This window comes from Gymnogyps californianus, chromosome 27 (assembly GCF_018139145.2).
Source record: "Gymnogyps californianus isolate 813 chromosome 27, ASM1813914v2, whole genome shotgun sequence".
Classification (NCBI taxonomy): domain Eukaryota; kingdom Metazoa; phylum Chordata; class Aves; order Accipitriformes; family Cathartidae; genus Gymnogyps; species Gymnogyps californianus.
Window position 1 is genome coordinate 5,693,509 of NC_059497.1, and position 68,711 is coordinate 5,762,219.

Here is a 68,711-nt window from a genome sequence, read left to right on the forward strand (position 1 = left end):
AGCAGGAGCAGCGGAGGGTCCTGTTTTCCCAGCTTCTCTCTCGTTTCAAGTTGGTGCAAACAAACAGGGTCCCTGTGAAACCAGCACTGTGCTGGCTGCGTGTGGCAGAGCACTCCAGTGAGCAGCTCTGCGTGGAGGAGACAGAAAGGGCCACGTCTGAGCATCACGTCCCCTTCCTCTGCTCCGGGCTGCTCCTTCCTCACCCTCGCTTGGAAAGCAAAGGCCGTGCACGCGTTTGTGGACATGAAGGTGGGGAGTTGGGGTCCCGGATGCTGCTGCTGCCGGCGGGCAGGACCCAGCGAGGGAGCAAAAACCCATTTCAGGCACAAGGAGAATGAGGGCAAGGAGTCCCACCGGGCTCACGTGGGTACCGGCATCGCCTTTCCACCCAGCGCAGGAGAGGTACGAGCATCGCCATGCGCCCGCGAGAGGCGAAGGGGCAGCACCGCCGGGCAGCCCCCGGCCAACAGAGCTGAAGGAGGAGGAGGATGGAGACAGAGGGACCGGGCGCCCCGCGCGCTGGAGGAGGATGAGGATGATGCAAAAGCTGGGTTTGTTTCTCCCTTCTTCTTAGCAGCAGCCTTCGCGGCGGGGTGAAGTTGGGGGTGGAGGAGAGGAGGGTTTGGCGGGTGGGTTTGGGGCAGTCGGGTGCTGCGCTCCTTTTTTGTTGGGTATTTTTTGGGTGGTGGGGACCAGGGGAGAAGTTTAGTTTGTCCTTGGAGGAAAAGGGAGGGTGAAGCGTTCCTGATCGCCGGGCGTGTGCTGCGAGTAACCCCGGCTTTGCCGGGAGCCAGAGGGTCCCACTGGCATCATCTCAATCACTTTAAGCCTTAATTACTTTTTGCTGTCAGGTCCAAATTATAATGCCCTCACCTGGAGAGGACCACGGGGTCACGGGTTGCTGCGATGTGCTTGGGAGAGCTGCCCTGATCTCTGCAGCGGCTCTGGCTCAGCACACGATGCCGCAAGCCCCGAGTGACACCGGGACCCCAAACCCTGTCACCGGCTCTTTTGAGCTGCTGTTGTTGCAAAAATTGGGATCAATGCAGGTATCCATCTGACCCGATTAGCGGCTTCCTATTGCTTTCCATTTTTACCATATATCCATTTTTGGCTCTGGCCGATAACCTCCTAGCAGGGTTTGCTGCCAGTGCGGATTCTGGGAGGGGGAGACAAGGTCGTTTATTTGTCCCTAGGAGCAGACTGAGGTTACAGCGCTGAGCTCTGGACGTTGGGGCGGGGAGGGGGGGGGGGCTCTGCCTCTATCCCAGCGCTTTCGGACAGACTGGGAAAGTTTCCTATCGATTCGGGATCAAATTGTCTTTATCGCGTTACAGCCGTGGTAAGCAGGAGGGTGAGAGCGGGGAGGATGGCTGCCTGTCCCCGTCCAGGCGCCCTGACGGAGCCGGGATGCTCGAGGGGAAAGGGGTCACTCCGTGCACCCCCCGCACTGTCTTGCACTTTGCAAGCGCTTTGTGTCCGTCCGTCCATCCCCCAGCCGCTTCCTAAAGCGTGTCAAACACTTCGCAGCGGCAATTGCTTCGCGAATCCCAGCGGAGAGCAGGCCACCAGCCTCCAAAAGCGTCCCCAAAAGCCACCACAGCACCCTCCAAGTCAACAACCCATTTAAATCTTTTCCTGAATCAGGTTAAAACCCTGGCTCCGAGCACGGGGAAGATGAGGAGGGCTCAGCTGCAGCAAAGCCTGGCCCGGACCCAGGCTATCGCCAGCTCCCTTCGGCGAGCAGCCTGCATCACCGCAGAGCTCATCTCGCCCCATCTGGCTTTTCCTGCTACCTGCGTTGTTCTGCGGCAGCTTTTATGGGGCACCCAGTGCAGGACCACGTTGGCTCCCTCCTAGCAGGGACTCGCCCTCGTTTGTTATTAAATTACATCCTGACCCGGTTAATCCGTAGCTGATTAATTTTGGACTCTGTGGCTGGGTATCAGAAAGGTTTCATCTGTCTCATGGCGTGTACTGTATGTACTGGGCTCTCTGTTAATCTGATTTTTTTTTTTCCTTAATATAAAAAAAATATGGGTGGAAAAATCAGAATGAGGTATGCAAACTGGGGAGGATTAAAGGAGTCCGGCTGGGCACACTTCTCTGCCTGCTGTGGGGGTCAGCAGCGAGGGACCCCTCCATCCCAGCACCGGGAATCCAGTTTGGGATCTTCCTCCTGTGCATCTTTTCCCTCAGGGCTCCTGCTTGGCTGTACAGCACATCACCAGCTCTGGGGAAACTGAGGCACGGAGATGGAAGTAGCCCGTAGGAGTCGGTGGCCACTGATGCAGGCTGATCATTTCTTTGCTAGTGCGATTTGTGGGTTTAAATGTTGGGGCTCGTCCTGCCCCCCCTTAAAGACACACTTTAACCTCTCCTTTTAAAAGCTACGGTCTCACGTAGGGGTCTCAGACCGGGCTGCTCCCGAGCTCTGGGCTCCTTTGGTGCTGTGGGGCAGGAGAAACCCTGGGCTCACTCTGAGCCACTGTGTTATTTCAGCATATTTTGGCCCCTTTTCCATTTCTCTGCTGTTCCCACGCTGAGGACTTGAAAGCGGAGGCAGCTTTTGCCAGACCCCTATCATCCCCTCGGAGGTTTGAATTATTCTTTCCTATTTTTTGATCATTCCTAAACTACCAGCGTCTCTCCCCTCCTGCTTATTCCTTCGCAGCTGCACACATTTGCCTTGAATTTAAAGAGCTCGATTGGCAAACGTCTCTCCCGAGGAGGGGGACGAGCCGCAAACTTTTGCAGGATCTTCCCTGGCAGCAAACCCAGAAGCTCCTTGTTTTTCTTCCAGGGACGGTTCCTGCCCTGCTCCCAGCAGTGGCAGACACCCCATCCACCTCACTAAGCCTCCAAGGATGCTCCGTGCCTGAATCAGAGCTCAAATACTCCCTTAATTATCACCATCCCTCGTTTCATTAGCCTCAGTGCCAGGGCAGCCCGTCCGGCTGGAGTCGGTCCATAAACCCAGCCCTAAATTGAGGGCGTTGAAGGGTTTGGGTTGTGCTTTTGCATATCGCACCCCCCCAAAATCCAGCCCTCCCTGATGCTGGGGGGTTTTTGGTAATGGAGGGGTGCTTCGTGCACGGCTGAGAAATAAGAAAAATTCACCCCGATATCTCAAGCGGCCGCAGAGGTGCCGCGGAGCCGACCCAGCTCCATCCGAGAGCCGTGTAGCTGAAATAGTAGTGCTGAACCCCAGCTAATTAGTTCTGCTAAGAAAAAGGAAAATTAGCAGGGGCTCATTACTGCAGTAAATTGCTCTGTGGGCTGAAGCGCGTGCCTGGCGCAGAGCAGAGCCCAGCAGACGCGCTGCTTTGCAGAAGTCTCTGCAGGCATCGTTTTGCTTGAGAATTAGGGAAAAATCAAATTAAGGGCCATTGCCTCGTTACGTGGGAGCGGCTGTGGGGTCTGCAGGATCCCTCCTGTCTTCTCCTCCTTGGTCCTACCCTACTCCGGTTCATCCCATATCAGATCCCAAGGGAAATGGGTGTGATGAGCCGGTCAGTCCTCTGCCCTATTCCCCGCAGGGAAAATTAAGCTCCCTGTGCAAACACGGGTCCAAACCTGCTGCAAAAAAAACCTCCTTTGCCACCTAACCTCTCTCTGCAGCGGGACAGGCTGCGGGGAGTTTTGTCTCCCCTCCAGCGGCAGAGCCGTGCGTGCGGAGCTGCCGGGCAGCGATCCCGTACCAGCGCTTACTGGATGCCTGTCCATCCCGTACGCAGGACACCCTCGGGGGCCAAATTTGTCCGTGGGATAAATCCCAGCAGAGCTGGCGATGGAGCAGAGGATTAGAGGGAAAGAAGTTCAGGAGGAGTGCCTGGGGCAGCCCGGCTTGGGGGGTGTATTTAAATCCGTGGGGCCAAAAGGGTGTTTAAAGTCACCTTGGTTGAATGCAGAGGCAGAACTTTCCCGAGGGTGTCCAGGGTGTAGCCAAAATCTCCAGAGATGAGTGAGTTGTGTAACTGTCCTGTTTCTTGGAGGCAATGATGTTATTCCGGGCATCTCCCCCCGTACCCATCTCCCCCTGGACCGTAACCCTGCTTTGGCTTCAGGGTTATATTCCCTGGTTAATATTCCTATTAGCAGCAGGTTTTTGCTAGAGCTGACTTCTCAGCCCCAGCCCAAGGCAAATCATCGGCTCCTGTGGATGGTTTTCACACTCCTGGTTTCCCTCTGCCGCAGATGCTCTTTGCCCCGGCGCAGGATGTGACCCTGGTTAGTGCCAGGGAGATTCTGGGGGGAAAAAAAATCCCCCAAAGAGGTCAGGTTTTGCTCACAAACACCATCACCCTGTGGTCGAAGCCATCCCAAAGCTGGGTTTGGAGGGGAGATGGGCACAGGCTGAGGCTGCGTTTAGGTGCCAGGAATATCGATGCAATGCCTTTTTGTTAGTAGATCTCCAGCTACCTCACCAGGGGTGGGTAAATATAAGCACCGTACTCTATAGGGGTGCAGAAGGGGGTATATAAAATGATAACCCAACCCTGAAGGGCCTGATCAAAGGTCTGGATAATGTGTCCTGTTTCCGTCACAGATGGCCGGAGATGAGTATAACATGCTCCAAGCCGGCAGGTCCCAGGCTCTCCTCCGGGATGGGGCGGTTTAATGCGCTCATTAACGTCACGGGGGGAGAAATAGCTCAGAGGACAGAAAAGGATGCTGGAGGGAGGGAAATCGAGGTGACCGGGTCCCTCAAGAGCAAAGGAGCGTCACCGTGGAGGAATTCAGGCTGAAGCACGCGGGTAGAAATGTGCCACCCCCTCCTCTGCTTTCCCCAAATGCAGAGGCCTGGAAGGAGGAGATGAAGGAGGAGGAGGAGGGTGGGAAGGTAACCTGGGTGAAGGTAGAAGTGGGAGCCAGCCCTGTGTGAGGCCACCCAACAGGGATGAAACCACCCTGGAGCACCCAAGGTGAGGATGCCCATGAGTGTAGCAAGTCCCAGAAAGGAAAGAAAGAAAAAATGGGGAAAGAAAAAAAAAAAAAGGCAGGAAAAAAAAAAAAATCCCAGTTATTTCAGTGAATCGTGCCAACCTGCCCGGTCCCATCCACCCAGGGCATTTGTTTATTTATTTATGAGCAGAGGTTATAAGCCCAGCAGCGCTGGGGTCCGAGCCAGAGGCCGGCCGGCAGCCAGGCGTGAGGCAGGGGCACGTCCCCTCTCTCCCTCGTCCCCTGCCGATGCCCTCTGCGGGGCCATGCCGGCTGTACCTGCTGCTGCGACCCGTCCCAGCCACCCCGAGGCGGGGACGGAGATGTCCCACGTGGCGGTGGCACCGTGGCCGTCCCCTCCTGGAAAGGAGCCCGTTGTACCCACAGCCACAGGCAAGAAGAGGTAGGTGGGCAACAGGGGATGCTCCAACCCTTGGGCTTTCCTCTCCCCTCCTCTTTTTAATATCATTACTATATATTAATAATAAAAAGAGCCCTATCGCCCGCTGTAAATCTCTCTCCCGGTGCCAGCGGCGTGCGGGTCCCCGTCCCCCCTCTCCGCCTCCCTCCCGGGGACCAGCTCAGACCTCGCCACGTCACGGACAAGACTTGTCTCCGCTGGACCATCCGGAGCATTATTGGGGATTAAAGGTGGCATCCGCCCTAAGGGCACATCCTCCCCCGTCTCGCTCGCCGACGAGCGGGCGGGGGCAGGAGGTGGGGGGACGGGTCCCCCATCCCTGGGCGAGTGGGGCATGGGGATAGGGTGTCCCCTGAACCCCCACCAGCCCCCTTTCCCGATGGATCCCCGGCTCTTTTTAGGGCTCCCCGGGTGATGGCGGGGTTGAGGCTCCGAACCGCGTCGGATCCTGCCGCTGTGCCTGCCAAAGCCGGTCCCCGGCGCGCTGGGCTGCCAATTATACAGTGAATCAAATAGAGAAGAGCCTTTTAAATGACATTGCCTGCGTTATCCCAAAGGGACCTTTCAAGGGTATGGCTGGACTTTTTTTTCATCTCCGCTTTCCCTACACATCCCTATGTGCGTTTAATAACTCTCTTCCCAGATGCAGAGAGCGTTGGCACTTCCATGCCCTGTGCGGGTAAGTCCCCGTAGGTGATGGCGTGGGGGGGGTATGGGGGGGAATCGCCTCCTTTCTCATCCCAGTACAGGGGTGATGGGGAGGGGATGGAGGGGGAGAGAGGCTCAGCATCTCTGATTTTCTGGAAAAACCTTGGAAATGGCCGTTGTTCGCCCCAGGAACGCGAGGGGCCGCTGGGGATGAAAGGATGATGGGTGGGGAGCAGAAGGGAATGGCAGACGGGGAGGTTTCGATGGTTGCAGAGGGGCTGGTGGAAACCACGGCCCCAATTTACTGGGATGTGATAGGCAAAACACAAACTCCCTCCAAATGACCTTTCTCTTTCGCCGTCTCTCTCCCTTGCTTGATTTTTTTTTATTATTTTCCCCAGCCAGGGATTTCGGCTGAAGGGTATTAGTTAATCAGATTCTGAGAAGCAGATGTTAGGTGATTTAGGAGGAAAAAAAATGAGGCAACTTTCTAGTTCAAGCCTCCAGTGGAGCCCGGAGCGCGCGTTGCAGAGCTTTGGGAGGATGTTTTGTGGCTTCGGGCAGCGCCATTCATTTTAGTCTAAATTTAAAATGAGATGGATGGGGTGGTCTGGGGGCTTGGGGACAGGTGGGGCACCTCCCTCCGGTGACGGGGACAGGCGGACATCAGCACGTTTTGGGGCTTTGAAGGCAAGAAAAGGAAAGTCAGAGCCCTGCATCCCTTGGGCAGCTGCTCCGAGGGCTTCAAATGGAGCTAAAAACACCTTTCCATGTCCCAACGGGGAGGATGAGCACAATTTTCCACTCTCAACCCTGACCATGACATGCAAATTGTCCCATCATAGCTCCGTGCCTCAGTTTCCCCATGAGGGATGATGGCGAGGGGGCTCAGTTTGATGTGCACGGAGGCTCCGGAGCAAAGCCAGGTTTCAAGATATCAGGATTTCTTCTGTGACCAAAAGTCTCGGCTTGAAGCCATCCTACCAAGCAAGGGCTGGGGAGTTTTCTTGCCCGCAGTGCCAGCGTGCGGTATTAAGAGTTAAGCACACTTAATGCTTAAAATACCAAGATCATCTCACGGCGCTGACTTAGGATGCGATTTCATGGTCAGCTTTAGCTGCTCTAACTTTGCTCCACTGTCGAGAGAAGCTCCTGGGCACGTGGTCCCCTCTGGGCTCTCCCACCAGGACAGAGGTGTGGTGGGGCACGTGGTGGGTCAGGTCAGCTCACCCATCCACCTGAACACTAAATACTCCTGCTCTCCTGATTCAAACGGATTTTCTTTATTTTTTTCTGATTTAAAAATCATCTTTGGGGTTTTATATTAAGCAAAAATAAGAGCACAAGAGGGGAAAGATATGTGCTGCTTTTCCTTTTTCCTTTAATGCTTGTTTTTCCCTCAAAAGATTCAAAAGAGCTTTGTTTGGGCCAGGTTTATCACAGCATCCCTTTGCGTGCTTCCTGATGCTTCACGGGCACTGAAGCGTGGGTTATCTGCAGCTCTCGGTTGCTGTCTCTCCACAGAAGTTGTGTTGCACTTTCTGCACCCCCCCATCGCTCTGGCGCTACGTCTCATCCTGCCCGCAACAGCTTTTCAACGGAGCCACCGAAACGTCAAGCCTGAGCTGAATCCGGCCCCACGGAGAGCTGCTGTGCCTTGGGCATGCCTGAGCAGGACATTGCTGGGGCTGAAGGACTTGGGTTTGGAGTCGTTGGGGCTCCTCAGCTTTGCAGCAGGTTGCTTTGGGGGGCAAAACCGCACTGCTGCTGCTTCCTCCAGGCATCATTTCTGCTGCGTTGCTCCGAATGCTCCTCTCTAAATGTCCCCAAGGGGGAAAATTGGCACAAAACCAGCCAGAAGCAGCTCTGTAGAGATGGATACCTAAGAACAACCATGCTCCGTGGCTTTTTTTTAAGCAAAGAAACATGATCTTCAAGTAGCTTATGATAAATTGTGGGATTTGTCCCCAAATCCAGAATCTCATGACACTGCTGGGGAAAGAGTGAGGTTGAACCTTCACCTGGGATATGGATGCTGGCTCCTGTATGAAGTTTCGCTTTCGGGGTTGTAAGGCTGAGAGCAGAAGAGGGAGGATTTGTAGCAAGCCGGGATGTTAACTTCTACTTCTGCAACGGATTTGGGTTTCTAGCTTGTCCTACCCAACTTCACCAGCAGTGCATCAGCGTGGATGGATGAGTCCGCTCCTGGGGAAAGGGGAAAGAAAAACTTGAGAGCCCCACACGACTTCGGTTCAATAGGGAGGCTGAGGCACCGGGTGCAGCTCGGTCCCCATGGACAGGATGGGTCCCTTCCCAGCACCTGGTTGCACGAAGCAAAGCCTGCGGTGGAGAGCATCCTCATCACAGGACCAGCCCCAGCGCCGCTGCTGCTCCGTGCAGACGTGGCCTAAATTGCGTTGCTATTCTTGGCAGTCGAGGGCATTTGGGTTTTTTCGCTCCCTCTCTCTGAACTTCGCTGGGTAAGAAAGCCAGCGTGCCCTTGGTGATTAGCAGTCACACAGAGCAGCTCTGCGTGTCCTTCTGTGGTTTCTCATGTCTGGAAAATGTATCTGTGGGGGAAAGAGCTGGAAAGGAAATAAATCAGGGAGTTGAATTTACTTGGAAAGTGCATTTTTGGGCAAATCTCCCCAGAACCATTCCCCATTAACCTCTAATTTCTGTTCGTGCTTCTCCCTGAGGCAGGACAGGTAATTTCCCAGCTCCGTAACTTGGCCTGGTCCCTGGGCTCCTCTTTGACTTTGCCTCTGAGTTCAGTACAAAAGCAACAGCGTGTCGGGGAGACATGCACCCAGGAGTATTTTGGGGACGTGGTGTCCATTGCTGAGTGCCTGACAGAGCCGGTCTGGGAAAAAATCTACCCACGGCTTGAAAGATGCTCTCCAAGTGACCTCAGGGTTTAGTCCTTGTCTTCTTCCTGTGGCTGGGAATATCAGGTCTACCATGAAGGAGGCCTAGGAGAGCTCTGGAGGACATCACCTCACCCACTGCTTGCCCCAAAGTCTGGGTCAAGACAGGGGGTCCCAGTTCATACCCCTCTTCACGCAGAGCAAAGGGGTTCTCCAAGGCTGGTGGACATGTCCTTCTCCTCTTGACCTGCCTTCCTCATGGACCACACTCCCCAAATCTCAGTGTGGCCCCTAGTTTGGGAATTGCTTTCTGAACGCCAGTTGGCCCAGCTGCAACGTGCCCAGGACCTCCTGGGGTTTGACCCAATGCCTCTCCCAGCTGGAGCAAGGGCTGCTGCTAACCAGGACGCTCATGTTTAATACCTCCAAATCCTGCTCCAAACTCTGGACCTGCACCTGGAAATGTCTGAAATGACCCCTTGCTCTGCAGGACTGGGCTTGCTGGGGAAAGGCTGGGTGGGACACCTGGGTTCACCCCCATCCTCTGCTACTGCCTGACCTTTTATCTTTGGGTGCTGTAAATGCTATTGGGAGGTTTAATGATGATAATGAAGCCATGCCAAAAGGGTTTGCAGGATCCAGAGACAAATGACTTGCTGGAAGTATAAGCCTTTTGCCAGTCAATGAAATTAATGTTTCCATTAAAAAAATACAGGGTTTTCTGACCTCAGGTTTGTTTTATTCTTTTCAGTCGAGCCAAGCGATACACATGCACAATTCAGCTCTGTCTCCCTGTCCGTTCACTTGCAGATCCTCATAGCGTGGGAAAGACGCAAGCTGCCGGCATCCGACCCAGGGATTTATGCTGCTAATCTGATTAGTGTATGATGGACGTGTCCAGTTGGAAGGAGATGGAGGTGGCACTAGTCAGTTTTGACAACGCTGATCAGATCGTGGAGGATCCCTGTTATTCAAACGACCTCAGCCCCGCTGGCCAGTCGCGGAAAGGCCATCCCAGCTGCGCCAACCTCCTCTCCAACTTGAGAATCCTCATCAACAGCGAAAATGCCAACAATGAGACCATTTTCTCCAGGTTCTCTGCCGAGTTCAGTGAGCACCTGGTGGGGGAGAGGGTGGGCATGGATGAGGGGGACCAACGAGTCATCATCAACATTGCTGGGCTGAGGTTTGAGACGCGGCTCAAGACCCTCAACCAGTTCCCCGAGACCTTGCTTGGGGACCCAGAAAAGAGGATGCGTTACTTCGACTCCATGAGGAATGAATATTTCTTTGATAGGAACAGGCCCAGTTTTGATGGGATCCTGTACTATTACCAGTCTGGTGGGAAAATACGGCGCCCGGCCAATGTCCCCATTGACGTCTTTGCTGATGAAATCTCCTTCTACGAGCTGGGTGATGAAGCCATGGACCAGTTCAGGGAGGATGAAGGGTTCATCAAGGACCCTGAGACCCTCTTACCAACCAATGACTTTCATAGGCAATTCTGGCTGCTCTTTGAGTACCCCGAAAGCTCCAGTGCGGCCAGGGGTGTAGCTTTGGTCTCCGTCCTGGTCATTGTCATCTCTATCATCATCTTCTGCATGGAGACCTTGCCAGAGTTCAGGGAGGAAAGGGAGTTTAAGTCCACCCAGGAGCTTTCTAAGAATCTGACAGACACCTTGCTGGCCCACAGTACCTTCACAGACCCTTTCTTCGTCATAGAGACTGCCTGCATCATCTGGTTCTCCTTCGAGCTGTTCGTCCGGTTCATCGTGTGCCCCAGCAAGACTGAGTTCTTCAGGAACATCATGAATATTATCGACATTGTGTCCATCATCCCCTACTTCGTGACGCTCACCACCGAGCTGATCCAGCAGAGCGAACTCAACGGGCAGCAGAACATGTCCTTGGCCATCCTGCGGATCATCCGGCTGGTCAGGGTCTTCCGCATCTTCAAGCTCTCCCGGCACTCCAAGGGGCTGCAGATCCTGGGGCAGACCCTCAAGGCCAGCATGCGGGAGCTGGGCTTGCTCATCTTCTTCCTCTTCATCGGCGTCATCCTCTTCTCCAGCGCCGTCTACTTCGCAGAAGTGGATGAGCCGCAGTCCCATTTCTCCAGCATCCCCGACGGCTTCTGGTGGGCTGTGGTCACGATGACGACCGTTGGCTACGGAGACATGTGTCCCACCACCTTGGGTGGGAAGATCGTGGGGACTCTGTGCGCCATTGCAGGGGTATTGACCATTGCGCTGCCCGTCCCCGTCATCGTCTCGAACTTCAACTATTTCTACCATAGGGAGACAGAGAACGAAGAGAAGCAAATTCTGCCCGGGGAGGTGGAGCGAATACTCACCAGCGTGGTGACGGGAAACGGCAGCATGGAGTCGCTCAATAAGACCAATGGGGGTTACCCTCGAGACAAGGCCAAAAAATGATAGTTGAGGCCATGACGGGACTGGGCGCTGCCAGGTGGGATGGGCTGGATGAGGTATAAAACATCTGCACGCTGTGATTTTTTTTTAAACCAAATATGCTGCTGCTTTTTTTTTTTTTCTAGGCATTTTTCAATCTCTGATTTCCTGTGGCTATTCAAATAAATACCATCGTTCTTATCTCTCTCCCCTGCGCATCAGTCTGTTTTTTATTATTTGGTGCTCATCTGCTTGACGTTTAGCTTCTCTGTCCATGGTGTCGGAGCGGAGTTCCCCATGTACAGAGATTTCCCCCATTTACCGGAGGGGAAAAAAGGGCAAAAAGAGCTTGGCTTGGTGGTACCCAGCTGTCCAGGGATGAAGATGGGTCCAGCTCCTTGTTTTTCTTAATCCATTTTAAATAGTTCCTCCCCACCCACCGCTCAGGATCTGGGGATCTGACCAATTCCCCGATCTGGGATTGCTCTGGCTGAAAAATAAGCTGGCAAAAAAAAATTAAAAGTTATATTTCTAGCTGGATGAGTTCCATGCTCCGCCTTCCTAAGTAATTTGGCTGGCACAGCAGGGTGGGCAGTGATGGATGGGACCAAGCCACCAGGTGAGGGGATTAGAAGGAGAGGGATGGTGACCGGTCACAGTGGCATGGCCACCAAAAAAGGTCCAGGCCACCGTGGCTCAACGCCTGCTGGGGTTTCTGATGGAAAACTGTGCTCTGAGAGAGGGAAGGGGGTCTCTCCTGCAACAAATGCTTGTCTCAGGGGTTATCTGGTGTACAAATACCCTTGGGGATGAGCCACCGTGACCACCTTGTAGCTTTTATTGTTACTTATGTTGCTGCAAATGGGGCAGAGGGTAACGAGGGCTGACATTGCCCCACAGCTCGGCTTCCCATTGTAAAAAGGCACTTCTGGTTCTCTAAACCATGCGAATTTCCATCAGCAATTTTGATGGGAGAAACCAGCAACAGATCATTTTGCCGTTCCCTCTAATGCCAGCAGGTTTTCTTCCGACAAAAACATTTGGTTCCAACTTCACTGTTTCGCTTGGCTTTTTTGGATGTTTCTGCCTACATTAAAATCACAGTTTCTCATGCAGTGTCTACACATCCGCTTTTATATCCCACATCTGTTATATTTGATGTCTCATCTCCTAAAGGTTCGACACGATCATTACGCAACGTGCCAGCGTCTCTGGTTTGCAATTTCATTCAGAAAGGAGCCGTGAAAGATGGATTTTTTTTTTTTTTTATTCCTGGTCTGATGGGAAATGTGAGTTTGGGCATGCTGGGATTTGCCCTGTGGCAGAAATCCTGCATCCCACCAGCTCTGCTACAGAGCTCCTGCTGGCTCTGGTCTGGAGGGTTGTTATTTTGGTTTTGGGGTCTTTTTGTGGACTGTCTTTCTGCAATGAGGTCTTTCACACCCCAGGGAGATGGATCTGGGACATGACCAGCACAGCTCCTTCAGGACAGGTTTTTCCCTCTGGGACAAATGCCCTTTTTCCTCTGCTCTCCCTGGTCTCTTCCCATCCCTCCACCATCCTCTTCCTCACCCCATCCCTTGCAACCCCCAGACCGTCATCCCAGACAGGAGGAGGAGCTGTGAGAGCTATTTAATCTCCTTCCCACCGTGTTTAAGTTCTCATCATCTGTGGGGATGGCTGGAGGAGGCACAGCTGGGCCCAGCTGGAGCGCAGCACCCTGAGACATCCCCAGCTCCTCTCCATTCACCCCTCAATTCTCTCCAGCAGCTCTGCCACATCGCTATTTTTATTTCATAGCAGGTCGTCGTGGTTTAACCCCAGTCGGCAGCTAAGCACCACTCACCAACCAATGCCCAGTTAGTTCCCGAGCAGCAATCCACCCCTCCCGGCCAGCTCCCCCCAGTTTATATACTGGGCATGATGTCGTACGGTATGGAATATCCCTTTGGCCAGTTTGGGTCAGCTGTCCTGGCTGTGTCCCCTCCCAGCTTCTTGTGCCCCTCCAGCCCTCTTGCTGGCTGGGCATGAGAAGCTGAAAAAGTCTTGACTTTTAGTATAAACACTACTTAGCAACAACTAAAACCATCAGCGTGTTATCATCAGCATTATTCTCATACTGAATCCAAAACACTGCACTGTACCAGCTACTAGGAAGCCAAAACCAGGACACAGGTTCTTTCTCCTTCTCCTCTAGAAAGCTTGAACTTTTTACATTCTTTTATTTTTTTAGCGCTCCCCCTCCCCAAACATCACTCCCAGCCTGTCAAAGCTGAAGCATTTTTGGTGGTTATTCCCTGGGAAGTCATCACAAGAAACCCTGGTGAAAAGGTTTGGGTTGGGAAATATTCAGCCTGCTTGCTAGGAGCACATCTTCACTGCTCCTGCTCCCTGAGCAAACAGGGACTGAAATGGTGCTGGGATGGATGGAGGGAGGGATGGATGCATGGAGGGATGGAGGGAGGGATGGAGGGAGGGATGGAGGGAGGGATAGACAGATGGATGGAAGGATGAACAACCTGATTCTTATCAACTTGTAAACTTTATTCTCAAATAAAAGAATAGATGCTTCAAAGTCTGGCATACAGAAAATACCGTTTCTTTGGACTCAACTTTTTGTTCTTGGCTTTGTGCTGCTCCAAGGGAGCTGGTCCCCAGCTGGGAATCGTGTGCGGGGCTTGAGACATGGGACATTACAGATCTCCAGATCTATGAGCTGAGGACAATCTGTGCAGGGGTTTCCCCAGCACTTCGGCTGACACTGTCCGTTGCGGGAGACCAGGTCTGCGGGGGATCCCTGATTTATGCTATGAACACAGGGTCAGAGGCTTTAAACCTCTCCAGACACAACAGCTTATTTCCGATTTATCCTAAAGTGAAGAGGAGGAAAACCAGGCTATGAATACCCAGTGTCAACACTCAGCTGGTGCTTGATAAAAACCTGCCAGAAAACCCATTTCCCCGCACAATTTGCAGCTTAGTACCTTCCCAAATACAGGCCCAAAGCTCAATGAAATCCATAAAAGGCTCTCATTAACTGTACTATTCTTGAGTCAAGCCCTAATGAGCCAATCTGTCATGTCCTCTAGCACACCGGCTGAATTCCCACTTGAAATTTTGTACTGCCACAGAAAAAGCTAAAAAGAAGACAAGAAACCTCTTGGCTTTATCAGAAAGATGTCCTGGCTGCTTTTTATCCCTGGAGCAAGTTGGAACCTGTGGCCACGTCCGAAATATTTGTCAGCTAGAAGCATCTCCTTCCTCCTTTGAGCCGCAATATCCAAGCAAGCCCTGGAGCATCCTTTTGCCACCAGGCAGATATTTCTGCGCTGCCCCAATGCACAGGAGTACAGTTTTGGCACCACCACAGCCACGAGATGGCACTCCAGGATAGACATATCCCTGGACGTAGACAGTCCCAACATGTGTTTCCCCCTCTCTAATTCATGCTTGGAAGCTTTTAGCTGGTTTATTTCTTTATTGCATGTGTGAACGCAGATGTGGGAAGGGATGCTTTGGCCATGGGGGATGCTCTCATGGAGGAAGGCCATTGCAGGGTGGCGTTTGCCAGGGACTCTCAGCGCCGGTGCAGAATAGCCATGCCAGGAGGGTTTAGGAGCTGCCTCCTGGCACAGCATTTGGGCTGTTGGTCCTGCCCAGGACGAGGACACAGCTTCCCTCTCCCATCCCACTCACCGAGAGCACAGCTACAGCCCCTGGGTGCTCCTGCTGGGTCTTGTCCATCCTGGCAGGGGCTGGTCCATGGGTTGCTGATCCTTGGAGCCATGGTTGCCACTGCATCGGGCTCATTTCTTGTTGCTCGTAACAATGAGAAAATTCCTGTGATGGAGCCGAGGTAAAGTCCTGTCTGCCCCAAATCCGGGCTTGGGTCCCTCTTGTGCTTGGGCACAAGGGATTGCCACCTGCCGGGGCTGAGTGACCCAGGGCTGTGTGAGCTCGGGGAGCTGGGGGGGGATAAATCACATTTCCACCATCCCACATCATATACTCCTTTCTAGTCGGCTCAAAGAGAGAGCACCTTTTGCATGGTGAGAGGAGAGAACAATTCATTTCCAACCCCGTTTGCCTGGATCTCTCCCTCTGCATCCCTGTTGCCATCTGATAAGCAATCTCCGGGGCCCATCGGTGATGGAACCTCATTTATCAATAAATAATGCAAATAGCCCCTTATCCCTCAGCACAGCAGAAATGAAGAAGCAGCAGGGACTCTTGGATCTCTCTCCCAGCCGCCTGCTGAGCGCTTTCACTGCAGCTGCTCGGGAGGAAAGAGGCAGCCTCCAGTTTTAACAGGATTTTATATGGATGGAGGTAATTTCCTTTTCAAAAATGGGAACTGCTGCCTTAAAGGAATGAAACAAAATTAGAGAAGGAACCATCCTGACCAGTGTGAGAGAGAATGATCATAAAAGAAATATATTAGGTGTTGGTGGGTTTTTGCACAATAGTAAAGACTATAACTGAGGACTAGCTGGTGCTCCCAGGCTCTTGGTGACCATCTCATAGCACAGACTGGTTCATTATTGGGAAAGGGGCATTTAACTGAGATTCTTTATGGGGAAACAACTAAGTGTAACTGGATTGTTCTAAACTATGGAAACTGAAATAAGACATCACCTCTACACACGTGCAGCTGTGGATGTGCTTCTGTAAAAGCCTCACGATGGGAGGGCATGCATTGGGTGAGAGCCATCTCCTGCCCTGCTCTCTTGGGCAGTCCAAGGGAAACCTCCAGCCGAGCCGCATCCTCCTGGGGCAGTCACTGCCCTGAGATGTCTTTGGGCTATCGGACACCATGCAGGGGACACGAGGGTAAACCTTGAGCCCAGGGACAGGGAGCTACTGGGTGAACCACTGGTGGGACATGATTTTGGGTCTGCAGGGATCTGCTCTGAGACAGGCTGTGTCTGGGATGGTGAGTTCATCCTCCCTGGATGGAAATTTGGGTTTTCCAGAATCACTCAGTTGATGCAGCCCCAATAAAAAAGCCAATCTTGACTTCCGAGGGACCCACCCCCCAGCCCCTGCAGGCTATGACCGCAGCTCCCAAAGGCCTTAGTCAAGACTGTGTTGACCAAATGCTCCTTAGCCACCACGAAGCAGCAAGTTTATGACAGCTCCTTCCTAATTCCTGCCATTTTATCACAAATAAATGTGCAGCCACCAACTCTGAACCATCAACACTTTATTCATGTGTGAGCGAGAGATTCCTTGGGGATCTCTTGCTACACCAAAAACCATGGTTGTGGTCTGGTTCTGTGATGAAACCACAGCACCACTGGCATCGTGGTGGATCTAAATAGCCTTGGCGAGTCCAACGCGGTTGTTGGCCCGGTCAAAGATGCTGTAGTACACCCTGATGAAGACGTCTCCCAAGATCCAGAGGTCCCCAGAGGTGTTCTGGAAGCTGCTGATGCAAGGTCCTTGGTCGTTCTGCATTTGAGCAAGAAAAGGCAAATGGGGGAAATGTGGGTTAGTATCTTTTCTTGCATTGCTCTGGAGGTCCATGGCCATCCATCCCCTGTCTCCCACGGAAATGGGAGAAGCCAAGGTGACCAGAGCCATTGGAGAAAGTAGAACGACCTTGAGAGAGGCTCCTGAAACCGGGACCACCTAGTTCCTCCTTACCTGCTCAGTGTAAGCCAAGGCGGACACAGGATACTGAACCCCATCAATGACAAAGATGACATCAGGCATGGCAGAAATGGAGCTGCAGTTCACGCTGTACTGCAGAGAGCAGAAAAAAAGAGGCTCTTAGGTGGGAAACAACACCTTCACAGGGGGAGGAGTGAAGGGTTTTGATTTCACCGGTATAAACTAGAGACTAGGAGTGTCTCATGGTGATCTCTGTTGGAGGTACCAAAGGAGCAGGGCTGGTTTGCCATGAGCAGAGATGCGGTTTCCCCGTGCATGGAAGCAGGCTTGGCGCTGGGCTCGGCAGTGCCAGGCTGCCTCCAGGGCAAGCAGAGCAAACCATGGGTGCTCTTACCTCTCCGTACGTGTCCTGCGTGGCCCCGACTGCGCTCTGGATGTTACTAATGCCGGAGCGTGGCCCAGCCACGAGGGAAGTGCCGGTGTCGATGATGGCTTGGCAGCCACCACCGCATGCAATCTCCTGGCTGTTCACGATGATGCTGGGAGGACGGACAAAGCACAAGGCCGTTAAATAACCAGCTGGATCTTAGTGATGTTTTCGAACTTCGTTTATAAGAGTTAAAGCTGGGTAACCCAAAGTGCTGCCCTTGAGCCTTTTGCTTCTTGGAGTTTGCAATGCCAGCTGCTATCACAGCCCCTATTGCACACATGGGCACCGAAGCACTGAACACAACCCAGCAGCTGGCACCCAACCGAGCCCAACAAAGTAGTTTATGGACCATAATTTTGCTCTGCTCATCACCAGAGACGTTCCCAAGAGCACAGGCTTTGTGCAGAGAAGAACTAGGCTGTGTCCCAGGCACAAAGCATCTCCATTTTGAGTGGCAATTACCAAAGTACTATGGATTTTGGCCCCTTAACCTTCTGCATCCCACAGCCGTGGGGTGTTAGATGCCAGTGGAAAGCCTCTGATGTTGATGGGTCCAAGGTCTCTTTAGAAACAATGGTTAGAAAGGAACATAGACCAGCAGAGCTGTTTTGTTACCTGTCCATGGAGATCTGCCAGTAACCTTGGTAAGAGACGAAGATCCAGTTGATGGAGCCAGTGAAATAAGACTCATCGATTCCCCCAAAGATGAGCGCACTCCCTGTTGTCTCACTGGATGATGCAGAAAAGAAAAACAGTAGAAGGTTTGCCACGTGGCTTCAATGCAGGTAGCTTAAAACAGCAGGGCTGTGTGTCCCACGGGGTGAGATGCTGCTTGCGATGCCACGGTCGCATCCGCTCCCCTCCTCATTATAGAGCATCAGCGAGGCAGTGGTAGAACAGGAGTGTGTGCCGGGTCCTTTCGACCCAGAAAAAGGGAAAAAGGGAGCCATGGTGGAAGCATGTGGCTGGAAACTAGAGAGGTTTCCCCGCAAGCCATAAGCTCCCCGGTGAATCTGGTGGCCACCTGCTACGAGCCCCCCAGCCTTTCCATGTCATGACACAGAGACAACAGCCGTATGGCAGCAGTGACAGTGGAGGAGCTGGAGCCACCAGCAAATGCGATGATCTGCGTGAGCTGCATCTGCTACCTTCCCCCAGCCCTTGAGACCCACACGGCTTACCGGGACAGGTAGACCGAAAAGAGGTTCTCCTCCAGCAAGCTCTCATTCACCAAGTTATCAAACACCGGTGTGATCCCATCAGCAGCCAGATTTGGGTAGCCCAAGCCCAGGATCCCATCAAATTTGACATGGACAAAGAATTGGCCAGGCTCGGTGGTGCTCAAGCCAAAGAGCTGGTTGGTGTCCACCAGAGATGCAACCTAGGGACAGAGAGGATGCCGTAAGATCTGGATCAGGCACTGCAATATTGATGTTAATCAGGTGGAGAAGGCACAAAGGACCCCCACTGGAAATGCCATCATGACACTCACGGTGACGGTGTCGGAGCCCACGATGCCCTCCATGTCGCCGGTGCCATACTGAATAGACAAGTTCTGCCCTGTGCCTTTGTAGGTGGAGGACTGCGATGGGTTAAACATCTGGTGGCTTTCTAGAAGGTAAGTAAGTGGGAAAATCAAAAATGAAGACTTTCAGCAAGGCTGAGCTGTAAGGGAAGCGTGGGAGGAGGAACCCTGCTGAATTGCTGTTTGGACCTGCCATTTGTTATCCTGCTTTCAGGAACAATTTAGCTGTGAGCATTTGCTGTACGTCCTTGCCCCTCCTCCAGCAACCAGGGATCTGCAGGAGATCCCATCACCCCCTTTGGACAGCTGGGGAAACTGAGGCACTGAGCACTAAGCACATCACCCTGTGGAGTACAGCACTGCGTAGGTCCTACACCCCAAATACTCATCTCTCCAGTGCATTTCACAGATGCTATGGACGCAGCACCACGGGGTCTGCTTGTGGCACTGGCTAGGTGGCCCCCAGTCTCCTGGCGATGTCACCCCGATCTTTGGGCTCGATCGTGCAGTTATAAGCCCAGGACGTGCTGCCAGACCCAGCTCTGCCAAAACGGGGAACCCTGTCTGCCCCTACTTACGGCAAGCCAGGCTGGTGCAGGAGATGGAGGGAACCCAGAGGTTGGAGGAGCCGGTGTCAAAGACCACGGTGAAATCCTGCGGCGGGGTGCCGATGGAGATGGTCCCGTAGTACTCCATCTGCGGGGCAGCAGGACCAAGGGTTGCTTTTGAGGCATGAAACCAAACCTGGAGCTTCCCTGGACTTGCAACCTTCATGATCCCCTTCTTCATGGGGACACCCTGCTTCTAGCAGAGCTACTGGGGGGACATTTCAGTGTCCTGGCTCTGTCCAGGGCCACAAGCGTGGGCAGGAAGGGGCAAAGGATGTGAGCTGAAGGCTTTGGGGTAAAAGGATTCGGGTTTGGTCCATGCACAGCACAGACATGGGGATGGGTGTCCCACAAACCGCCCCAGGGCTGCGCCGCAGGGGGACAAAGCCAACACTCACGTCGAGGGTGTTCAGCAGGGGCTCGGTGGCCACTTCGGTCCCGTTGGGAAAAGCATGGGGGAATTTGGTGCCGATGTCGTAACGGTGACGCTGGAAGAAGCGGTGCAGCAAACCCTTCTCCCTGAGGGCCTCTCTCAGCTTCTTCCCCCTTTCCAAGGGCAGCCTGGCACAAGCACCAAGGAAAAAATAAGTTAGACAGGATTTTGCTGCCTGCAGCTCCTGCAAGCAGCATTTCACACCTTCAATATTCGTGCTGATCCAACAGCAGAGGCACAGTGGACTCCCCCAAAACACTGAGTCAGGGGGATTGCTGCAAAACCCCAAAGCACCTCTAGAAACCAGACCCCCCCCAGGCACCCCCACCTCCTCTGCGCCCCTGCAGCAGCTTTCCCAGACCTTGCCTCCGCTTCTCAAAGCCGTTAAAAGGCTCTGAGTGCTCATTTTCCCCCTTCACCTTGACTCGAGTGGCCCCTGAGAGCGATGCTGCCGTGACTTACTTGGTGACGCCCTGGGAGAGGGCAGAGGCAGCGCAGAGAAGCACGAGGAACCGCATCGTGCCAGGGTTACCAGGGCAAACGCCCGGCGGTTTATATAGCCCCCGTGCACCCCACCTACGGTGCCAAGAGCGGCCGGGACCGCCGCTGCGCCGTATCCCCCCCGACGGGCACCCAGCCAAGGCAGGTGACACCCAGGGACCGAAGGACACGGCAAACATCGGCTAATGTCAATACGTCACCCGGCAAGGTGGGGGGATGATTATACCGTGCTGACCATGATACCCTACCGCAGAGCCCGTGCTCCCCTCTGTATCCCCCCTCCAAACCCTCCATCCTTTAGCACCCCAAATCCTTCATCCCGACCAAGCGCTGCCTGTTTGTGGGCATCATTTTGGCATCCAAAGCCATTGCAAGCAGCAGCGGGGCCCCCCCATTTACGGGCGTCTCTCCCCAGTTGGGATGGGGAAAGGGGCCCCACCGGGTGCCGACGTGTGTGTACACCCCGGGGGGGGTGGGCACATGGGGTATACGCACGTTTTGACACTCCGGTGCCCGCCGTTATCTGCAAAAACCAATTAGTGCGGTGGGATGCAAACAGGCTGCAAGAAAGGTGACCCTGCAGCGTGCTGACCCCTCTCAGCGTGGTTTGCCCAGCGATACGGGGACCATTAAAACAGGATTAAAACTCCTAACGAGTGCCTCGGTATCGCCCGCAGCGATAACGGCTCCGGGCATCAGCTCGCCTTTCGCGGTAGGCAAAGAGGAGAGCGTGAGGGACGCGGCGGGCGAAGGACACGGGGCGATGCTGCGAGATGCGGGATAAGGATCCTGGTACCCGCTCGGTGCTGCTTTTATTTGAGCAGCGTGTCCCAAGCAACTACACCCCCTCCGGACCCCCAAAACTTAGTGGTAGCTGCTGGTGTCTCGGCAGGAGATTGGGTTTCTCTGATGGCAGCATGAAAAAGCCAATGGACCCTTTTTTTGGTCTTTATTGTTTGAATTTCCTACCAGCGTTGCCACTATTTAGAAAGGATGCTGTGGGCAGAGCCACTCCGTCCCCGCGCTGCCGGGACAGTCCGCTCCATTGCGGGAGGAAGGTGGGTTTCTGCGATGGGGCTGGTTCTTGTAATGGAGTAAAGCAGGAATTAATAATGATTTTTTTTCAGCAGAGGGAAGGGAATCAGCTGAAATTATCTGGTTGATTTGTACAGGAGTGGGAAAGGGCTGGGAGTGGGCTACGGAGGCCAAAAAGGCAACGAGGTGCATCCCGGTTTGGTCTCAGATAGGAGTTCAAAGCCATCGGGACGAAGCGCAGAAACCCCTTGGGACCAAAAACCTCTCTCCAAGCCAAAAAAAAAAAGATATAATAGTAATGATATTATTGTTATAATATTAGTATAGTATATATGATATATTATATATGATATGTGATGTGTGGTATAACAATAAACAAAATAATAAAAATAATAAAAACAAATATAAATTGTATATTATATGTATTTTATATATAATATAAATACATAAAGCTCACAAAGTCCAGTCTTAACTCTGCCATTAGCCAAGCAGCTTTTCGAAGGCTGCTGTCTCTTTCCAAGACGGGGGGCACTGCAAGTTGCTGTAGAGAGAAATGTGGGGTGGGAGCAATAATTTATACTCGGTGTAAAAGTGGGGGTGGGTTTGATGTCTATTTTAGAGGGGGAGGGGGGTGGAAATCGCATGATGCTGTCTGGAAACCCATACGCGCAATTATTTTAGGTGTTGAATATTCCGACCTGGGAGCATCACCGGGCTGCGGCTCTGGGTTTGTGACGCCTCGGCCGGGTCCTGCCCGGGTCCCAGCCCGCGCTGGTTTGTGCAGCCGGGCACGGTTCACCTTGGAGCCAGAACATTAAACAGCGAGTGGGGAAATGCCCGTGCGGGAGGACGAGAGGGGCTCTTGGCACCGTGCCGCGGCGGGGAAAGCAGCTCACGGGAAGCAAACAGCCCCCGATGCTCCTGATTACGAGGTTGTGTTGATTTTTCCCCCCGTCCCCGCAGAAGGACGTGAGCTTTTGCTTCGCTTTTGCCCCTGCGCGGAGGTTTCCACTTCTAGGAGGGGGGAAATAAAAAAAAAGGGAGATTTGCTAGGTTTTGCTCCCCTAAATGCACTTTGAAAGCGGCTTAAAAGTGTTTTTTTCTGCTAAACTGCAGGTAAAACCATGCAGGGACACGTCCCCAGTGAGCGTGCGGGAGAGAGGAGCAAGGGCAGGGACCCGCTCGGGCTGTGCATCCCTCATCTGGACTAATCATGACTTTTTCAATTTACAATTTTAAATCAAGAAGGAGAGCCTGCTCTTGCAATCAGAGTGTCCCTCTATACATTTATGCCAAAATCGAGTGATTTCCCACTAAATTGTCATCTCCTGCAGCTTAAAGCCAGCGGGAGACTGGGAATTCCCACCAGGCAGCACTGCCCCAGGGACTGGGGAGTCCCCCCTGAAATGGGAATTGAGGATGGTAAGAAGCTGTTCGGTTGTTTTCTTTCTTTTCGTTGTTGGGTTTTTTTCTGCTGGGAGAAAATCATTTGCAATATTTTCCCCTGGGAGATGTCTTAAAAAAAAAAAAAAAAAGATCCCAGCCCTTTGTGCACATTTCCAAGCTTGTGGGAAAGCCAGAAGCAGCTAATAAAGTAAGGCAGCTTAATAAAAGAAACCCAAACCATGAAACTATATATTTTTTAACACTGTTATGAAACATTGTGCTTTTTTCCTGACTTTTTCCCCCCTCTGTATTGCTGTGGGACCCCTTTCTATACGGCAACCCATGGTGTCCCTGGAGCCCTTCTGCCAAGGTCCCCAGCGCCAAGCAATGGGTATCACCAACTCACCTGCCCGGGCAGACGCAGCATCCCCACTGCAGGACTCTTCTTTCGTAAATACAAAGCACCACTTCTGATGTGTAAAAAAACTAAATAAAATCAACCCCGTCACTGCAGTGTTTTATTTTCATCGGATTTACAATATTTTGTCGGGGGAGAAACAAGCGCGGGGAAGCTTTCACCCAGCATCAAATGCCAAAGCTGAATTGCTTTGCCTGATAACACAGCGTCTGCCGCAGCCATACGTCTGGTGTCCTTTGGGGTCTTTAGAAATAGAAACGGTTGCTGCTACAGCACCAAAACCCCCCCAAACCCCCCAAAACCCCACGAAAACACACCGAACGGGGAGGGCCCAGAGCACAGGAGCGTGCCACGGCTCCCAGCACCGAACCCCAAGGGTTTTCCAGGAGCAGCTCCGCACGTGCGTGCACTCAAACCCCCCAAATAAGCTTTGTGTTTAAGCACTGCTTCTGCTTGAAAGGAAACCAATCAGGGTTGGGGTTTTTTTTTTTGCTGTAAATGCTGATTATTCTTTTTTATTTCTTTTCTTTATTTCTTTTTTATTTATTATTGCCAGGGGTTGCTGTAGGAAGCAGGAGAGAAGCTCAAGTGATACACGATTTTTCCACAGCATGTTTTTAAGAGGGGAACTGAAAGCACGTGTCTGAGACAACTTTTAGCGCATTTAATTAACTTTATTATCCCATTCTCCTCTCAAATTTGACTGACATAAAGACAGGCTCCCAAACCTCATACAGTGCCTGAACCTCAGGCAGACGCTGAGGCTGGAAAACATTTTCCTACGTCCCAAGGACTCACATCTGGCACGACGCGGCTCCAGCCAGCTCTGCTTCAGCCTCTGCCAAACACATTGCGTTGCTTGAACTTTGGGGAAACCCATTCCTTAATTCCCCACAGCTACTTGATATTGATTTCTTTTAATTGCCGGCCAGATTAGACCATCCATCACCAGCTTGAAGAGCTGCTTCCAGGAAAAAATAGGCTGATAAGACACGATCGGGCAATATCACGATGGGAATTACCATTACAGAAATGGTTTATTCAGTAGGAATTGCAGGGAAACTGCTAAAACTCCCCGCAAAAGGAAGTTTCTGCCCCTCTGATTTTTGTCTTCTCTAGTGCACGACTGAAAAGTGTAAAAGTAACTCAGGTCAGGTCTCCGCCACCACCTTCGCCGCTGCGCTCAGCCCTGCAGACGCTTTGGCAGATGAAATGATGCTGCTCAGCTTCACGTCCCAAATTTTATCCTGCGCCAGGATGAAAACCACGGGAGTAAGCTCTTGGCTGCTGGGTGCTCGGCATCTACTTTCACTCTTCTCAAATTGCATCACCCTTGATTTTTACTGTATAAAATAAAGGAGGGAGGTGAAAGCTAGTGGACAGCATCCATTACATGCAGACAACATCTTGGGAAAGGGATTTTTTGAGGCCACAGACATTTGCCACACACACTGTCCTTCGATCCACTCCTCTGCGGAGGATGCTGGAGCCGGGTCCTGCTCCGGGCTGGGGCAGAGCTTTGCTAAGCCACATGTCAGAGCAGCTTGGCCTGACCGTGCCTCAGTTTCCCCATATAACATATAGCTTATACCAACACTGTCTACCTTGGAAAAGCACTTTTTAGGTTGCCTGGCGCTACGTGGGCACCTGATGGCCATGGGAGAGGGCAAGAAATGGGTGCTGGGGGCTCACGGATGGAGAGCCAGGAGCATCACCCTAAAAATCAATGTTCTTGAAGTTGACGGAGCAGCGGTAGCGGCCGTCGAGGAACCTGGAGCATATGAAGTTGGGCAAACAGGGGCAGGTGTGGTGCTGGCGCTTCCCGAAGAAAGGGACCTGCGGAGAGATACGGGAGAGACAAGAGCGTCAGGGCTCTGCCGCAACCAAAAAATTATCAAATGGGATCAAAGCCCTGAGAAAATCTCTGGCTCTTCTCAGAGGTTTAATAGGGATATGCCTGAAATTAATTTTTGATCCCTCCGAAGCCCTTCGCTCCTTCCTTGTGTGAGCAGAAGGCGCGGCATCATTAAATCTTGCTCCCACCGTGCAAAATCAATATGGGAGCATGGAGTGGGACGCTCTCCCCGAGGCCAGGATGCTGCTGCTAAATCCTCACGGAGGAGGGATTGCAGCAGCGTCGCGCTTTGGGCTAATCCCAGTGGGCTGGGGTTTCTTATCGGACAGAAATCACGGCACTGAGGCAGCTCTGCAGCATTAACTCGGCTTGTCCTCGCTCGGCAGAGCATTTACAACTCAATTTGGAGCGGCGTGGCGTGCGCTTTTCTTTTAAATGAATGGGCCAGGCGGCTCGGTCCCAGCTCCGAGTCGAGGTGCGCAGCACCCATGGGGCATCCCGAGGATTTAGGGTGGCGCAGACAGGCAGGGAGTTGCTCAAAATACTTTAGAGGCTGAAACCAGCCGCACCGCCCCAGCTCGGGGACTACCACGATGCTGCCCTCATCCCAAATCCACCCCAGCCCCCCGACACCGACCCCCCCTTCTCCATCCCGGGGTTTTAATGGAGCTTTTCTCCCATGGGAGGAGCTCGGTAGCCTTTGCCCGGTCCTTGTCCCCCATCCCAGTCCCCACTGGGCATCCCCACGCTGGTACCTTGTGACTGAAGGGGTGGCACTCGTCCCCCTCCTGCCCCAGGGGGGTACACATCCGCAGCCCCCGCAGCCAGAGGCTGACGGCACAGCAGGTCCCGCTGCCGCACTGCGGGTCCCGCTCGCAGGCCTGGGGAGAGGGACGATGACGGTGGGTTAGTGGGACGGGCGCGGGAAAGCATCGCTACCCCTCTTCTGGAGGGGGGGGCCAGCGGAGAAATCAGCCCACGCCAAGCTGCTGGGTGTAACCCTTCAGTGGGGGTTTAGGGGAGCGGGGTTTGTTGTTCTTAGCTCTCCCGTTTTGGGTTAAGCTGGGGAGGTTTTGGGGCAGGGCACGGGTTGGATTGGGGGTGGTGGGGTTTGCAGGACGAAGGGGGAAATCCCTCGTGCACGCAGGGATGGGAGGGAGAGAGGAAAAGTTTGCAGCTGCCCAACTTCAAAGCAGCATGGGTGTCAAGTCAGAGCAGCAGCGTCGGGGGGATAAACTCACTGTCCGGATCCTCCGGCGTGCAGACGCATCGCCCGTCTGAGCCTGTAAAACCTGCTAAATAATGCAAATGCCCAGTGTTTTTTGTTGTTGTTGTTACTAGGGAGCAGAGTAATGCCAACAGTCAGCCTCTCCCACCCAAGGCAGATGTAAAATGGAAAACAGTCACCTCTTCCCCCAGGATGGGGAAACTGAGGCACGGATGCAAATGCCGCGCCGGCTCACTGCCACACCTGGAAGCCCATGAGGATGTTGAGAAGAGGTGGATGGGGGCACCTCGAGCACCAAGCAGGTCCCATTTTGTCCCCCCCAGCCTGTGTTGGCCGTCACTAGAGCAGCTCATTGCACCCTCGACCTCTTCTCTGACCCATTTTCCTGACATCGGGTTGGTAGCACAAGAAGAACCGATGGGGGTCACCCCAACCCCCCCTGGGGTCACCCATCCTTGGGGCACCTCTCTCCCAGGAGCTCCCAGCCACAAGCCCATCACTCGTAGAGATGGAAGAGGTGTGGAAATTGCAACTGGGGAAAAAAAAACCACGAGGGCAATGGAGAGAGCATAATTTTGGGGTGCAGCTCTCTCGCAGGGGGGCAATAAGGGGATTTTGCAGAGTCTTCCCTTTCCTGAAGGGAACCCGATTCTCCTCGAGCATCCAAAGCACCTTGTAACACCCAAATACCATTAAAAATAAGATCTCGGCAACGATGGACCGTCGCCTGCAAACTTGGGGTGGGGGGCTGATGGGGGCTGCAGGCAACCGGGTGCGTGTAGGGGTTGGAAAGGTCCAGCCGAAAAAATCACAGGCTTGAAAGAAATCGGTCTGACTATAAGGGGTGTCTGGGAAAAGAGAAGCCGAGAGCCAGCTGAAGTCAACCACAAAATTCCCATCGGTTGGCAAAAGCCAGGAGGCAGAGAGGCAGCCGGGATGCAAACGCTTCGTCTTGGTTTTAAACAGAAGATTTTTCGCTGCCAGGGGAAAAAGGGGAGGGGTTCAGCCAAGCCCGGCTTTGCTGAAACCAGCATCTTGACTCCTGAGGCACCACAAAAGCCTGGATTCTGTCCCCAAAACTCGCTGCTCCTCTTGCTTGTAGCATCACCCTCGGTCCGGCTCAGCACCAAGCTCTCGGACACGCCGAGCCCCAAAAGCCCATTAACACAGCAGGGTAAGCATCGTACCTCTCTGTTGCGTCCCGATATTTCGCCCCTCTTTTAATAATTTCTCTTAATTTGGGAGGGAGAAAGACAATCTGGGGTGCTCGAGTCCTTGTCCCACTTGGGAACATGCTCTGGGGGATGCCCATAAAGAGAGATTATTTTTTCCCTGCTGGAAAACTTTCTAAAATCCTCTGTTTCCCTGCGTGCCGGGTCTGACACAGGGCTGAGAAGAGAAGCAGAAGGAGCAGCTCACCGGCGTGACTTTACACTCATGTGGGCTGGGGCTGGCTGCGGGAACAGCATCCACACATCGGAAAAAAGGAGTAATAAATTGGGGAGGGGGGGGAGAAACCAACCCAAAGCAAACAGCAAAAGGCACCGATTCCTGTCTTATTTCCCGAAATAATAATAAAAAAAATAAATGAATCTCCCAGGTTGGGGATGGAACCGGCACTTACCCCGGTGATGACGGCGCAGGGGCAGGAGGTGATGAGCAGGAGCAAGCAGAGGGTTTGCAGGAGCCGGCCCATGGTGCCGGGGCAGGAGCCGTCTCCCCCGCGCCGCCGAGGTCTGCAGCAGCCCCGTGCCTCCCACCCTATATAACCCCTTCCAGCTCTGCCACCGCGGGCTTTTTTTTTTTTCCCCCCCTTGATGATCTCAGAAGAAGCAGATGAGACCTGAATCTCTAATGGTATAAAAGAAATATTAATAAACCACCGAGGAAGGGAAAAAAAAACAACCCACCTCTCCCACCCGCACCCACGTCCCAGGGTTATTTGTCAGCTCAGCCAACACAGCTGGATTTTCCAAGTACACCTCTATATCCATATTTATCCCTGATGGGTGTACTTAAGAATTGAATTAAGAATTTGTGATTATTTAGCTAAAAGAAAACACAAGAATAAAGTTAGCCTGCTACTTCTCGGCTCGTAAGAGCACAATGTATAATAACGTGGCTCTGTGATAAATGTCCTGTAGAGACTCGGCTGCATTTATTTGTGAGAATAAAAGAAGGCAGAGAGGGAATAATATCTTTGTCAGTAATGAGGGTGTGTTTGAATCTGAATATAATGTGTAACTATGTTGATTTATGGCTTGAGGTATATCCCCCATACCTCAAATTGCATTTGGTGCATCTCCTGGGAGCACAAGGGAATAAGACCAGGGATTGCTAAAGTGGCTAAAAAGGCAGGAAAAGCTGGAATTATCGGCTTCTTTTTTAATTTGTACATCCTGGGAGGATGCAAGGGGCAACATCCCAACGTGCTCGGGGATGGGGGGCCTCGACAAAAACACCCACCGGCCCCCCCAGTCGCATCCATCAGGTGAGAGAGGAGCAAGAAATCTCTGCAGCCTCAGCGATGCGACGTCCCCACGGAGCTGGGGCCGTTCGTCACCCGCCGCCTCATCCCATGCGGTCCCTTTGGGAGTCCAGCAATAAAAAAAATAAAAATAATTAAAAATTTAAGTACCCTTCCATGGCCAATGCACAGTCCTGGGCTCGTAACGGTCCAGCCTGGGTTCGGCCGGGACTCCTCGGACCAAGCTCCCAGCGCCTGCAGCCGTGCTGGCCGGGGCCGTGCAAGCAGAGACCGTGGCTAAGACCCTTCGCACAACAAGGGCAGGAAATAAAACTCCCTTTTTTCCCGAAAAAAATAAAGCTGAGTTTGCAATTCTGACCCAGTGAGATGGATTTTTCCAGCCCTGGATTGCTAGGTACTGTCCCCGTAGTATCAGGGCTCCTCACCAGCATTATGAATTTAGTCCCTTCTGGCTTTTCCCACTGAGGAATAAACATCCCCAAGCCTGATTTTGGGGCTGCTCCCTGCCAGACCTTGTCCATGGGGGCAAATTAAGAACCGGGAGCAGCCGGGGGGCTCAGCCCCAGGGGGGGAAAACATGGCCTGAGGTGATGGGCTGGGATTTGAAATATGGGTTTGATTGGAGCCACCCGGTTTAATTGGGTTTTTCTGTTGAATTTCTTTTGTAGAGTACGAGTCCGGTGCTAAATCGTCTATTTAATTCGTTAAAAATAGCCCCGGCGTTTCCCTGCCTGGAGACCAGCGCTCCTTTTGATGTGGCAGCTGTTCTGCTTCGCTAAAGTCTCCTCCACCTGGGCTTGAATTAATTAATCCCAACTCTCCCCAAAATCTCCCCCTCCAGAAATCCTGCAGCCGGGAAGGGCTCGGAAGCAGTTGTTTCAGGGAGGTTTCCTTGCGAAGATGCTGACGGGATGGGGGGGATGCAGCCCCTGGCCTTGGTGGGGTGTATTTGTATTTTTGTCCTGTGTTGCTTCCTAGGGGTGGGGGAAAGAAAAAAAACGTCAAAAAAAGGCGATGTAAGTCCAAGCCATCCCAGCAGGGTGGGATGCAGCGGGGAGCCCCTGGGCAGGCGGGATCAGGGCTCTCGGCGCTGCCCAAGAGCGGTCCCAGCTTGACCAAGGAGAAAAAGAAAATAAAAAATATAAAAAACAAAAAATCCTGCTGCGCTTCGCTTCGCCCATCAATAACATTTTAATTTTCTGACCTGACAAGCCAAGATCTATCGCCAGGCGCAGTCGGGAACAGCTTCAGCCGGCACCTTATTAGCGTCGCCGAGCTTTGCGATGCACCCACCATAAATTACCTCCTACTCTCCGCTGGTGGCGGGGCTCGTTTTTGGGGGGGCTCCTCACAGGAAAGCTGGGCTGAGCATCGCTTTTAACACTTCTCTGCCCCATGGGAACAGGATGGGGGTCCTGAGCCCCCCCCGGCACAGTATGCACCAGGCCAGTGTGGCCCTTCTTGCTGCAAATATTGGGCTCCAGCCCATGTCCCCGTGTCCCTAAGTCCCTGCATCCCCCAACCCGCATCCCCCGCTGTGGTCCAGCCGCGAGAAGATGCTCTGGCCGGGGAGGGTGTGCAGGGCCACCGCCATTAAAACCCCCCTTGAATTTCATTTTGCCATGCAAATCCGGAGCGGTGCTGCGTGGAGGGAGGGAAACGCAAATAAAACCATGCTCAGGAGGTGTATAAAGGTGGAGAAAAGGGAGGAAGAAAAAAAACCCCAAGAACCGCAACTGTGCCACCCGCTCTGCGGGAAAACAGCCGCCCAGGGAGGGCTGCTTTGGGGGGACAAGGGGGTGCAGGGTCTGGATTTGCAGCTAACCCCCCCAAATTAGGGCAGGGCGCATGTGTGAGCCTGCAGCCGCTGTTTCATTGCACGGAGCCTCGGGAGGCTCCCAGGGACGGAGGACGCGGGCAGAGGGATGGGAGCTGTTTTGGGGTGTACCCTGGGTCACCCCCTAACGAGGCTGGGCGGGAGCCTTGGAGCAGCGAGGCCTTTTGGCCCTGCGGAGCCGCCGTCTGCGCGCGTCACGTGGGTGACGCCGCTGCCAGGAGAGGCCGGGTAGGGCGGAAGTGGACGGGGGGGGCGCGGGGCTCGGCGGCATGGAGGGGACGCTGGAGCAGCACCTGGAGGACACGTACGGGCCGAGGGGGACACGGGGGACAGGGGCAGGGCTGGCCGTGCCCCACCGGGGCCGCGGGGGTGGGGAGGGGTGGGGGTAAAGGGGGAGTGGGGCCTAGGCCGGCCCGAGGCCCGGCGGGGGCGGGCGGGGCCGCCCCGGCCCTCACCGCCGCTGTCTCCCTCCGCAGCATGAAGAGCCCGGCCGTGGTGGGCGTCCTCTGCACCGACTCGCAGGGGCTCAACCTGGGCTGTAAGTAACCGAGCAACCCCCGGGGGCGGGGGGCACCGGGGCCTGCCCCACCGGAGAGCCCGGGTTGCGGGGGTACCGGGCCCTGCCCTACTGGAGCCCGCCCCGTTTGGGGGTACCAGGCCTTGGCCGGCGTGGGCCCCCCTACTCCCCCCCCACACACACACTTCGAGGACACCAGGCCCTGCCCTACTGTAGCTTCCCCCCACACACCTTTGGGTGTCCCCAAGGGCCCCCCCAGCACCATTGGTACTCAGCTTCCCCCACACACTGGAGGAAACGGGAGCCAGCTCTTCCTGCCACTTAAATTCAGGTTTTTCAGTGGTTTGAGGGCAACAATTTGGGGAGACACTGCATCAGCCCCCGGGGGAGGCAGACGGGCCCAGGCAGGAGCTGCCCCCCCTTGGCCCCGGGGGGAGGCTGCTGCTGCACGCGAAGCGCTGTCACGGCACGCGTGGCTTTAGCCAACGTCCCCCGCCTCTCGCAGGCCGAGGAACCCTCTCGGATGAGCACGCCGGCGTCATCTCCGTCCTCGCCCAGCAGGCAGCCAAGCTCACCTCCGACCCGACCGATACGCCCGTGGTGTGCCTGGAGTCGGACAGCGGGTGAGTTTCCAGCTCGGGGGTGCCGCTTTTCCCCTCTGTTTGCCTTTTCCCCCTCTGTTTGCCTTTTTCCCCCCAAGCCCTGGGGCCCTCCCCGGAGTCAGATCCCTAGAGCAGCTCTCCTCATCTTGAGCTAAACTGGCAGATGTGGAGGAAGCCCTGTCTCTGAAGCCACGGGGGGAAGGTAGTCACTGCCATAGGCATGTGAATTCACTAGATTAATGGGACCTCAAGAAGCAGGAACTGTAAAAGCGGTAGGAAACCTTTCAGGGGGCAGTGGTTACTGCAGCTTTATGCTTCTTCCACACTTGGGATCCCCGTGGATAATGAAGCCCACGCTGTAGCCGGTCAGTGTGGTAGGCAAAGATTTCTCCAGCACTATTCATGGGAGCGGGCAGAAGAGATGCAGCGACCGACAGGTCTAGCGCAGAGCTGGGGGTTGCTGCGGCTGATACCCCTGTCCAGTTTCCCACCCACGTCAGCTCCTCGTCACTGCTGGCTTCTCAACTGCCTCAGCACTTTTCTTGTTCTAGGAATATCATGATCCAGAAGCATGACAGCATCACTGTAGCAGTGCACAAGCTGGCATCCTGACCCTCGGGAACCTGCGCAGCGCTCCACTCCCACCTCCGGCCCAGCTCCTCCTCACTGGACAACCGCTTTCCTCTGCTGCTCCAGCGCAGAACATGCTTGTAGTCCCAAACCTGGGCCGAAGGCTCTCCCTCTCCACTTAACAGCTCCTGTGCAGCTATCGGGGTCTCCAACTCACATTTTAGCACTTGTGCTGCTGAGGATGAAATGTGGGTCACTCACCAAGCTCGTGTAATGATCAGATACTACAAGGTGTACGTGTGTGCGTGGCCTTATTTGTTGGAGAAATGAATAAATGACCTGCAAAAACACACCTTTGCTTCTCTTTGCTCCGGCTGTGAAAATTGCGCCCATTGCTTTGCCTTGTTTCCAAAGCCAAGTGAGGTAACTTCTCCCAATCCCTCTTCATTAGCATTTCTCTAGAGAAGAGAAATAGTGCACGAAGGCTTGAATTAATAGAGGCTCCTCCAGTAGAAAAGGTACAAACACTTTCCAAGGAATTTCTCCTAGGAAATGTTTAGCCTCCTCTAGTTAAATGTTCTGTGTGAGAGTTACTTGCTTACTATGCCTTGGATTGAAGTTCAAACCTATACGTGTTGGCCCTGCCTGCCCTGGCTGCCTGATCCCTGGATGAACTGTAAATGGGTGTTGACAACGTCCTCACGAATCCAGGTCTCCTTCCCTCTTACAGATTCGAGCATTTGAAATGGTGCAGGGAAACAATCCTGCGAAAAAGGCTTTTCCCTTGAAAAACTGCTACACTCAAATGCTCCCTATGCGTAAGGGAGTAAAAAGGAGCTGGCCTGCAGCTGCCCTCATGCATAAAGTGGGAGGGAAGCTTCACAGCAGAGCATGAGCTAAAAAATTGGGCAGGGTCAGAGATAAAATGACATTCACGCTGCTTTGACTTTACTACTAGGAGCAGCTCCGTTTATCAATGACGTTCGCAGTCATTGCCTGCCCTGCGCGGCTGGGCTCCGCGCTCCCGTTGAGGTCAGTGTTAATTCTGCGTAACGACCCGGCCTCGGCAACGGGATTTGGTGCGTCCGAGCTCTGCGGTGGTGTTGAAGGGTCCCTCTTCCCTTCTCCCTGACAGCCCACGGAGCTGGGAGCAGCTCGAGCCGGAGCGTTTCCTCCCAGGCATCCGACAGCTCCGAGTGCAGATGCTGCACCAGATGCTGCTGCCAGGACCCCCAGCCCCCCGCCTGCGGAGCCCCCCTGTCCTTCAAGCCCTTAAACCGTACTCACTGCAAAAACCATTCCACTTCAATAAAAGCTTAATGCACATGTTGAAAGTCCTGCTATAGGGAAAGCTCCTCCAGAGGCTCTGATATAGCCTGGGCTCCTCCAGTAAGATGGAGCATCGCCTTCTCTGCCAAGGGAGGGGAGCAGAGATCGGTATCACGATCCTACAATTTTATCTGACCTCAGGAACTCCGATTGGGGTGACAGGTCAACCGAAACGGGGGGGAGGAAGCATGAGGGCTGTATTTACCCGGGAGTTTGTGCATATTTACAATAGAGGCATGGAGCCAACTCAAATCCTGCTCGACTACCAGCTCCGCTCAAGGGCTGCGGCAGCACGGCTGCTCCGCTCCAGCTGCCGAGCGTCTTAGCTGGAAAACCTAAAGCTTTCCAGACTATCCCTTCCTAAATGACGCGGTTTCCTGGGCCAAGGGCAGTGCAGCAGAGGCAGGGTGGGCAGGACAGGCAAGGACAGGGCTCCGCTCCCCTGCAGCCGCCCCAGCCTTGGCTTCAGTCCACCATTGCCACCTACTGCTCCACTCAACGTCTGGCAAGACCCAGGGCTTTGCCTGGAGCTATAACCCTTGCAGGCTTTCCCTCCTCTTTCCTCCCAACAGGATTTCTGCTCCGAAAGCCCCGGGTTTCCTGCTCCCGGCTGGGGAAGGGGAGGGACTCCTGGCCTTGGGGCCCCGCAAGACGGGCTCTGCCTCCGGGGAGGAGGAGGACGGGCTCCGTCCACCCAGCCCCAGCGCTTGCCGGGCTCCATGTCCCACTTCGGGACTCGTCGGGAAGGACGGACACTGTCGTCCTCACCGGAGGTGAATGAAGGACCAGACTTTGGAGTGCCAAGTCAGGAAGGGGGGATTTAGTCTCTGAAGCAAATGAAGAGGCGATTCCTCTTTGCAATCGACTGTTTCGGGGAGGATTTTCCAGCATGCAGCAGCAAGGCGGTAAGGAAAAGTTTCAGGTTCCTCAGCCCTGACTGCTCTAGGGTCCAGCTGCTCCCTCGGGCAGGATCCTGCCACTGCCAGAGGCACGGGACAGGATTGGGGATGGAAGGGAGATAAGCAGAGAAGGATGGGGTAGGGAGAGCTTCCCACGAGAGCTAAGATGGATACAGATAGATGGTGACCCCCCCAACTTCTGGCACAAACCAACCCAACTATCCGCTCTAAAGCGGCAGTAAGGTGCTTGTCACTTAAAATCCCTTAAAGCTTAAGTGGTTACAGTAATTTGGTGGGAAACAGAAAGGATATTAAACCGTTTGCAGGCAGTGATAATGTGCAACTTCACATCTGTTGGCAAAACGGTTAGTAAAAGCTTCACCCACCCTTAACAGCTTTCACAACCTCTACGCAAAATCCTGGTGCCTACCTCAGTAACAGCCAAGGAGCTAAAGGGTTCAAAGGTAGCTGATGCCTTCACGGGAACAGTTTTTGAATTCAAACAGCAACGGAGCAAGGTGTTAATGTGTCCTGAAATTCTCATTTCCAGGGGAAAGGAAGGAGGAAAAGCCAGAGGCTCCGGCAGCCGGGAAGAGCCCAGGCACCAAAGCTGCGGACGGAGGGTGGGCATGGGGAGTGGTGTTTCACTTCTTCCTGGTAAGCAGAGAAGAAATTCAACTAAACCTTCCTGGAGCTGGGGCAGATAGAAAGTCTCGAGTCTCACTCACACAGAGCAGAGGACAGGACAGGCTGATCCCACCGAGCTAAAGGCAAAAATCAGCCGTGCTTTGCTACACCGAGTGCCATCACCCGTTTCACCGGGGGCTGAGCAGAGACGCACACCTTCCCCTACGAAATGCCACCTGAAAACATCTCAGTGCTGTAAATGAGGGTGCCCAACCTGCAGCCCAGGGCCAAAAGGGCCGCTTGCAAGGATAAGATGACTTTTCCCTACTCATACGCACCACCCCTGGGGTGTCAAACCCCAAAGGGGTGTCTTGTACCTTCGGTAAGGGGGAGATCCCATCTTGGGGCAACGGAGGATCGGGGCTGAGATGGGTCCCCAGGATCGACTGCAGGAGCAGCACAGGGTGCAGGCAGCACACACACACTCGGTTACTCTCTCCCGGGAGGACCGGGCATCTCGACACCACTTAAAGGCACTAATTCTCTATGCCACAGGCTTTAATACCACACACCATCTTCCCATCAGCGATGAAGACAACGCCATCCCCCAGCTAGGAAAGCTGGGAAAAGCACAGGAAAGCTTTCCCCACTTCCACTCCATCCAAAGTAACTCACTGCCAATCATTAACCTCCCGCTACCAGGGAGGAGAGAGGGAGTTAAAATTAAGGACACAAACTGTCCTTTGCCCCCGTGGCAGGGCAAGCCTGGGAAACTGCACCGGCTCACGTCCATCCCCGCTCCGCTCAACACCTCATCAACTCCTAGTGATCTTCAATAGTGCCGAGACCCATTTAGATTATTTTTTAGTATTAAAAAATAACTTACAGAGCAAAAAAAAAAAACCAACCCTACAAGAGTCAGGCTCTAGTGTTATTTTGTTCCTTTTCTTTGGAAAAGCCAGTTTGCACAGAAGTTTTTTTTGAGGGCCTGTTAAGATGAAACTGCAGCGTGGCCACCACCAGTCCACCCTGCTGGTATTCCCCCAACACACACACCACCAGTTAATACATCCCAGTTTGTTTTTCCCGCAACACAACAAATTATCCACACAAGAAAAGCAGAAGGAAAAGCTTTTCCTCCCGCCTGACCCCTGTGGCATCTCACCTCCGTCTGCTTTCAATTCAGGTCAACGTACTCGTGATGGGGATGCTCAAGACCTTTGGGATTTTCTTTGTGGCTTTCCAAGAGGAGGTGGGGGGCTCCTCCGAGCAAGTCAGCTGGATCGGCTCCATCATGTCCTCCCTGCGCTTCTTAGGAGGTGAGCCGGCATCTGTAAGGATTGGGGCAGCGCTTCAACCTCAAGCCCATTTGCTTTGATATAAGGGGCACCGAGGATGCTCCGCGGATCCGATTTCCATCCCAGACTGCTGCAAGGCGGACACGGCTGCTACCCACGGGTCTCTTAGCAGGAGCAGGGCCCAAGGATGGGGGTTGTGTGTGTCATGACGCCTTGCTGTAGCACGTTTATTATATACATTCAGAGCAAAGCCTCATCCCTAACACCAATATTATTGCCTCCGAGCAAGGCAGCTGCTGAATACTTCACGGCTGCTGAGCATGGTGTGCATTAGGAAGCAGGCTGAGGACATCTGAAAGTTTGGGCTTTGACTCCTTCCCCTGCCTCGTCCCCCGAACTCCCAGATTATGAGGCAAGGCCTCTTGGCCGCTCTCCTGAATATTAACCCATCCTGAATTTCTTGTCACCCCCTCCCTCCCAAGGTGGCACACGGACCGCTTCCCGGGGCACCAGATGCAACGACCCCACTACAAGTCCCCAAGCCCTGCAAAGCAGCATTTGTCATCTTCAGCCTGAGATTTCTCCCTCCTTTCCCTTCCAGCCCCGCTCGTGGCCGTAGTCTGCAGGAGGCTGGGCGAGCGGCCGACCTCCATCATCGGGGCCGGCTTGGTCGGAGGGGGCTGCCTCCTCAGCACGCAGGCCACCAGCGTCCCCTTCCTCTGCGTCTCCATGGGACTTCTCCTGGGTGAGCAGCCTGCGACTCACAGTCAGGCAGAGATTTTCCGGTGCACGATGAGTAAAAGCAGCTCCTTTAACGTTAAACCAGGCAGTTCCTTGAATACTAAAGCATCCCCAGCTCCTTTCTATGAGATGTTGTGTGAAACCCCAAAGCTTCATGCTCAGGAGCATAAAATACCAGTTTCAACATGCTAGTCACAACTAACCTTGCTTTTTTTCTGGACCCAACAGGAATCCCGGCCTTTTAAAATCCCTTACTAAAAGCGCACAGCCTCAAAACCCCCAGATACTAAATACCACACCTGAAATCTCGTTCTCCACTGACTGCAACAACAGAAATCCCCCCCCACTTTCAGCCCGTGAACGCTGCAGAGCAGCTCTGCTATGGGGACAACGAGCTTGGGATGGCGTGCCTTTGAATCCCTAAAGCTCACGATATGAAGCAGTCACTTTTGGGGCACGGACATCTTCTTTCTTTCCCTTCCCGCAGGTATGGGGTTCGCCTGCCTTTACCAGGCGGCCGCAGTGATGACGGCCAAGCGCTGCAGGACACGGCTGGCTTTCTCCAACGCCATCGCCCGCTCCGGGATGGGGCTGACGTTTCTAATAGCGCCGTTCACTCAACTTCTCATCGATTTTTATGGCTGGCAAGGTAAGCGCATCTCCCGCTTCTTCAAATTCATCGGCATTAAGAAGGCGTTCGAGGATATCTGGGCAGGATAAGAGGCTCTCTTTAAAAACTGAAACTGGATGCACCAAGGAACAACTCTGCCTCTTCTAGGAGAGTTTGGGGACATCTTGTTAATGATTAAACACTTAATCAGTCATTAAAGTTAAGTCACAGTCAAAACAGAGATCTCAGAAACCAAAACCAAAACTGAAAATCCCTACTTTTACTACACTGTTTCAGGCCATCTTGAAGGCCCGTCACATGTAATGCACTTCTGATGAGGGAAAACAAAACAATCCAGAGGTAGCTCTGGATTTGTTGTGTGCATCACAGCAACAGGGACTTCCAGCTAGAAAAAACAGGAACAAAAGCTCCTGTAAAATACCTCCTCCTTATGGCAGAGCTTTCTCCATGTTCAGTGCAAACTACACCCTGTTCTAGAAAGATCATTTTCTACTGCTTCTCCCTTCCTACGCCAAGAAAAAAAAAGCATCTTCTGTCTTCCCTCAGGTACTCTCCTGATTTTTGGAGGCATCATGTTAAACCTCGTGCCTTCCAGCATGCTGCTGCGACCCGTCAGCACCCAGCCGCCTCAATGCTCCTCCGCTAAAAATCAAGACCGGGGGTCTTTAACGGCCAAGAAGGATTCAGAAACCCTTGATGGATGTTTAGATGAAACCACTCACAGGGAAATACAGCTTCGCAGCGCACAGGACCTTCCCACCACGGAAGGACTCATGATGTCCCGTGGCAGAGATGTCTCCGGTCCAGTGAATCCATCTGCTTTGGAAAGGCTCGAGAAACCCCCCATGGACAGCTGCTTGCCAGAAATAGCCACCGAGGCCAAGAGCAGCATCAAATCCCCTCCACCGACCGAAAAAGAAAATTCAGAGCCTCTCCTCGACTTCTCCCCACTGAAGGATCCCGTCTTCTGCATTTTCACGTGGTCTTTTTTGTTCAGTCACTTGGCCTACTTCGTGCCCATCTTCCACCTGGTAGCAAGAGCCAGGACGCTGGGCATAAGCAGCATGGATGCCTCTTACCTCATTTCAGTGGCTGGTAGGCAAAAGAATCTTTTAAACCCATTTATAATTACAATGATACCAAAATAGGAAAGAAAAGCAACACAAATCTTGCCAAGAAATAGTCCCAAATATGTCTTAGAATAAATCTTCATGGAAGAGGTTTAGCTCACAGCCCTTACCCCTCTTCTGTAAATATATCGTCGCCTTCTGTACATGTACAAAGTCGCTCTCACATGGTGGGTGGTTCTCTCAACCTAAGCTAGATGATCCCCCATCCTCGCTGCACTGAACAAACACAAGTTTCCAATTACATAGGTGCTATCTGTCCTCGTAAAGCCTTCCCACCACGATCCCTGCTTTGCTTAAACCCACAAGCCACAGAAATCCAGAGTCACTCAGCATTCAAAGACCTCCAGTTTGACACAGGAATGTGTGCAGAGAGAGAAAAAAATCAATATTGGGGGAAAAAAAAAAACCCATTAACTTGGATCTAGCCATTTGGATTTGGCACATTCTCCTCCAAGGGGGGGAAAAACCCAACCCCACAACCCCCAAAAAACCAAACCCATGCCTGATTATAAGCAGGGATTAACACTCAAGTCGCATTGGGTTAAGAAAGTGGCTCCAGCCTCAGTCATCATAAAGTAGTTTATTGTACAAAAATAAACTTTACTTCTACACTGCTGTGTAATATTTAGAAATGACGTATGCTGTCAAGGCATCTAGAAGGAGCACGCAGCAATTAATCTGACATTTTGAATTAAGAGTAGGAGGGACACAGTGGTCAGCAAGATATTAGCTGACAGCGAGCACTCCTCTGATCTTTAGTTCATAAAAACGTATCGAGAAATGTAAAAACCAAGTATCAAAAGTTTGCTGAGCCTTTAAAAAAAGGCTGGGCTTGCTTCTTTATAAAAATTAAAATCTCATAAGCATATTTCTTCTTAGTATTCTGCTTTTTCTCTATCTTGAAAAAGAGATCAAACAGCAAGCTTATCTTTCCTATTTTTACTGAAGGGCATTTCAGAGTTTTCCGCTGAGTGCACAGCCCTTAATTGAATTTTTACAGACCACTTTGGTGCACCCACAGGCACTTGGCAACAGCAGGCACCAAGGTAAAGAAAAAACAAAAGCATGAATTTTACAACAGGCTAAAAACGCCTTCCTGGAACTTCCCGGCATTTCAGCCCTTTGTGGTCATGTTCTTACAGCGAGCGGCAGGTGGAATTGGGATGCGTTGCAGAGCAGCGCAGTGCAAAATAGCAAAATAATAATAATAATAATAATAATAATGTCTTCTTTGGGGCTCCGGTGAACTCCTCTTCCCCCCAGGCATCACGGAGACGGTTAGCCAGCTGCTCTCAGGCTGGGTCGCTGACCAGAACTGGACCAAGAAGTATCACTACCACGTGGCTTACCTTGTCCTCGGCGGCATCACCAACCTGCTCTGTCCTCTGGCCACCACCTTCCCGTTACTCATGACCTACGCGGTGGCCTTCGCTGTTTTCTGCGGTGGGTTCATGGCTCTGGTCCTCCCTGTGCTGGTGAGTGGGATATTTCATTTAAAAAAAAAAGTGTAGTATGCGGCATTTCCAACAGTATGCCAAAATTATCTGAAAACCCTTTCATAAAGCTGAATTACCCTGGGCTGTTGCAGACCTGCATGAGAGGGCTCTCCCCTCCAGCCTTCCCAGTCTGAGCCACTGGAGAGCCCCAAATCTCCTCTCCAACCCACTTACTGGTATCCACAGCCCAGACGCAACGGAAGCACTGGGAGTTTATTGCAGATTTTTAATGACCTGGCTCCGCTAATTGCCTTCCACATCCTCCTTTCTGAAGGAGACTGCTCCAGCTCATAGGAATCAGGATGAATCCATTCATTTCCTAATGCTAAGACAGAGGGTTGGGCGTATCTGCTCCCAGTCCCAGAATTATCTATAACACGCACAGACCAGTTACGGCAGAATCCAGACAGGGAGGCATCATTATAATTTGGCATTTCTTTCTGGGAAGGAATTCAGAGTTTAAAACACCTTCCTCAAAGTCTTAGCAGCGTTACTACTCTCGGGAGATGCCCAAGCAGCTGGAAGGCAGAAAAGCATCTCGCATCCTAGTAATTTCCATGCTGGCCTTAAGGAGGCGAGCGGATTCCAGGCTGGATCAGACCCATAGGTGCAAAGTCCTTTCAAAACTGGAGCTGAAGAGGAAACTCCTCAGAAAAAAAAAAAACAACAAACCCAAACCAAAACCAAAAAACCCACAAAACCCAAAACCTCTTGTGCTCGCGCATTCATACGAACTCAATCGATAATTATCCATTCGGTTTTACAAACAGGTGGATCTAGTGGGTGTGCAAAAACTCCACAGCTACTTGGGGTTTGCTGCCTTCTTTGCTGGGATAGCAGCCATCGGTGGACCTCCTCTAGCAGGTAACCGTAATGTTACGTATAATATATACCCACCGCAGACATCCAGTGATAAAACACGCTCCTGGTTCACTCTCCTACCCATATGCATCCAAGGATGGGTTTTGTGTCCAAGTCGGGGGGGGGGGGGGGAAACAACCCACAAAACACATTTCAGAAACTTATCTTTATACACAGGCAATATTCTGCTCGTGAATTTGCAAAACCCAACTAGCAGTTTGACAGCTGCGTGGAAAAAAAGGAGGCTAAACCGCACGTGCAAATTTTAACCCTGAGCACAGCAGAAGAGTAACGACCACGTTACCATGGATTTTACCCCCAACAGAGCATTGTAACACTGAACTTGGAACAGAGGGACTGGAGGGGAGACAAGGAGAGGAAGGTAAAGCAAGGACGGGCTCAGCAGCAGTCCCACCAAGCAGAGGCACTGAAACATAAGGAGAAGTCTCAGTAATCTCTTGTTTTGAAGAAGATTACACAGCTCAGCCACAAGAGCTCCTGGGCCCAAAGATAAGGAGGATGAAAAGCCTTTCCTCTTCTCCCTCTGCCAGAAAACCAAGGCAGTTTTGAGTATCTGGCAGATTTCAAGCGCTTAGAAGCGAGTTTCCAGTCTCTGCTTACAAGCAAGGGACTTGTTCTCCTCCAAACATCCTGGCCAGGACAAAGCTTTTCCTTTCCCTGATGACCCTTTAGCCATACCTCATAGCTGGAAACAGGATCTGAGCTCTTCCTAGGTCCTCAGGATGCAAACAAACTAGGAAAAGCTGCAAGGTCAAATATCAGTGCGAACGATGTCCCGTCACTCACCTAGCAAATGTATCCTGAATAAAACCTGGCCACTTGTTCTTCATTTACTGCTTCCTGCCCTCTGCTATCAGCTGCCCCGTGCCTACAGAGGCACTTTGCTGGAAGCTGCCAAGGATTCTGTAAACGCCAGCTCCATGCAAAGTTTTCGCAATGCTGCTGTACCGCGAGCATGTGAAAAAATTGATTTCCCTAATCAATATTTCTAGGTTGGTAAAACTCTGTCTATGGATGCAATTTTGAGCAACTAAAGCGTTTCATTGACAGCGTGCTTTACACTGTCACGGTGATACATAGCCTATATCGGATAAGATCTCTTCTGCTGATACAAGATGTATGTCCAGCAGAAAGCAATCCCTGTACAACCATCGCAGTAAATTCCCTGACACAGTAACATACAGTACGAAAAGAGCTAAATAACTTGGCTATCTCTTACCCATGCATCATACATGCTAAGATAGCAGTTATACTGTCATCCGCTTCCAATATGTTTTCGCTAATTGGAAGCCTTTTGCTTTCTGAAAGTGCTAACCACTCACCCTGTGAACACTTCTGGATTTTGTAAAGCAAGCAGGTTTCCTGCAAAAAGTCTTCCACAGAAATCAGTCTTCTTAATACTGGTGGGATAAATAAAGGCCAAATAAAGCCAAGAAGCAAAACTCCCACTGATCCGTCTCACTGTAGGCAGAGCGAGAGGGAAACAATTCAGAGTTCACGATCTAGGTTTGTGATCCAAGATAAATTCTGCAATTTTCTCTTCCAATACAGCTGTATTAAGCGTGAAAACTGAATATGACCAGCAGCTACTGATTAACTCTAAGTGTCCAAAAGCATCTGCTCCTTGCAGAACACAGAACAGGATTTACATGCTATGTGAGACCCTGGGGTTTCGTGCCTCTGACTGCTGCTGACCTCCCTAAAACCTTGACTTTAGAATTACAATTTTATAAAACTCAAGTATTTTTATGCAGTGAAACCCAAGGCATAGTGAGAACCGCAAAGGTTAAAAATGCTTATTTTGCATACGAGAACAAAGCCTAATCACAATGCAACGAAAAGGTGACTTACCGGCAAATCTGTTTAACTAAAAGCCCTTAAAGCCGGAGGCAGCCGGCCCGACCGAAAGCCCAGGGTGAAAAGTTTGAAGGCTCCTTCACAGCTCCTCATCCACCAGCCCTGCTGGATGCTTCTGCCATGCTGAAAAAAACCAAACCAGAACAAGACAAAACAAACATTATTTTGGCAAGCCGCAAGCAAGCAAGCTAAGGAGGGAAGAGTACATTTTATTTCCGTAAGCAGTACAAATCAGTAACTCAAACTGCAAAAGGAATAAAACAAACCATGTAATCCAAAATTACAAAACAGATTCCAACGACCAGCACACAAACACCAGCCCCAGCAAATTTGGGTGGTGAAAGGGGAGAGGATGGAGTCATTTGAAAGCTGTGCTGGCACGTGCATTTAGATGCTCTCATCTAAATTTTACCTGCAACTTCACACTAGGCATTGCTGCTTAGGGCATCAGGAATAAACAAAACTTCCGATTACAGATCGGCAACACAATTTAAACAGCCTGACCGCAGCCCGCAGCATGAGTATGTGCCGTGGATGTTTAGTCTGGACCACTTTGGTGCCAGGGATTTACCGGCATTGCTTACAGAACTGCTGCTTTGCTGAAGTTTGCACACCATGAGCTTCTAAATTCAGCTTTCTGCAGCAGAAAGGATTTTTTCCTGGATGGGGAGCAGGGGCACAGACACTGTAGGTGCTTTAAAGGGCTGGGGTGTCATGCAGAAGGTGATTGCTGTGCTGCCAGCAAGGAGGCAATGCTGGTCTTTCAGTGCCAAAAAAGCCAGAAAAATTAAATATATCCTGAAGGATATTTAAAAAACAATTTAAATAAACCAGAACTCAACTGGAGCACTCTGTCCTGTACATCTTACAGACGACTACGTTAGCATCCCTTCTCCCGTCCAAATCCCAGAGACTTTCAGACAGCAAAACCAGATGCCACCTTGGAGAATAAACCACTCTGCAAAAACATCAGGGTCACGGGAGAGCCACCCACATCACCAAGTCCAGCGCCAAGGGATCCTCCTTTCCGACAGCAGGCTCTGTCTTCGCCTGCGCCCTGGCTCACACGATATCCCTGAGAAAAAAAACCAGAGCTGAAACTCCCCCTGAGAAAGGCACGAGCCAACAGAAACTGAAACCGGGGTAGAGCAAAGCAGCCCGCAGCCTTTCCTCCGTTTTATAAAACCCTCCTGTGGCTGTATAAATCTACAGCAAGGAAAATGTTAGCACCTCTGGTTTGTCACAGATCCCCAAATTTTACCGGCACCGTTTCCTTCCCTACTCAGGGCCGCGGCACTCGCAGATAACAGCGGCAGCAACGCTGCTGCGCAGCTGAGACCGGGGTCTCTGGGGACTATATTATTTCCCTTCCTAAGCAGAGCTGGTTTTAAGAATCCCAAATTTAGGCCAGATCTACCATTTGTGTAAATCATGCAAGTCCACGGATGTTACCGGAGGAATTGCATTTTACGCCAGCAGTAGATCTGGCTCAGGTGCTAACCCACCTCGGACATCCAACCGTCCCATGCCAGATTTGGGAGTATATGAAGGTTTTTATTACGTGCAGCAGCAACTCCCATCGCTTCGTCTATTTTCGATTCAAACGGAGGAATTATCCGCCTTTAAAACGATTGTCTAGACACGAGATCATATGCCATAACTAAGCAAAACACTTGGAGGTCATTTTAAAAGGTGACCTGCCCCCTCACAGATTCCTGAGTCTTTATGGAATTCAGGTTTTCCTTTTAAGTGCTCCCAAAGCTACTTTTAAGCAATTTCACTTCAAGCTCCTGGCCTGGGATCTCCCATATTAGGCAGGTTACATTAAATTGGGTCTGCTCACAAGAAGGCAAGGCTGGAGAATCTGGAGTTTGCAGCCCAGATGTTGCAAGCACCACCACATGCAAGTCATCTCATTAGTCCGATGGGATCTTCCATCTGCTGCAGCAGCTACTTTTGGCCCACTTATTTAAACAGGAAAAAAAGCCAGGGATTAAATTCAATCAAATTAAAACCCATGTCCACTACAAGGATCAGGAGAAGTTAGCTCTGGGCAGAATGACCTAGAAGTTTGCCTGTTATACCAATAGTCCTAACTGTCCATGTAAATGCTGCACAGCAGCAGGCACATGAAGAGTTAAGATAATTTAAAGAAAATATCTGAGGAATTCTTAAATGAGAACACACATCCTTTGCTTCCCGCCCACCTCCCAAAATGATTTTTTTCGGTGAGAAAAATCCAACAGCTTTAATAACAACCTCTTCTCCTGCAGGGTGGCTGTATGACTACACCCAGACATATGTCTGCTCTTTCCTCTTTGCTGGAGCCTGTGCTCTCATCTCACCTATTTCTTTCTTCTTTGAGCCTTCGGCCCAGAAATGGAAGCTAAAAAAAGCCAACCTGAACAACAGCCCCACGCTTGGCTGAAGCGATTCTGCGGTGGCAATTTTAAAGGATGGTCTTTAATTGCATCCACGATCAGGAAGCGATCGCTAGCACAGACCTTCTGTACCGGGAAATATAAACAGCAGCAAAAATGAAGATAGGAATTTTTAGATGACAGAGTCACAGTTTGTATATCTAGATATTTCTCCTGCATGTGTGATTAAAGCCATCTGAGAAATACGTAGTGTAAAGCATTATTTGATGGGAAAATAATAAGGCCCCCGGCCCGATGGACATGGGCTTCACTTTGACTTTGCTCCTGAGCCATGTCTTTCTGTATCTCAGATTTAACCCCGCCGCGATCAGTCCGACAGCTCGGTACCAGAGCCGCAGAGCCGCCCCTCCAGCTTTCCCAGCCACCGCCAGAGCGCAAAGCTGACTCACCTCTTGGGATGAGGCAGCCAAGGACCTTGGAAGTGCCAAAGCACAGCAGGAGGTTTTAGCTTATTCTATTCAGATACGAATAATTAGCCCCGGGGAGGAATGCAAGGACAGAGATGTACAGAGAGATAAGGATTAAACTTCCATGAGGATACGGAGAACAGCCGCTCCACAAAAATCTCTTTTTCATCAAGAAGGATGCTGCACTCTGGCCACTCGTTCTCCTGGGCATGGTGTTGTTTGTCACAGCACAGAGGACCTGGAAGCAAAACCAATTCTAATTAAAGCCAGTACCACAATACGGCACACTTAAAGATCATACCCATCTCTCGGACTCCTCTCCCCTTCTCCCCACCCTCCCAATCACCCAGCGACTCGCTGGGATTCAGTGAACCCACGAAGGCAGCTCCCAGAGCCAGGCAGCAATGCTGAGCCTATATTCAACCAGCATCCTAGAGATTTAATTTGGATGGGCAAGATATAACAGCTGCTTTGACTTTCTTTCCGGTAGTGAGGCTGCAATTTTTTGCATTATCACCAGATATTTGAAATTATTACACGGATCTGGGATATCATAAGGGTTTTGCACACAACCACCCCAGCCACTGGCATTATCCTTCCCCCCCCCTTTTTTTTTTAATATTAAACGAACAAGAGAGTTGTTTCCCCTATAGAAACACTCCTTTAAACTGTCAAATGGGTTATTTCAAGCATGAAATTAAGCGGTCTATATTTAATAAAAACCTACAGAACGTTACAGCGGTATTAAGGAGCTAAAACATTGCCACAGGCAAAAAAGTTCCTTCGCAGATAATGGGGCAAATCCAGCAGTTACACAACGCCACAGAAACTAGGCGTGCTTAAACGAGGGAAAAATTTAGCCTTGAATTTGCAGTAGATGGGAAATATCAGTGCTACAAAGCGGTTAATTTTTCATATGCTGATTCACAGCTTCTCCTAACTCCTGCAGGAATCCACAGGCAGCAAGCACTTCAGAAACTGTCCTTTTACACCTTAACCACTGCATCAAACACAGTACGTGGTTCAGTTGTACCAGTTAATACCTGTATCCACGAGAGGATCTCTAGTGGGTCATCTTCCAAGCAACCGAGGTTTAAGGATAAAACTATTTAAGGAGCGTTTAAGGCTCTGGGAGTTTAAGCGGGGTGAGTGGGTACCGTGCAATTTGGCTGAAGCCAGTCCTGCACTAAGCCTTCAGCTGAGCCCTTCTGTAGCAGGGACGAAGCTTTCATTTGCAAATTTGAGTATTCACCTCTTGAAACATTACAGTTCATCACTCTCTTACTGACCAAATTAAAGACTACCAGCAGCACTGGTTTGCTGCTGTAACAGGAACTATTAGGAACACTTTGCTTCGGGTTTTCCAGTCCAAAAGCTTCACAACCCGCTCTTACTCTGCATCTCTCTAACACGTATTTGAGCTCAGTAGTGCTTTTTGCTATTAACAGTGTGAGACCTAGCAACCAAAGCAACACAGGGACGAAGAAGAGCCAACACACCACATCCTCGCCCCGCTGCTCTCACTCTACATGATTTATAGCACCTATCCCCATGCTCTAATCTCCTCCTCTCCCCATAAATAAAGCCACTCTGCTCAACACCGTCCTCCTTTCAACACAAGCCCTGCTACATTTTCACCTCTTTTGCCATCAAGAAACGACTTGCAGTGGGATGCGGTGTTCACGCCTCCCATCCCATGTGCTCCAACAAACGGGCTCCCTTCAAAACCTCCAGGTTTTTAAGGAGGAGAGTCCTCCCCTGTCCTCTCCATCAGACTAACACATGCCACCAATTCCTTACCCTTATTTAGAAAAAGGGGTCTCCCAAGTGCTTGTACCCTCTCTTTCCTTCTGCAAAGGAGCAAATAGCTCAGGAGCTCCCATTTCCCACAGCATCTTACCCCACAGATGGGCACCACCAGCCTTTATTTGCCCCCAAAATAATTCTGCACAGGCAAAGTACCTTTCTCTAGCCCTAATTACCTCTTATCAATCAAAAGAGGTTGAGGAAACCAGTCTCCGTAATGGGAAACTCCTCCCAGCTGCCCTGCAGAGTCCTGCCATCAGGCTGGGAGGTGGGAGAAGTCTTCAAGCCTTTGTCTTTGCAACTGAGCAGGCTCAGGATAACGTCTGGTGGTCAGATACGCTTCTCTCCTCTCACACCTTTTGCTGAGAAGGCAAGCACAGAACAGATGTTTTAGCTCTCCTCGCAGCTCTGAAAACTAAAGGCATTTATTTACTTGCAAAATACACGCAACACATGCATCAGAGAAACAAACAACAATGACGATGAGAACATCTGCCCGGAGGAAGATTCTTCCATCCCATTGAAGTCATCTCGCAAATAACTTCATAAAGCCAGTTTTGCATAGTAAAGAGCATCACGTGCGGTTTGGATAAATGCAAAAGCAGGGTTTGCTGGGACACAAACGAGTTTAAAAGCTGTAATCTCTTAGGTTGACTAGCAAATCCCCTTCGTGCCTGCTCCCTTACTCAACCCCAGAATATGGGGTAGAGAAAATCAGCGGCGATGGCTTAATATGATTTTCAGCATGAAAAAGGCTTTGCTTAAATGTGGTGCCCTCCCAGTCCTCCCTCCTGGTCCTGGGAAAGCAGCAGCCCAACAGCAGAGGACTGGATTCCCTCGTGCTTTCCAACCCACGCGTACCTCTCAAGCATCATCCCTGCACTTTGTATTGGAAAGAAATTGCTAACAACCTTCTAGATATCTTTCCAAGAAAATAATTTAACTTGCAATAAATAAAAAAGACTTGTAAAACTAAGGACAACCGCAGCACTCTGTCTTGAGTCACTCGGTGTAACCTTTTCCTGCCCCAAGCTCATCTTTTGCACGTGCGATGCCTGGGGTAACGTGCTACGGCAGGCTGCGCTGCACTTGTATCCTGATGAGAAATCAGATTTGGAAGCATTTTAACAAAGATTCATTGGTTTAAAAACCTTCCTAAAATTCATGCCAGGAAGATGGTGCAGAGAAACCGAAGGCTAAAGATCTCTCCAAAAGACACAGTGACATGCAGGCTACCAGAGCTCGCTGGTGAAGCATCTGAGTGACAAAAGGCTTTTACAAGAAGCCCAAGGAAACAGCCTCCAATTTTCACTGTATCCCAACAGAAGCCTGGCGCAACACCCCAAGTGCCTTTGAAAAAATAAAAAATACTTCATTTAGATAAAAAATTTTCTGAGTACCGATGGCCAGGGGACTGTTACCCTGAATCCTGATTCATTTTAGCACCACGAGATTAAGAAAGCACGAAGAAAACGCGGAATTGGCTTCTCCAACAAGACGTTGCAGCACACGCTGCTGCAGTTAAGGATTAGTTACTCCCGGGTTTGTTTCATCCAAACAACTTGGCTGCAAGGCTACCATCCTTCCTGGGAGTTACTGGGGGGGGAAATGCTTTTCTGTCATTATTCAATGATTTATTCCCAGGTATAATCCTGCAAGGCAGCTCCGGGAGCTAGAGCTCCAGCCAAAACGGGAGCGAGCAGTAACACAAGAGCACTGGGACTTTGCTGCCATCTCAGCCCTGCCCAGAAGAGCCTGGTCACCCTCTGTCACCCAGTGGGACCCACTCCCAGCGCCCATGCCAGGTATTTCGGCAGGACTGATTTACGGGGTGGGCACCTGCTGGATCTTAATCCCTGCTTCCACTGATTTTACATAAGCCAGGATAAAAAGCTGCTAAGACTCAGCTCAGGTCTATCAAAGCTACGGAAGTCGGTGCAATCGGAGATCACATCGAGAAGCATGCTGCTTAAGTCCTTAACTCACACTGGAGTTATTTTATATTATTATTTTATACAGTCATCGTACGCCCCTGAGGGCCCTGGCTATCAGCTGCAGGTTCCCCTTCCTCATTCCATATTTGTGGAAACCTGCTCTGGGTCACTGAAAGTCAGGGTAGAGCTTTTAAAAGGTGGATTTAGCCATTCCTCAGTGCACAAAATAAACCTCTCCCTGCCTCGCGCTCTCCATGGTCAGCCTCTCGCCTCGATAAAAAAAACATAAATCTACTAATAACCAAGGCTGGGACTTTCCCACCGCTTCTCTCAGATGCCGACGACAGATAAACCCAGGCACTAAATAGAGAAAGTTGATCCTGATGTTTATCGCATAATAAGCGATGATCTTTATCTCGCAATAAAACCCCCTCCAAGGGCTGGACTGGAATTGTTTCAGTCATTTCTCTGACGCGCACGAGCTCTGGGTGAGCTCGGAGAGCCGCCCAGGAATCACGCAGCCGCTCGGAGGTCTGAGACCAGGGTGAGGGGCAAGAAGTTCGGGGGTTTAACCCATCACCTGGGATCTCACGTTGACCCTTTCTTGGCACCTCGGTTGCTTTACGCGCAAAACCGCTGCAAGACTTCTCGCCTACGGTGATATTGCAAGAAACACTAGCTTTGCAGGACACTCATTAACCACGGGGCGGCGGGGGGGGGGAATCTACATAATTCAGATTTTAAAGGAGAACAAGAAGCTTTTTCATGCCTGCGGCAGGCCCAGGTCTGGTTTTTGGGTGGCAGTACACAACACACCCCAAACAAGGTGCTCCAGCTACCAACGCTCCTGAGGTTTCTGCTTTTACCTTAAGCCGCAGGAAGAAAGCAAAAAGCAATTTAAAATAGCTGGGTAAGGATATGACAACACGGCCTTCCAGCAACAGGAAACAAGGCTGTTCTTCCTTCACCCGCTTGTTTGGCAGATACCGTGTGCGGTTTCGGCTGTTTACTTGCCCTTACACATGCTGATAACAGGAACACTCGGCTTTTTTTTTTTTTTTTGTGCTTGTTTCCCTCCCTGCCTGGACCACGTCCCACAGCCGGGTCTCTTGGATCAGCCGCATTTGCGATGCAGAGCATTATTAGGCTGAAATTCAGCAAAGCTTGAATTAAAAAGTTCTACTTCCAGGGAGATGAAAGCCTCCACAGGAGGTGGGGAGTTGGTTTTTGGTTTTGGGGTTTTTTTTAATCTTTAAAGGTAGCATAATGATTTTCATTGAAGTTGATTGGAATTTATCAGCTACCCTAATGAAAAAAAATTAAAACAGATGTTTGAAAAAACAGAAGTTTTAGCTTTAGCTAAGAGAGCCTCATGGAAAAGCTTTCAAGCCTGCAGTAACCGCAAAGGAGATGGGAGCTCTTGCTCATGGACAACGTCAGAAGCAATTCATGGGTCAAAGTCTCCATTTCCAAAGCGATACAGACTTTGCCTCCTAAGTCACCAATGAGCTTCGCAAAACTTTCCCCTACAGATATTTCTCACGTGGGCGAGATAAGGCAAGGATTGCACTCTGGCTCGGGAGAGGCAAAGGGTGTCTTTACAACACCCCAGTGACTAATACGACACCAATAAATTGATTTCCAACCCCTCAAGCCTTCGGTCAAGCAGGGAAAGGGAGCCACGGCCAAGCCGGCTGAAATAAGGGCGGTCGCAGGGATGGGGTATCCAGGACCAGGCTTTCCCAGCCTCAACCTGCTGCTGGGACGCAAGTCTGCGTGCAATGAGGAAGAGCAAAGGCGCTTGTTAAAAGATCTGACAGCCGGGAATGCGTCTGTGCCGATATGCCTTAGTGCAAGAGAAGAAAGCTGGGCTGGCAGATGTGAAACATGAAGTCTTGTATTCATCCACCCAAGAGGAGCAGCACGAGAAACAACAACATCCCCTTCCTCGCCATGCCCTCCCCACAAGCCTCGACGACAACAGCTCGTGTGGTTCAAGAGTTCATCCTGCACCGAACCTCTGCCCAGGCTGGCAATGGTGCTGGGTTCAGAGCTGAAGCACCCGAGGCCGGCCTGCCGACGCTGCAGGCAACAACCAAAAGCAATCCCTTGGCCAAGCGGGCTGCAAACACCACCACGGTCCACAGGACAACTCCCCTCGAACGGCAACAAGAGCTTAACAACAACCCTCGTGAGGCCTCGTTGGCCTTCCCTTAACTCGAAATCCTTCTGCACCCTACATCTGTCCTCAGGCATACCTAAAATGTCTAATTTTGCAGGCTTGAAACACAGCACCTGCATATGAAAGGAGATACAGGCTGAAGGACCTAAAGGATCTAAGTGCTTACTTGCTACAAATGGCAGAAATTACAGGGAAAACTGCCAGGTCGGGGCAGGACACTGGATTACGTCGTACACGTTGCTAAAAGTCAGCCTGACCTATCACTGGATCTGGGGACAGGAAATACTGAAGATAGCTAAAAATCTACAGACCAATCTTCAGATCTGATTGCAGAACTAGGTATGAAGGTCAAGGCAGGGAGATAAGTAGACGAAATATCCGTTACCCACAATTAACCTACGGCTCATCTGCTCATCTGTGGAAGCCGACCGCATGCACACACAACCCATCCCGATCCTGGGACACCACACACGAGCTCAAACCCAAAAGCATGGGCGCTGGGGCTGGGAGGCGGCAACTGGTTAACCCACAGCAACACCACCATGTTTGACAGCATCCATACCTCAATTCTTCAACCACATTTAATTAATACATCCCTGGAGCGGGATACAAAGGATTGACAAAACAGTAGACCTTTGTACCACCACATACACATTCTCTGCTCCTGCTAGAAGCACTTCAACTCCACCAGCACATGAACAAATAGGATGAACACCAGCAGGGTCTTGATAATCGGCCCCGAGTAACCCATCACGCCGAGTGCTGCTGACCGAGTCCTTCAGCAGCTTACTCCGCCTTAAGAGTTTACTTCACCCAGTTCTCAAGCCAGCTATAATTAAACTCAGGCACACAGCTACTAGACAATAACCGAAGGAGACACAATAGGAATCACAAAGCCATCAGCCCAAAATACTTCCCACTTCTCTCCCCAGCCTTTCTGCAGACGCCTTGCCTGATCGACTCGCACCAAAAACCAGGACACATGGTGAGAGCGTATCCACAAAGAGCATTTGCCATTTCATAGTAAACCAGCAGCACGAGGCGAACATAAGCTTGTTATTAGCAAAGAGCAGAATCTGGGCCATCTGATGTTTTAAACTTACTTATTAATTTAGCTGCGGCTGGTAAAAGCACAATTCTAAAAAAACGCATGAATTCAAATAACTGGTTCCCCGTCTAATCCACTTGCATCGCTTTCTACTGCAGTGCAGTTAATTAAATGGTTCTCTTTATACATCCACTTTCCCCAGAAGTCTCATTAGCCAAATTAATATGATGCATATAGAGCACTTAACCCTTCAAAGAGACTAGTTTTAACAAAAGCCTGGCTTTACCTGGCAGCTGAAGCATCCCTCTAACCAATTCAGAAGGCAGAGGGGCAGACCCAGCACATGAAAAACAACTCGCTATTACAAAGCAACCATAGGAGAACCATCCCACACCACATCCCACGATACCTCCGAGTCTCTGGAACAAATACGTAATGGAAAGGAGACAGGGAACAATCTCCCAGTTAAATACACCGTGAAATTGGAGTCAGAGAGGCAGACCGCGTCTGGAACAGCCACCAACGGCCCCGTTTGCCATAACACAACAAGTCAAAGCATACCCAAAAAGTGGGAGAGTGCCCAACCCCTGAAACACAGGCCCGGTTACCCGAGCCGCTAGCCAGCTTGTCAAAAACACCTCCTTTATTTGGGTTACGCTAACAGATCACTCATCTCCTGTTGGCATCAACCACCCAGCCGAGTTAAGAGAGGTTGAAACATGCCTCCCGTTATTACTACCAGCCCCAAACCTTTTGTACAACACTTCAAATTGTACCAGAGGTCATATCTCAACAGAACATGAAATACATTGCAAAAATCTGAATTTTAGCTACAAACATCAACTTCTAGAAGAAAAGGCATCTCACAAGTCTCCCCTCCCCGCTTCCCTCCCCTTGTTACCAGCAATATCTACAATTGCTCCCATTTACAACGAACAGCTTAATTCAAATGCTTACACCAGCATCCCATAAACACATAGATAGCTTTGCCTAATCATCGGCTTGGCTCTCCATATCAACATATACAAATTACAAATAGTATTCTGGGTTAAAGCAGTGTTAATTCAATTCAAGCACTTCATGAAGTCAAAATAACAGCTCTAGCTTGCCAAGCTGAAAACCTGTAGTTTTACCCACCCGGCATCTTGCCCCAGGTAGGCAGAGAAACCTCATGTTTGTTAACGGGAGCCCCCAAAGCAAACACAGGAGCTACATCGAAGACTTTGCTCCTTCGCTCCCATCCCCAGAGTAGATGGGAGCAGCACGTTGACCGAAGCAAACACATTAGTAAAAGTTAGTAGACTGGAGAATCAAGAAAAAAAAAAAGGCGAACAACAAAACCGTCTTCTTTTACATTACAATTCAGTTCAACCTTTTAAACCCCCTTACCTGTTTTAGGGATTTACACAGCTCTCTGCCCCAGGAACAGACACCTTGCAGAGCACAACCATGGCATCCTTTTGTTGAAAGGCACCTGCAGCCTAGCAATGATCCTGCATGGCTGCAGGACAGCACTAGGTTCGTTATCCACGGGAGGTTAAAGTATGTCAAGGCAATCAGGGCAAGCTTGCATTTCAAGGTGTCTTCATCTGCATGTCACATTAATTCTAACAGACCGGCAAGCATAACACGAGAGGTTTCTGAAGCCAACGATGCAGCAGTGTTAGCTTCCTCTTGATGTCTGCGGTTGTCAAATGTGCCCCGAAGTCTCCTGCAGCAAACATGGAGTTGTACTCCTGCACTGGAACAGCCTTCCACAGCTCAGGAGCCCCCAATACAGGAGAACGCAGCAACTACAGCACACAACATTTTCAGGCCGCCTCCATTTTTTCCTCTCACCATCTGTACTACACAGTGAGGCGACTGCAAGCAAACATGCAGTCGTACCTGGGACGCGATCAGGGTGCATGCACATCCGAGGCGTGTGGAACCGTTTGCTTCAAAACCGGTCAAAATAAGGCACTGAGACACCAACGCAAAGGCTTTAAATTACCGACTCTAGCTCTCAGGAACTCTTCATCCATTCAGCACTAAACCCATCACTGCATAACTGCTGAAAAGCCCCTGGAGATGGAGGAGCGCCTCACGTATGTCAGGAAAGGCTTTATTAACATCATTTAAACACTTTTAAGGACTCATTTCGCTTTTTCTTTTGGCAATTTGGTGCAAAGGTTTACGTGCAAGATTCAAAGCAATTTCAAACTTTTTCTTCAAAATTAAAAAAAAAAATAATCAAAACTAAAGCCAAACATGTTGGGTGAACAAAATAAATCAGAAACTTAAAATTCAGGAACTCCAGCTCTTCAAACCAGCGAAGCCCCAGACTTGTACACCGTTCTGAGACGCAGGGTGGTGCTTCCCTGCTTCTTGCATGCCAGCATCAGCACCGCTTCCTCGTCAAGGTGAGGAGTAAAGCAGCAAGTGACCCCCTTTTTCACTGCAAACAAAGGGGGGTGCCACAGCAAGACAATCAACTAGATTTCTTCAGATTTGGTACAACAGGCTGGTCAACGCGAACGTGTCGGTTCTCCCTGCTTCTTGCTCAAGACCCACAACTATCAGATCAAACATTGAGCAGCAGCAGCAAGTAACCCCTCCGCTGCAAACAAAGGGGTCAAACGTTTGTCGTCAATTCACTTCCAGGCAGAAAAACCATTTTCCTCAAAAGAAACAATTTATTTAGAATGAAACAAAATCAGCTCAACTGTGAGCGCATGTTTGAGTGACAGCTACTTTTAAGCTGTGTGAGCCATAAAAAGGGTATTCCTTTACTTTTCCAGCAATCTTGTGTACACAGCACAAAGCAAAGAGGTCATTTTTTTTTTTCCACTTAAAACACGGGCATTGGCATCACAATAGCAGATACACAACTTTTTTTTTTTTTTAAAGCTGCCATTTTAGTAAAATGCACAAATACTAAACAGATAAGCTTTCTTCCATCAAGAGGCCCATGTAAATTCCACATAAGCCACAGCTTCTCTTCCCAAAGGTCCATTAGAGCTTGGTATCCCATGCGGTTGTCTTCTGCAGTCCACCAGCTTTGCTTGCAGGAGGAAAGAAAATGTTATTTCAATACAAATGTATACAACAGATTTTTTCCCCTTCCTACGTTATACAGATGAACACAAAGAGCTACAAGGCCTTTCTGAGTATTCTACTCGGACTTCAAAAAGCACCAATACCACCCACGGGCACGAAACCTTGAAATGAAGTCACCTTCTATGTATAGATGCATAACAAGTAGTGCAGGGCTTCTTTTTGGACCAAGGTTAAACTAGGCTTACAGTACTGATGATTATTCAACTTTCAGTAACAGTTAATGGGACACGTCAAAGATAATTAACCATGAGAAAAACCAACCGAATTATCGATAATTCGGTTGACTTTCCTCAAAGACTATTTCCTGAAGGCAACTTATCAACAAAAATATGAAATGTAGTGTTACACGTTTCTGTCTTGTTCTCATTTTGCTGCGTAATTCTAACAGCAGACAACTCCAATATTAAAGAAAAGGTCAAATCAAAGACACACCTAATATAATTTAAAATTGTTACTATTCAAGTAATATTTCTCATCCATCATTTTCACACAATCAAAACTGCATGAAGTTGAATATTCAATTAACCATTCTCTGAACCATACGGTCTGCTTTAAGCCTAATACAAAAATCATCTCATCATTCAGTTTGTAAATCATTGGAATATCTGTCCTTCGGTGCTATCTGCAGAAAGTAATAAAGGGGGAGACAAAGGGGAAAGAACCCCAAAAGCTCTATAGTCACACGGCAAGAATTTCTTCCACTCTTGTTTCTGTTCAACAGGCATACAAGCAGACTCCCCAGGAGTACTGCCCTCAACACTGTTTTTCTTAAAGCCAGGAACTACGATTTTCCAAGCCATTTTTCCCTGAGTCCTCAGAGTTTTTGAACCAGTCTTCACAATTTTGATTCACTCCTCCTCCCCATTAATACTTAAGGCCTTTCACCTCAGTTACCATCAACCAGATGGTTCCCCAACCGACGCAAGAAATCTAAAACTCTCTTCTCCGCCCTCCACAGGGGGCTGAGCAAGTTGTCACCAAAACATTTCAATCCTTTAACATCCTTGTAATTAAAAAAAAAAAAATTACAAAAGAAAAAAAAGAGAGAGAGGGTGAGATTTGTCTGCCTGGCCCGTAACGTCCTTCTCCCTCTGCGATGCTTACAAGGATGCGTCGGTATTTGTAACCCAGGAGCCTGAAACCTCTGGAGTTGAGGGTAACGTCAGTGTTAGCACCGCAGTCCCAGTGAACAGCAGACCGTACACTAGACGGGAGCAAACAAAGCCACTGGCCGGCAGCCAAGGAAGTTGCGTAAAGTTTCCAATTAAAAAAGAAAAAAAAACCAACTAAAATCTTAAACAAAAGTATGAGTCATCTGAGGTTCTTTCCCCAAAGCATAAAGCATAACTATGAAATGATTCAGGAAAAGGACATCCTTTTTCCACGCTAATTCAACAAACTAATGAAATATAGGAACATCAGCTGCACACAACGTTAGAAGAAACACTGAGCTCTCGCTAGAGCAACGTAATGCCAAACACGACGAGAGAGCTAAAGTCTGCTACATCTGTTTTGCTCTATACAGAAGTGGTATTACATACGGACTTCTACTCGTGTTCAGCCCTGGCCAAGACGACTTTTAGTGGACAGTTACTCCAATGGTGCACACTTCAGAGCCTAAGAGAAAAGCACAGCCGACCAAGCTGTACCAGCCTTGATGGCAGCACGTGAACTTAAGTGCGGCAAAAAAAATGTTGCCAGTCAACTATGTTTTGACATTAAGAACCCTCAAAGGGTGTTAAAATCCTTGCTTACAAAACAGAGCAGCAACCACAAATAAACCAGATTTAAAGAAGCAGGTACTCCATTAAATAAGGAACCAGAAAACCTGGAGTCAAATACAGCCTCGCCTGTTCCTTATTACCCTCCAGCGCAGCACAATTTTGACTCGTAAAAGCCTGTGGCGGATATAACCACCGCTATTGTACAAGGAAAAATGGAAGTGCACCTAGGATGCTCTTTCCAAAAGGGTTCCCACGCCGAGTTTGCTTTGACAAGCTATGTTGACCCCAAGTTTTATGGGTTTTAAAAACAGGTGCCTACTGCATATCAGCGTAACAAACACTGTTCTCAGCAAATTTAAGTGTTGAACACAAACGACGTTAGAGCTGCTTTTTTTTTTTTTTTTTTTGGTTTTGGGCAGATTTGAATTCCCAGCGGTTCAAGTTTCTTTCCTTTAAAACTCTGCGCGCGCAAGTGACTCATGTCAGATGCAATGAGAAAACTCACTGTAAATGCAAGCAGCACTTCAAGTGAGTTAGCAGCAGTGTTGATTACCTGCTGACACACAACAGACACCTGCTAGAATTAAAACAGACATTCTTTGCAATAAGTGGTAAATACGCTGTATCTTCTAAAAGATATAGTTATTTGCGTTATCGGTGTCATTTCAAAAAATTCTCATTGTTAATAGTAAGATGAACAGCTGAATTCTGCCATCTATTACATTCATGCTGAAGGACAACAACCCAGAAATCCTGGATTTTACCCTCAAACATTTAAGAGCATTAAATGAGGCTTGTACGTTTCCATTTAGAAAGAAAAGTAGCTATAAAACCAAAATCCATTTTCAAGATATGCTGTCACATTCAAGTTCTCAGTTCACCGCGATGCTTGGGATACTATGTCTACTCATTCCAGTCGGTTAAAGGAAATCAAAGCCCACTTAAACCAAAGCACTCTCTGACGAGTGGTTCAGTAAAGCGGTATTACAGAAATTCCTATTTTTGTGACAGCGCATCTCAAGCAAGTACTTCAGAACTGTTGTGCCCATAAAATACATTCAAGACATTTCCTCCTTCATCTACCATTCGCAACCTGTTCCGCATTTTGAACTCGATTTCTGTCATGCAAGTTGAAACAGAAACCAAGTTGTCCCTGTACCAATTGCCCAAGGAATATATCGGAGGATCGACCGAGTGAAGCAGCATCGCTTTTACATTGCCCGAGTCTCTGAAAACATGGCTAAGTGCAAGACTACATTCTGGGTTTAAGTGCAAGATTACAATTTTGGGGCCTGTAAAGAGATACAGTCAGATTTACACTTCAGTTTAGAAGCTAGCTGCAACATCCTTTTGGTTGTTAAATAAACCAACAGGGATTTAGATCCCTTCGTCCCTCCTAAATGCGTGTCTTAGCCACGTGGCCAAGACAGCTGGAGAAAAGTGCCCAAATGGGTGGGGAAAAAAATGTAAGAGAAAATGAACTAAGTTCTTCGAAAAAAAAAGCAAACTGTTTCCTCCTAGAATCACAGGAACAAGAGCTCAAATCTCAGCATCTCGGAGTACTTTTAATACTTCTCCAAGATGCTAAAACCACTTTACTCCAGATGCCTATAAAATGATAAACCTCATGTAATGCCCACTGTACTGTACCTGAAAAGTCCCTAGCAGACAGCAGTTTCTTGCTATTAACAAAGAGGTAAAACGTTAATGAGAACTTTTATGTAATTAAATTATCACAGAATTAAAACCATCTCTGGAGAGAAGCACACTTGCTCAGAGTTTGCACTGTGGAACCAGACCCCACTGTACCTGCAACTCTTTGAAAAAAGGCAGTAAAAACAAAAAACCACAATATAACTAAAGTTATTCTTAAAGCACCTCCTTGTTTCTTGCATACCAGAGTAAGCACAAGACATTCATGGTTTGTAACAAAGTCCTCAGCTATTTACCAAACATTGTCACTGCTACAAACCCAAAGTGCATATATGGGATACAACAGAACTCAAGAAATAGGAGAAATACACCTGTTAAAAAAGCATACTTTCAGTGCATGCATTTTGAGGGGCTGGATGAAATTATCAAACACCCAATAAAGGAATTAAATGTTCTGCAGTGTACCCGAGAGCAGGTGCTGGTCACCTGAAAGACATCAACCTTGAGCCATGCAACTCAAAGGGAAACCATTCAGGCTCCTGAGGAAAGGGATCACGCGTGCCAAAGGGCCGCTGGCCTGAGGCCATCACAGAATTTCAAGGACTCGAAAAACGAGTTGACACCAGTCCGCTAGCAAGTATGTGGTTTTCCATTTAAACTACTGAGTGCTTTAAATCTGGTCTTTTAGGTTTGTAACTCTATCGAGGATGAGCTATTGAACTTGCTTTAAAATACATGAAATGAAAAAAGGACACGAATCAAAATTAAGAAGATGGGAGTTTGTTCTTCCCCCCTCCCCAGTTTTTGTTTTTCCTCTTTTTTTTCTTTTTTTTTTTTTTTTTTTTTGTAAATCAAAGCAGGCCTAGCCTCCCTGCTATCCCCACCGACAGGGGATTCTCAAAATATCCTATTCACGCTAACAGCTAACCAACCTTTCTGGCTTCTACCTTTATAGAAAAATGTAGTAACAGAAAAACGGGCAGGGAAAGTCACCTACAAACAAAGATCTAATTTAAAATAATGACAGGGCTGGCTAAGGCTGTATCCCATAGCACCTGGCACACGCTGGAGGGGCTGTGTGGAGGAGTAGGCAGGGTTGGGTACAGAGAACACGAGGGCCTTAGGATGCCCCACGGACAATGATCATGACCAGATAGTCGTCCTCTGATTTGGCCAGCGCCTTGGCCGTGGAGTCCAGGAACTGCTGGGAGAAATCGCAGGGCGGAAAGGCGTGCAGGACCCCGCTGTTCTCCTTGTCTTTGTTACCCCCCACAGGGAGGCTGATCACCCCAGCAGCCTGCTTTTGCTTTAGATAGGACACCAGATTCCTGAGTGGCCTCTGGGTGGAGGTGGTGGCGGCCTCGCTAGCTCCGGCTGCGGAGCGGTTGTCTGATGCGCCAGGCACAGCCAAAAGGATGGCGTAGCCGTTGGGACCCGCCACTTTGATGCGACGATTGACCTCGTCCAGCTTGGGCTGGTCCAGACGAAGACGTTGGGTGATCTTGAGCTGAGCTACTTTCCCACCAGTCGCTCCCTCCACGAGGAGACTGCTGGCAACACCGAGGTCCCCCTGAAGCAGATGCATATTGGACGGGAAGTTGCTGTTCTTCAGCAGAAGCATCCCCTGCCAAGCCAAGCACAGCTTGGGGGCTCCCCCGGCCTGCGACGCTCCATCCTGCTGCTGTTTCTGAGGAGGAGGTTTGAGGCGGGAGCCTCCGCCGCCTCCTTCCGTAGCGCGCTCATCCTTTTTGGCCGGACTTTTGCACTCCTGCGCGGCGGCTGCCGCAGAAGCGCGATGCTTCCGCTCCCGTTCGGCGGAATTCTTGCGGTCGCGCTTTTCGTTCTGACCCCGCTCCAGGCTGCCCCTGCGCGATTCCCGGACAGGCGAAGGCCGCTCCAACAGGAGCAAGCGGGAGGATGAGCGCTCGGGGTCACTACTGTAACGCTCCCTCCCTCCGAGGAGCTCGGGGCTGCGGTCCGGTGGAGAGGTTGTGGCCAAACAGTGACGCTTACGGGAGGAAGAAGAGCGCTCACTGTCTGGAGAGCGGTCCAAGTGCCGGCCTCCATCCTCTGCCAGTCTCCGTTTCCTAGGCTGATCCCTACTACTACTGCCCAATTCCCTCTCCCCTCGGTCCCGCTCCAAGGACCAACCATCCCGGCGGCGCTCTAGGCTTTCCAGTGGGTCATAGGCAGCTGCCCGATTACTCCTATCCCGTACAGGGGGTGGGGGGGGCACCCACTCTGTCTCAGGATAAAGGTCTCTGTCACGGTCTCTATAGAGTAATGGTGGTGTCCTGTCCCGGGCCCCCCGAAGAGGATCAGGTGGGGCTCCCCGGTGAGCCCCAAAAGCAGCCGCCTCTGCCACGAGCTCGTAATGAGCAGGGGGTGGCAAGGGCAGAGGCTGCAGGTAGGGCTGCTGGTACCGATGCTCAGTGTCGGCAAAGTCTACGCGGAGCCGGCGATCTGGCCCACCCAAGGGGAAACCACGCATGTGAGTGCACGCTGCCTGCGCCGCGTCCAAGCTCTCATACTGGATATAGGCCCACGAATCACCTTTGCGGTAATCGATAGTGCGAATGGTGCCAAACCGATCAAACTCCCTCGCCAGGGCAGCAAGGGGCACCCAGGGCCCAAGGCCACCCACCCAGAGCCTGGTAGTCGGAGTGGCTTTACCATACCCAATCTTGATGGGGTTGCGCAGAAGCACCTTTCCTGACATGGCCAACTTGGCCCGGTGCGCCATGTCCAGATTTTCGAATTTAAGAAAACCATACGTGCTGGTCTGCCCGCGCCCCGGCCTTTTGATGTCCACCTCAGTGATGACCCCGAAACGGTCAAAAGCTCGGCGTAAATCTGACTCGCTCACGGTGATGTCCAGGTTGCCCAGGAACAAGGTGCGGTTGGCTCTCTGGTCGTCCTCGGGGCTGATCTCCTCCTCGCCGGTGGCTCCAGCACCCCCTCCTCCTCCACGAAAGCCCCCAGCAGCCGCCACACCAGCCACCCGCTCCAGCCCATAGGCCGGCCGCACTCGCGCTTCATAGAAACCCCCGTAGTCCCTCTCCCTCTCCAACTCCCTGGGCAGAGGGGGCGGAGGCGGCAAGCGGCCCAGGGCGAGCTGCTGCAGCCGGTAGTCTCGATAACCCAGGGCCCCGCCGCTACCGGCAGGTGACAAGGCCCGCTGCGTCGCCCCAGCCGGAGGGTGCCGCACAGCCGCTGCCGCCGCGGCCGCCACCCCTACGGCCGCCGTGCCGTAGGGAGACTCCTTGTCCAGCAGCGCCGGGGAACGGCTGCTGCGTCGCCGGCTGCTCCCTCCGCCGCCCCCGACGTAGACGGCCTCGATTTTCAGCGGGCGGTCGTAGAGCACGAGGCGGCCGCGGGCGTGCTTGGCGGCGCGGGCGTCCTCGGGCCGGCGGAAGTTGACGAAGGCCACGCGCTCGTCGGCAGCGCCGGTGCCGGGCGGGAGGCGGCTGATTTTGACGCTCACGTCGCCGAAGCGCTTGAACTCGTGGAAGAGCCCGTCCTCCACTGCCTCGTCGCTCAGCGCCGAGCCCAGCTCGCTGATCTTCAGCGTCTTGTACTCCCCGCCGCCACCCGACTCGGAGGAGGAGGAGGACGGGGCCGCCGCCGGCGCCCGGGACTCACCCCCACCGCCGCGGCTGCTGCTGCTCCGCGACGCTTCCGCGGTTTTGCCGCTGCCGCCGCCGTAGCCGTGCCGGCTGCCCCCGCCGCCCGCCGCCGCCGCCGCCCCGGCCTCGTACTCGCGGCTGCCGGCGCGGCCGGCCTTGTCCGGGTGCGGGCCGCGCCGGCTGCTCCCGCTGTTGCTCTCGTTGGAGGCTGCCGCTGCCGCCGCTTTCCCGCCGCTGCCGTTGGAGCCGCCGGAGCCGCTCGGCTTCTTGCTGCTCCGCTCGCCCCGCGCCGACGAGGAGGAGGACGCCGAGTCCTCGCCGCCCCCGCCGCCCCGCGAACGCTTGGCTTTGGCCGGCGAGCGCTCCTTGCCCTTCATGGCGGCGGGCGGCGGGGCCCCCTCCCGCCCCCGGCCCTGCTCCCGCCGGCGGCCTCACCGACTGACTGACCGCCGCGCTCACGCACCCGCCGCCATCTTGGAAGCCGCGGCGGCAGCGAGCCCCGCCCCCTCGGCGCCCATTGGGCGCTCGGCGCCGGCCCGCCGCCCTCGTTGGCCGCCGAGCCCGTCACCCCCACCCCCTCGCCCCCGCCGGGCGGAAGGCCCGCCCACTCCCCCTTTCTGCCCTTTTCGACTGGCTCCACGGGCTGTCTTTCAGCCGGCCGGCCTCGCGCGGGAAGAGCCGCCCCCCCCACTCCTCCCCGTCCCGCTCGCTCATTGGACGGTTAGAAAGGGCGCGGCCTTCTGATTGGGGACCCCCCTGTCAATCGTAGCAGTTCAACCATGGGAGGACTTCCCCTGCTCATTGGCCATTGGGCCGAACTTACCTCCTCCTTCTGATTGGTTCTCTTACCTGCCAGTTATAATGGTCCTCCTGCGGCCCCGCCCCTCCCTTCCCCATTGGCCCGCTCGCTTAGACGCGGGTTCCCATCGTCCCTCTCAAATTCTCGCGAGCTGCTCTTTCCCCGCCCCCTTTCCTCATTGGTCACTGCTAACCTCTCCTGCACTGCTCTGATTGGCTGAAGTCTACGCCGCTCCCGAAGAAGCGCGGGCTGCTGCCCAAACTCCACTCTTCGTTTATCACTGGGCGAGAAAAATCTCCCCAGGCACCTGATTGGGTGCAGTGAGATAGCTTGCGGATAGGCTAAAGCAGAGATCAGTCAGGCTTTCTCTGACTCTGATTGGCCACAGTGGGGAAGAGGGCGGTTCCCCGGCAGAGTTCGCCGTGCGGCCGCGGCTGAGGGCTCAGAGCGCGCCGGGCTGCGGCGCGGAGCGGAGGCGGGTGGGGGGGGGTGCGGTCTTCGCCCGTCTCCTCAGCCCGCAGGGACGCGCGAGCGGCCGGGGGGATAAACGCCACCGGGGTGGGCTGGGGCTCAACTTCACCGGAGGGGGAAAGGAGAGAGCGTTCAAGCGGGTCGCGACAGCTCGGCCTACAGTCAGTGCCTGTTCTGTCCTCCGCCTGTTTCCTTGTACGTGTCCGCACCAGGAAATACACTGAAACACCTTCCGGTGCGGCTGTGGGGAGTCCCGCAGGTCTCTGGGCCGCCAGCGTGCTGGGGTGAGCCCCGGGGCCCGGCCCTCCCCTCTGGGTGTCGGAGCCTGAGGAGGAGCGGCAGGGAGCAGGGCTGGGGACTGTCTGCATGTCACGGTCACGCCTCGCCCTGTTACTGCCTCGCTCGGGGTGTTCAAACCATTTGCAACATTCCCCATTTAAAGCATCACAGAAAACGTGAGTTGTGTGGATACGTTTCCACTTTCACCAGCGTTCTCGTCGTTCACTCGGGAGCTCAAGAGGTGGTTCGGGATGGGAAAGAACGGCTTTGGTTTCGGTCTTCCGAGGCGAAGGGTTCGGAGCCGCTGTGACCTCCAGGTCGGAGAAACCCAGTCCCCATCGAAGGGAAGCGGCTCTCATCCGTGTATCTTGTGAGGATCCGCTCCCCCGAGCACTGCCACATGGGCCCCTGAGCTCTTGCTCCTCTTTGCCCCTCCTGCTCTGCCTGTGCGTAGTGTAGAAGGGAAAAAGAAAGGTTCAAAGGGTGAGAGCTGTGGCAGGGGTGGACCCCGCTGTCCCCCGTTGAAGTGCTGCCCCTGCATCCTACTATCCCATAAATCATCCCCCCCAAACTCTAATTTCACACCCCTAGGGCTGTGCTGGAGAATTATCCCTTCGTTCTTCTTGGCTGCCATTGAAACGCATCGAAATCCAGCAGTACCTGAGGAGAGAAAAAAAAACTGCAACCACACTGCAGTAGGAAGAACTTCATTTAATCCGGCGATGCTACAGCCCCCCTGAGCCGTGTTTTATAATCACAGCCTAAGTGGTTTGAAATAAGGCGAGCAGAAAGCACAATGTTCCCTCGCTGTGCCTCTGAGTGAAGTGTCCTCGCATCTCTGTGTCACCCCATGGAAACAAGATCGCTCCCCAGGAACGTCTTAATCCAACAGAGGGAGAATTGAATCAGATTTTTTAATAGCGGTCCATTAGACTGCATTTCTCCCTGTCATATCATCTCCTGACAGAGATGGTACACAGAGGCTCCTGAAGTTGTGGGTGGGTTTTCAGTGGTGGGTAAATAGCTGATGTCTAAATATAGACCTAGGAGTGATAGAAATGGTGTTTGAAATATATGTTGAGCTTCTGAAAAAGAGATCCTCCTATGTAACAACACTGAGTTAACAGGCATATCAGAGGCAGACCCGCAATGATACGGGAGCTCGGCTCACGTGGATATAATTATCATAAAGTATATGGAAGACAGATACAATTAGGTGGATGTGAATCGTCCAGATGAAGTGATACAAAGGTATGTTACATGTGGGACTGGCGGCATCACTGGCAGGGAGGAGACGTGGAGTCTGTCAGAGGGGCTTATCACAACCCCTGCTCTTGTCTGGGTCGAGCTGCTTTCCTGGGGAGACAAAACTGAAGGATAAAGCTCAGGCATTATTGTTTCCCCCTAGAAAAATTGCTGTTTTGTCAAGGTGTTACCATTTTACAGAAATATCTCTCTTCCAGGGCCAGGGTTGCTAGAAGGGTTTCTGGAGGCTGGGTTGGAACTGATTGAGGAAGGAGACTCAGCCCGCAGCATGCTCTGGGGACCAGAATATCCCAGTTTACAGTCAAAAAGCATCCCTTTAGTCTGAATCAGATGCGCCCGCATCCCGTGCAGATACCCCTCCCCGCCAGCTCCCCTCCTGCATGTCCCATGGTGTCTGTCAGAGCATCGCAGAGGAGCTGAGGAATCACTCCTCGGCTAGGTAAGATAAAACCGTGGGGAAAAACCAATTTTGCCATATTTCAGCTTCATCTTTGAGGTTACATCTGGTAAAACCTGGCACAGCTCCACTGGCTTGAGAGGAAACGCATCACTTTAAACAGCTAGTGGTAGAGCCGTCTATCTGCCAAGGTCCTAACCGCTTCCTCCTGGTGCCTCGGGTTGGGAGAGAAACATAGAAAGTAAAATTCCTCAGCTGATGAGTCACGGCGTAAAAGACACCTTGGGGGAGCGCTGGGCCACATCACCGCAGGGACGGGCCCTCCTGACGGACATTTTATCTGATTTCAGTCCTCCTGACCCGCTCCTTCCAAGGACCCAAGCTCCTTCTCTTCTCCTCCTGGATTTTTCCACCTCCGCATCAGCCGTCGTCGACGTGGATCTCTGCAGCGCCCGGTTCGGCGGCACTGGTGCGTTTTGGAGTGGGTTTTGGCACCAGGAAAAGGCAACGCAGCAGCAGAAAGGAGCCCTGGAGAGGATTGCGCTTTGTCAGGCCATGAGAAACGACCCGGCGTAAGCTGGAATCTCCCCCCAGGCCCAGGCTAGATAAAGAGCGCTCTGTCTGCGCTTATATATATGTGTATGAATAATTAAGGTGCCAGATGGCCCTTCAGCCCCTGGCCTAGATATAAATGTCTAATTACATTTGGTGTCCGTGGGAGTTGGGCATCCAGGTCCCTCTGCGGAGCTGGGCTCATCCTGGAGGATACTTGGGTGTTGCAGAACCAAAGAAACTTGTTGTTTTCCTGCAAAAACCGTTCTCTAGGGATTTAACTGTGCGTGTTCCTTTCAAAACCTGGCTGGAGATGATCGCAGAGGAACAGGTCAGTCTGATGGAGGAGGAGAAGCAAAGAGGGCTCCCTGGCAGGATCCCAAAGCCCCTGCTCTGAGCCCCGCTGATCGACACAAGACTTGCGAGCATCTCGACTGGGGAGGTGTTTGCGTGTTTGCAGTTTTGCATTCAGTCGAGCTGCCTTTCTTCCTGGAGATGCGCTTGTATCCCAGCTGGCCGTTAGAGACATCGAAATACATTAGCTTCACTTAGGCGAGGCCACAAGAGCCCTCCCGGGACCGGAGCTGCCAGCCCAGAAGTGAGCTGTCGCGCACTCTGACCCGAAGAGGAGGCGAAAGCTTCCTCCGAACCGTCGCTGCAATTCTCGTGATGATCTCCGCAGCGGCCCGGACCTCACCTTCGCCAGCAGAAAAAAAACGGAGAACATCCACCCTGCGGAATGCCGGTGAGGTTTGGCAGTGAACCGCAAGACAGCTCCCAGCACCTCGAGGAAAGGCAGGAGAGAGCGGATTTCTTCCTGCAGCCGGGAAAGCCGTGTCCGGCGCTCGCTGGCAGCCTCGCGGGGAGACAGCGTGGAGATGGGGGTCAAGTTCAAGACTCCTCAACCTGCCCTGTGCGTCTCCTCGCATTAACCGCTGCCTAAAGCCAGGCTCCCTTTGCCCTGGTTCAGCTCTGCTCAGCACCATCCCCGAGGGCTTTGGGGACAAGCTTTTGCAGCGGCTCCCCAAGCAGGGTGGTCCCCGCGCCCCATCCCGCCCGTCGACCTCCTCGGAGCATCCTCGCAACGAGCAGCCCCAGGCACCCCCATGCTCCCCAGCCTCCTATCCCCGGGGACCCCAGCCCCATGCCCCGGGGCTCTGCCCCCTCCTGCCTGCCAGGCAGAGCAGGCAGCCCCTGCCTGTCCCGCTGCCGGCAGAGGGCAACGGCAGTCCATGAATTGCCGGGGCCTGATCCGGCCCCGCTGCCGCAGCCCTGCCCGGGGCCGGCCACAGGAGCTGGGCCCTCTGCCCTGGCGCAGCCCCTCCTAACCCCCCTCCGCTCCCTTTTCTTCTCCATTTCATCTCTTTTCCTCCACTGCGTGGGGAAAGCTTGAGTTTAATAAGTAATGAAGGAATTTATGGAGCCATTAGCACAGTAATTGTTCGCTTTCCACCTAATATTCGGAGATTAATGGAGAGGGAAGAATAAACACCCAAAGTACTGAGAGAATTAAGGCAGGATCGGGGATCCGGGATCACACTGCAGGGCCACATCCTTCACCAAAGCCCTGTGTCCTGAGGATAGCTGGTGCACAGACATGAGTCTGTAATTACAAAGATTTGAGCACCCAGGGACCCTCCGTGCTCTTGGCCTCCTGCCCTTTCCAGTCCCCAGCTGCCCTCCCTGGGACTCGCCCAGGGTGGCCCCGCTCAGGACAGCGATGTCCGTACGGGATGGAGGCGCCTGATTTTGGGTGCCCACCCCTGGTCCCTCCTGACAGGGCCCCGCAGCTCCTCCTGC

The 68,711-nt window shown here is 51.6% G+C and overlaps 6 protein-coding genes across 6 annotated transcripts; 3 read left to right on the forward strand and 3 right to left on the reverse strand.

Annotated features, from left to right (window-relative positions):
• The first annotated feature begins 9,764 nt into the window (after positions 1-9,764).
• On the forward strand, positions 9,765-11,315 carry KCNA10 (potassium voltage-gated channel subfamily A member 10). The gene has a single exon (XM_050911438.1). It carries the CDS (start codon positions 9,765-9,767, stop codon positions 11,313-11,315), a length of 1,551 nt encoding a protein of 516 aa, XP_050767395.1.
• Positions 11,316-16,604: 5,289 nt separating this feature from the next.
• Positions 16,605-20,418, reverse strand: LOC127026294 (embryonic pepsinogen). Its single transcript, XM_050911468.1, has 9 exons — positions 20,363-20,418; positions 19,866-20,028; positions 19,438-19,555; positions 18,827-18,945; positions 18,516-18,715; positions 17,950-18,063; positions 17,299-17,443; positions 16,938-17,036; positions 16,605-16,742 (listed from the first exon to the last, which is right to left on the reverse strand). The coding sequence occupies exons 1-9, from the start codon at positions 20,416-20,418 to the stop codon at positions 16,605-16,607; spliced, it is 1,152 nt and encodes a 383-aa protein (XP_050767425.1).
• Positions 20,419-24,956: 4,538 nt separating this feature from the next.
• Positions 24,957-28,019, reverse strand: PROK1 (prokineticin 1). Its single transcript, XM_050911520.1, has 3 exons — positions 27,948-28,019; positions 25,851-25,976; positions 24,957-25,076 (listed from the first exon to the last, which is right to left on the reverse strand). Exons 1-3 carry the CDS (start codon positions 28,017-28,019, stop codon positions 24,957-24,959), a joined length of 318 nt encoding a protein of 105 aa, XP_050767477.1.
• A 2,465-nt stretch (positions 28,020-30,484) lies between these two features.
• Positions 30,485-45,819, forward strand: SLC16A4 (solute carrier family 16 member 4). The gene is given in 10 exon segments (XM_050911323.1): positions 30,485-30,497; positions 35,152-35,222; positions 36,379-36,511; positions 37,092-37,235; positions 37,719-37,880; positions 38,409-38,957; positions 40,256-40,467; positions 41,259-41,352; positions 45,501-45,631; positions 45,633-45,819. Coding segments are annotated over 10 exon segments (1,557 nt in total). The 3' UTR covers positions 45,681-45,819.
• Positions 30,909-32,689, forward strand: LAMTOR5 (late endosomal/lysosomal adaptor, MAPK and MTOR activator 5). The gene is made up of 4 exons (XM_050911324.1): positions 30,909-30,952; positions 31,125-31,186; positions 31,671-31,788; positions 32,319-32,689. The coding sequence occupies exons 1-4, from the start codon at positions 30,918-30,920 to the stop codon at positions 32,377-32,379; spliced, it is 276 nt and encodes a 91-aa protein (XP_050767281.1). The 5' UTR covers positions 30,909-30,917; the 3' UTR covers positions 32,380-32,689.
• Positions 45,820-60,386: 14,567 nt separating the features above from the next.
• RBM15 (RNA binding motif protein 15) lies at positions 60,387-63,527 on the reverse strand. The gene has a single exon (XM_050911427.1). The coding sequence runs from the start codon at positions 63,522-63,524 to the stop codon at positions 60,642-60,644; it is 2,883 nt and encodes a 960-aa protein (XP_050767384.1). The 5' UTR covers positions 63,525-63,527; the 3' UTR covers positions 60,387-60,641.
• Positions 63,528-68,711: the final 5,184 nt, after the last annotated feature.

What these genes read in the sequence shown, in the direction of transcription:
- KCNA10 (XM_050911438.1), top strand. Translation starts at nt 9,765, where the DNA reads ATGATGGACGTGTCCAGTTGGAAGGAGATGGAGGTGGCACTAGTCAGT.
- LOC127026294 (XM_050911468.1), bottom strand. Translation starts at nt 20,418, where the DNA reads ATGCGGTTCCTCGTGCTTCTCTGCGCTGCCTCTGCCCTCTCCCAGGGC. An exon ending in TGGGCTCCGACACCGTCACC is followed by an intron (nt 18,716 to 18,826) that starts GTGAGTGTCATG and finishes CTCTGTCCCTAG; the next exon opens with GTTGCATCTCTGGTGGACAC. An exon ending in CCTTGGCTTACACTGAGCAG is followed by an intron (nt 16,743 to 16,937) that starts GTAAGGAGGAAC and finishes GCTCAAATGCAG; the next exon opens with AACGACCAAGGACCTTGCAT.
- PROK1 (XM_050911520.1), bottom strand. Translation starts at nt 28,019, where the DNA reads ATGGGCCGGCTCCTGCAAACCCTCTGCTTGCTCCTGCTCATCACCTCC. An exon ending in CCTGCGCCGTCATCACCGGG is followed by an intron (nt 25,977 to 27,947) that starts GTAAGTGCCGGT and finishes CCCTCTCCCCAG; the next exon opens with GCCTGCGAGCGGGACCCGCA. An exon ending in GCCACCCCTTCAGTCACAAG is followed by an intron (nt 25,077 to 25,850) that starts GTACCAGCGTGG and finishes ATCTCTCCGCAG; the next exon opens with GTCCCTTTCTTCGGGAAGCG.
- RBM15 (XM_050911427.1), bottom strand. Translation starts at nt 63,524, where the DNA reads ATGAAGGGCAAGGAGCGCTCGCCGGCCAAAGCCAAGCGTTCGCGGGGC.
- LAMTOR5 (XM_050911324.1), top strand. Translation starts at nt 30,918, where the DNA reads ATGGAGGGGACGCTGGAGCAGCACCTGGAGGACAC. An exon ending in GCAGGGGCTCAACCTGGGCT is followed by an intron (nt 31,187 to 31,670) that starts GTAAGTAACCGA and finishes CGCCTCTCGCAG; the next exon opens with GCCGAGGAACCCTCTCGGAT. An exon ending in TGCCTGGAGTCGGACAGCGG is followed by an intron (nt 31,789 to 32,318) that starts GTGAGTTTCCAG and finishes TTCTTGTTCTAG; the next exon opens with GAATATCATGATCCAGAAGC.